Consider the following 72,089-nt stretch of genomic DNA (forward strand, 5'->3'; position numbering starts at 1 on the left):
GTGTTTAGTCTCCAAAACAACCTGCATGCCTGGGTCAACTGACCATACACAATGGCGCTGACTCTGAGGGTGAGCTTACAAGCTCTTCTAAAGGCTTCTAAGGGAGTTCTACACGTGGATACCTGACTCTAACCAGACTTGGCTGGTGCCTTTTGAGATAGGCCTGTGCTCTTGGAGGCTAAGTGACACCACTAGCCTGTCCTTTTAGCAATGTCAACTCCTCACAATAAATAATGACCATTTCTCTTTTAGTACTTTCCTGTGAGGTACATTGCTATAACAAAGTTCTATAGGAAAAGTGCTCCTGTTTTCAATCTATTGTTTTTTAAACCTACTTTACCTAGCAATGTATGCTCTGTCTTCTGACGGAAGCAACTCCATAAACGTATGGGTATATCCTTACAAGCTAATATATACAGGATTTAGTTTTTCCGATAGTTAGAGTTAAATTTTGCAAATACGCCACTAGGTGACGTCTCAGTCACTTTCATGTGTTTTCTAAAGATCAACTGCGTGCTGATCACAGTACAGGCAGCATTTTCTTCTTGAGGAAAGCCTAACCCTAACCATAACCTCAATGCCCCAATGAAAACCAATTCATCATGCTTTCCTGTAATCAGTCACAACGTCCATTATAGTGATTTTGGATGCATTGAATTCCATGTGCATAATTTTGTATTATTATAGTTGAGTATTTGAAAGCTAAGAAAAGATGGTGCTTATACAATTACCCAATTTATAAAAAGTACAGAATTTTAAGTTGATGACTGAAAAACCCTGGTTCACATATTTTTGGTTTTTCCAAGGGCCTTGCACCCCTTGACCCCTTGATATTAAATTGCATCATTTAAATATTTATATGAGAGCATTACATAAATTTTCATTTAACATATATCAATACATTTTCTAAGATATTTAATTGATGCCAATCCTTAAATCAGCATTAAGTCAGCTATAGACTTGCAGTTAATTGATATTTTCAGCTGATTAATAGTGATGCAATGAGGAGATTTATTGGGGTCAATCAGCTTTGCTTACTTTTGAAACGATGGGGGCGTGGAAAAGGGGGGAAGGGGAGGAGGGGGGAGGAGGGAACCAACAAGAAGCTATCAGGAAGAGAGGTGGTTGATGCAGTCTACTTTAGCACCACCTAGTGGACATTAAGAAGAATTCACTTTTTAATTTTCTTTTGCAAAGAAGTTGAAATGTCAAGTGAAACAACATTCACTCAAAAGTCAGCTCAACTTTTCTGAGGAGAAAGGGAAGATAGGAGGATGGTGGAGAGGTAAGGTGAGGTAAGAAGAAGGGATTTAAATTAAATTAGCTAATTAATTAACTATTTAAAATGTCAGCTCAGTATAATTTATAAGTTCTTCAGAGGAACTCCTCCTGGTGAGATTCTTGGAGCCGAAGATATGGGAGGCCCTTATTCACAGTTGGTGAGAGTGTAAACTGATGAAGCTAGTTTGGGGTTTTCTTTTGTGGGGGTTTCTAAAAGAAAAAAGAAAAGAAAAGAAAATAGAGCGGTTATAAAACACAGCTGTTGCATTCTTGGACATTTACACAAAGTACTCTGTATCCTTCCACAGAGATCCGTGAGCATCCATCCTTACTGCTGCTCTGTTCCCCACAGCAGAGAAACGGAATCAGCCTGGATGTCTGTTTAAAAACACATCCAAGCTGCTCTAGAGAACAGAAGATCTTTCATTGTGTAGGACTGTCTTGGCTATTTGGGTTTGTTTGTTTGTGTGTTTGTTTTCCCTCAAATGATGTTGGGACTTGTTCTTTCAAGGTTGGCATTTTGTTGGAATTGCATAAAATCTGTAGCTTGCTTTTGGTGAGATGGCCATTTTTACTATGCTAATCCTTCAAATCCATCAGCTTGGGAGATCTTTCCATCTTCTGAAATCATCTTCAATTTCTTTCTTCAGGGATAAGGTATTTTTTGTTTTTTGTTTTTTTGTTTGTTTTTAAAGAGGCCTTTTGCTTGCTTGGTTAGAGTTACACCAAGATGCTTTATGCTTTTGTGTTGTTGTGAACGGTGTGATTTCCCTTTTTTCTTTCTCAGCCTGTCTCTCTTTTATATAAAGGTGGACTACTGACTTTTTAATTGATTTTTTTTTTTTTTATCCAGCCACTTTGCCAAAGGTGTTAATCAGCTATAGGAGTTCCTTGCTAGAATTCGAAGGGTCACATGTATACTATTATGTCATCGGCAAAGGTGTTAATCAGCTATAGAAGTTCCTTGCTAGAATTCTAAGGGTCACCCCTTTGCTCTCCTTTTGTTGTCTTATTGCTCTGGCTACCTCTTCCAGTACTATATTGAAGAGACATGGAAAGAGTGGACAGCCTGTCATGTCAGGTGGATCATGGATTTGAATCAAAGACCCAGAAATAAACCCACACACCTATGGACTATACAATTGAAAAAAGACAGCATCTTCAACAAATCGTTCCCTTGCTCTGTCTAAAGGACACCTTAGAGTCCAGGATGGCCAAGGCTACACAAAGAAACCCTGTCTTGAAAAACCAAAAAAAAAAAGGACAGCTTAGTCTTAGTGATGACATAATTAACTGTGGTAGCCACTTGATACACCACTGACTGTGTCGTCAGTGACATCCTCCATTCTAATTAAGCAAAGCTTGAAGCCCTAAGAGTGGCTTTTCAGCTTTTAGATCTTGAGATCATGCTGCCATGCCTCAAGTCCTTGCTCATCTGCTTTAGAAAATAAGGTTGAAGAAATACTTTGTTATTTATGATTATTGTGTGTCAGTGTGCGAGACAAGACATGTGGAGGGATGTATGAATGCTGCTGCTGGTGATGGTGGTGGTGGTGGTGGTGGTGGTGATGGTGGTGGTGGAGGTGATGGAGGTGGTGATGGTGGTGGTGATGATGATGGTGATGGTGGTGATGGTGGTGGTGGTGATGGTGATGATGATGGTTGTGATGGTGATGGTAATGGTGGTGGCGGTGGTGTGTGTGTGTGTGTGTGTGTTTGTGTGTGTGTATCTGCATACACATATGACTGGTTGCTTTCCAAGAAGTTCTCACAAATGTCTTGGCTATACACTGTAATGTTCTAAACCATATGTCTTTCTCTTCTTACTATTTTTTTCGAGACAAGGTCTCTCTGTGTAGCCTTGACTGTCCTGGACTTGCTTTGTAGACCAGGCTGGCCTCAAACTCATAGTGATCCACCTGCCTCTGCCTCCTGAGTGCTGGGATTCTTCTGAAATAATTTTGTACAGTGTAATCAGCAATCCAGCTTTACCTGTCTGAAGTTCCACTAGGGAGAGTATCTTCCAAGGTTGATGATAACAGGCCTATTTCCCTACTGCAGCAACTGCTGGCCCCCTAGGGATCATGAGAAGAAAGGAAGCAGGGGTGGGGGTGGGGCAGGAACGAGGAGGCTCCAGGATCAGCTATGGGGAGGCACATCACTTTAGTCCAGGAGTGAAGAGAATATATAGAACATTGGAGCAGTGGGCGGGGCAGGGGGGCAGGGGGGGATGAGGGGAGCAAGGCTGGGGAAATCCAGGGTGACTGATGGGCTAGGGTTCTGAGATTCCTCATTTACAAAGGGAGAAACCCTGGTGCTTGACAAACAGGTTCTACAGGGAGAAAGAGAGTTGGGACTGTAATTTCCCTAAGGGCTACATGGCGTTTCTCAGGAAGAATGTCTGGGGCCCAGGATCCCCTTCAAGGCCAGAAGAGGATGTCTTGCTGACAAAGGGAGTCCTTTATTTTGTCCCAAGCTCAGGGCTTCCCAGTAATGTTGGACTTCGGACTTCAAACTTAGCAGCAGGGATTCATGACATATTACCCCCAGTGACAGGCTGACTCCTCTGTCCCACTGCTTTTGGAATAGTGCCGCAATAAACACAAATGTGCAGACATTTATACTGTAAAGGAACTATGAGATTTACCCTAGAGCAACTTAAAAAATTAAAAAAAATTTTTAATTTGTTCACTTTACATACCGATTGTAGCCCCCCTCCCCCATCGCTTCCTGATCTCACCCTCCTTCCTTCATACCCTCTCCTTTCCTCCCCTCGTCCTCAGAAAGGGGAGCCCTCCTCTCCTAACATCCCCTACCAAGTCTCATCTGGACTGCCTGTATCCTCTTCTTAGCGAGGCTGCCCTGCAAGGGGGAAATATTCAATGTGTGGAGGTCAGAGTCCATATCAGAAGCAGTCCCTACTCCCCATATTATAGGACCCACAAGGATCGGAACTATCCATCAATAGGGCCCATGGTACAATTGGGAGGACCTCATTCCAGAGCTCTAGGCCTTCTTTTTGGGAAAATTTAAGTCCTCTGTCTAAGAAAGGCTCTAAGAAGATGAGTCTGGAAGTCATTCTGTTGTGATGTTGAGTTCCAATTATAGAAAAGAGTGGAAGTGTCACTAGACACACTCAAAGTCCCAGAGACAATTGCCGTAGGGAATTGAAAATGCTCCAATGTGGCCTGGAGAGATGGCTCTGAGGTTTAGAGCACTGACTGCTGTTCCAAAGGTCCTGAGTTCAATTCCCAGCAACCATATGGTAGCTCACAACCATCTGTAATGAGATCCCAGTGCCCTCTTCTGGCCTGCGGGTATATGTGCAGGCAGAACATTGTATACATAATAAATGAATAAAACTTAAAAAAAAAAAAATGCTCCAATGCTAACAAGCCTTTCTGAAGACTTAAGAGACTATCAACTGTCCTGTCCTAGAGACTTTTAACTGGCAGGTTTTTATGAAAGGCAAAAGGTTATTGCCAAGAAAAAGAGGGTAAGAGGAACTTTGACCAATATCACAGGTAGCACTTCAACAGAAAGGCTTCAGTTGTCCGAAAACTGTATCCAGTTCTACTCAAGGGCACAAACAAAAAATAACGGAAAGATGCAGCCTATCCTCAGGCAGGATGGTCAAGTAAAAATGCCACTACACAAGCAGGAGGCACAGTTGGGATTCACACAGTCTGTGCATTTCAGGGGTTCGTATTCAGGTACCAGCTGTGATTCTCCCTTCTCTTGGATGTGGGTTGTTGGCCACCAGCCCATGAGGAAAAAGGGAGCAGAAGCAACAAATGCTCATGAGTACAATAAAAAAGACTTCCAGGAGTCAGCTTCAGAAAGGCAGCTTATTTGATTGTTTCATAGATGATGTGTATATGGGTTCTTAGGGTTATAGTCAGCAAGGACTGATTGGTCATAACACAGTACCTAATTATCACATGGGCAGAAAGGGCTGACTGGTCACAACATAGTACCTAATTATCATTGTAAGGGTCCAAAATTACTGAAGGAATACTGCAGACTCAAGTAGTATGCAATAGCAAAGAAATTAGAAAATAGCAGAAATTTCAGCATGCAGGGATCACCACCCTTTTCAAAATGGTGATTATGAGGCTCAGTTTATACAGTCAGGAGTTTTCGTGGTAACCTTTAAAATGATTGACTAGAAGTGAGTCAGTCCATGGCAGGGGTGGGGAGTGGGGGTTGGGCATCATTCAGGATTGATCACTGGTTTGCGGACTTCTCCTCTTTACTGGGGGTTTTGCTGAATCATTGAGGTTTGCCTTAAACACAAATGTTAACCATAATTGGATTAGTTAGGGCCAGTTGTGTTCTTTTCAGGGAATGACAAGGGCCATAAAGTAAAATAAACATAGTGTTCAGTGAACCTGACCTGTAGGCTCATTGGCTGCCCATGTGTAGCTTATTAAGGAATTGTCCTAAATCCTGAGAAACAGAAACTCAGGCCTTGTCAGCCAGAGTGAAGAACTGAAGCCTGTCATGGAGCCAGATTAGTCAAACAGTCTGGGGTCTTTGAGAGATCTCTACGGGTCCTTGAGGGGGTCCCCTCCATCATATAGGCAGGAAGGACTTGATTGGTTATAACATAGTATCTACTTATCATATGGGACATGGGGAAGGAGCATGACTCATCAGCAGGAGGTTCTGTGAAGGGTCATCCTCCAAGCAAGGTCAGGTATCTGTGTTTAGAGATACTCTTTAGATAAAGTCAGGTAGAGAAAAGTAATCCTGCTGAGAAAGGGATTCGTACCTTTTGCACCAGTCTCACAGAGCTACTCAGACATGGTGGACTGACTTTAGTAGCAGGGTCTTCCAACAATTTAGATCTGTAAACATTCAGTCACCTCCTACCAATTGCCTTCTTAAAGGCTAGGTGTCAAGAAGTTTTCACCCACTTCACATTATGTTTGGAAGCCCCCCCTTTCCTGCCTAAGCTAAAAGATGTCCATAACTTGGAAATTATTAGCCACTCTCTCCTCAAGTCTTTAACAGGCCGTGAAATAATCCTAGAGGACCATTCATCAGATGACCCAAGAGGCTGTGCCCTCACCAGTATCTGAGTCTACTCACAATTTCCTGGCTGACAATCGTATGTGGGTGAAGAGGTTGCAGACGTGGGACCTGGAGCCCATGTGGAAAGGCCCACACTTTATGGTCCTTATCACCCCTATGTAAGTGTAGATTGCCAGTGTTACCTTGGAGATGCACCACACTCAGCTAAAGGTGTCTACAGAGGACAAAAATGGATGGACCGTCACCAGGTCTTCTGACCCAGGAAAGACAAGTCTGATACAGGTTCTATGACTATTATCATCCTATTTGTCCTCTGTTTCTCCCTGGGAATCGCCCAGAAGCCCCAGAAGCCAAGACTCTGGGTATGGGGGTTAAGAAAGACCCAAGCTGGGAAGCTCATGATCAATCTATACTTCCCTTTATACTCAATTCACTTTTCAGGTTGTAAATCCAGAGGCAACTGAGAGAACAGGCCAAAAAGTAGTCTGTTCCTGTAGGGGGAGGGTGGTTCCACTGTTGAAAAAAGAGGCTATGATCTGCCCAGTTCTGTGCCTTCCCAGCTGATAGTGCCCCCAACTTCCCAGAGCCAATACCGTTGTGCTCAGTGAGGTTTTGAAACTGAGTCTGAAGGGCACACTGGCTCCTTCATAGCCTTAGAGAGGAAACCATCACAAACTACCTGTGGTCCTAGTCGATGCAGTTACTTGTCTTTAAAGGTTAAGGCCAGCAAGGAAACCAAAAGTCATGATTGGGAAACCAGGAGAACGTGTTGCTAGCTGAAAAGACCTGTGAACAGACTCTGGGAGGAGATATATAAATGAGCCCAAAACTAGAGGCAAGGCCTTTGGAGACTTGGGATAGTTTTGGCTGTTCATCACTCCACTTTGAGATGCTTCTAGAGAGAATCACTCGAGGGAAGGCCTCAGGGCTCCAGGCTCCTGCTGAGGTTCCGGGTTCTGGTTACTCCAGGTTCCGGGAGAAGAAATCCTGCTGATAACACCAGGAGAATTGTTCCTTGGAATTGATATCCTTACGGTTTTGTTATTGTAGTCTTTAATCTTCTTAGCCTATTGTTTCAGTTAGTTGGGTTATAAGTGACATATGCTCGGTTAATAAGTTCATAATAAAATATATTTAAGAAAATTGACCCTACACTCTTTCTCTTTACCTCTCTCTCTTTCTATTCTCACTTTCTATTTCTACTCCCCCCTCTCTCTCTGGGGTACCCCTTCCCCCTTTTCCTTCTCCCCCCATGCTCATCTAATAAACTCTGTATAACATAACATCTGTTGCCTGTACCTTGTATTCTATCATTACCTTAATTTTTTTATATATAACATCTATAGATATTACAAACATACAGGCAAGCATATATGTGTTCTAAACAAGAGTTGAATTTAGATTTTTAAATATCATACCCAATGATCAAATTTTACAAATCCTTAGCTAAGAGCATACAGCATAATCTTAAGATATTATTTTCTGAGAGAAGAGTGTAAAGAAATCAGAAAGAAGGAGCTGGATGGCTCAGAGGTAAAGAGCACTGTCTGCTCTTCCAGAGGTCCTGAGTTCCATTCCCAGCAACCACATGGTGGCTCACAGCCATCTATAATGTGATCTGATGCCTTCATCTGGCCTGTAGGTGTACATGCAGGCAGAGCATTGTATACATAATAATAAATAAATAAATGTTAAGAAAAAAAGAAATCAGAAAGAAAAGATTTTTATGAGTTGGGAAGTAGAGCCTTAGAAATCAAAGACTTGGAAGCATTGGGCAGAGTTTTAGATACCTGGGAATCATTTGTTTGTCATTGTTTTGGGCTTTTAACGAGGCCAGGTTTTTGTAATCAGTGGAGGTGGAAGAAAGACACACACATGCACACACACACACACACATGGACGCACACCCTTGGGGCTCCTGCAGGCCTGTTGTGGGAGTGGTGGAGAGTGAGTCCACATGGAGAAGCTGAAAGCCAGAACTCTCTGGAAATTTCTACTCTAAGTAGAATTTAGAATCAAATTCGCTGACTAATGGTTCACCCATTAGTTGCCTTATTCAACATTCTTCGCCAGTAGTGTGACTTATATCTTACCTTTAAAATGCAGCAGTCAATCCTATGAATTTTCTGTATTTGTTTCACTTACTGGTACTTAAAGATAATGCAGGATTTAAAAATATTTAGCTGAAGTCTTGGAAACATTTCAAAGAAAAGTTTAAATACTGCTAGCTACCAGAGTGGATCTGGAAAAGAATTAGAACACTGTTCACTACTTATTATGTATCTTTCTTGTCATCTTTTTTTTTTTTTTTTTTTTTTTTTGAGACAGGGTTTCTCTGTGTAGCCTTGGCTGTCCTGGACTCACTTTGTAGACCAGGCTGGCCTCGAACTCACAGCGATCCACCTGCCTCTGCCTCCCGAATGCTGGGATTAAAGGTGTGTGTCACCATGCCCGGCTCTTGTCATCTATTATTCTTCCTGGGTGCTAACTTTCTTGATCCTCAGTTAAGCCTAAATTTCACAATACATGTTTCCATTTCCTTGAAACCAAGTATTTTCAGAGCACAACGCTGTAATTAGTAGGAGGTAGACAGGAGTAGGAAATAAAATTGCTATGGAACATCCTGAGAGAGTCCGTCCTCTCCCCCAATCCCGCTCTCTCTGTTGCTTGCTTGCTTGTTTGTTTCCTTCTTTTTTGTATGATGGGAGTGGTAAAGCTCCCTGGGAGCAGAGTAGCGGCATCTGGGCCACTGGTGGCACTGTCAGAGGTGAAAACCAGGATAAACTTACTTTTAGCTACTTATGTTCCAAAGTTTAGATACCATGCTCCACTTGGGTTTAAAATCTAAAAATGTTTTCTGAAGGCCCATATGTCAAAAAGCATCGCTAGATTTTACATTGTATCTTGAGGCTTGTAGCCTCATGAGAGGGTTAATCCACAGCTGAACGGACTCTGAGGAGGTGCTTGGCTGGAACAGACAGGTCATTAGGGGAGCACATCTTTGAAGGGTATATATATCCAGCCTGTCCGTTCTGCGTGCCTCCTGCCCAGCAGGAAGTGAGTCACTTTGGTTTACTGAATGCTCCCCAGGAACAGCAACAATGGACCAAGTAACTATGAATAACAGCTATTAAGACACAGGAGACACAATAGATCCTTCCTCTTTGTCTTTCTACATATTAAGCCACATGAATGTAATACCAAGTAATAGATTCCCATTAGCTTTCCTATGGATGTAATAAGTTTATATTGTTCTTCAAGCCTATGAAAGGCGCTCCCATCACTGATAACCACTAAGCCTTTTTTCTTGAGTCAGTATTTAGTGGGCGACACCCAGAACATGCTCACACTATACCGCCATGTTCTGAGCACACATTCCACAAGTTTGATCATGCATACATAGGTCACGTAACACTTTTCCTTATCTGGAATCACCTTCTTTTCCCCATTCCTTTGACTGCCTGCCTGATTTACTTTAGAAATATCCCTAAATGCCACCGTGGTACCAAGTCAAGGGTGAGGGACTGCGGATTTAACTCACACACACATACACACACAATAACATAGCGCGTCCTTCATGCTAAGAAAGCAGCAGCAGCAGCAGCAGCAGTGGTTTTTTATTCAGTGTTCAAAGAGCCTTCTTATAGGCAGCAAAACAGGAATGCCACTCGCAGGTGAAATCCCTCAAGAGGTAATTGCACACAGGAGGAAAAGTCCTGAGGAGGGGTGGGGTGCATTCTCAGAGCAGTAAACATGACCAGCTGACCAAAATAAACACAGACACAGAAGCTGCTAGAAACAGGACATGAAACAGCAAGACAGGCAGGCAGCCCAGTTGGGCCTGGTTCCTACATAAATTGAGATTTGCCTACTCCATACTTGACTCCGTTCCTTTGACTGCCTGATTTACTTTAGAAGTATTCCTAAATGCTATCTTTAGGGAGATAAATTGAGATTTGCCTACTCCATACTTGACTCCGTTCCTTTGACTGCCTGATTTACTTTAGAAGTATTCCTAAATGCTATCTTTAGGGAGACAAATTGAGATTTGCCTACTCCATACTTGACTTTCTGGTGAATAAGCTTTCTCCTTCATGAAACCTGTCGTTTCATTGATTGGCCTACGGCATAGTTGAGAAAAACCTGACACTGTGGCAGTTTCAGGCTCAGACAACCTCTGCATAGCATTTGCAGAGAAGAAAGACAGACTACCATTAAATACCTGCTATTTTGAATTTGATGGCACCCGTAGTTGAACCTAAATTGAATGCACATAAAAGGTCATACAAAAGTTACTGTTAGGCAGAAAGGAACTTCACTGCCTAGGAACATCAAGTCAGACATGGTGGATGGCTTCAGTCAAGCCTGCCCTCCTTTTTCCTGCGCTCTGTGTACTACGGTACGAAGACGGTGAGGCGGACGTACCCCACGGCCCTCTAGGAGAGCGGTGAGGCGGACGTACCCCACGGCCCTCTAGGAGAGCGGTTTGTCTACCGTCTAGGTTTTACAGAAGAAGCATGTCTGCTGGTTTATCTACAGACTCTTAGCAGAACTAGAAAAGGTCTTAGCTAATCTCTAGACATTCAGAAAGCTGAGAATGGCTGGGGCAAAGTTCAGCGGGAGAGAGTGTGCCTGGCTGAAGCAAGATCCCGAGCCTTGTCCCCAGCGGCAGTAAAAACTTTGCTTTAATTTAGATGGATTTTTTTTTTTTTTTTTAAAGCAGGAAATTAGCGTTCTACTGACCAAGTTCAGACTTGATTGTTAGGAGGAAAGGCCGTAATAAGGAAACACGAAGTTTATTTGGAATGAGAAATGAGAGAGAAGAGAAAGTTGTGCCATTAGGTAGCACTATGCGGAGGCTGTGGAGAAACTCAGATTCTGTCTCATAAACTAGTCAGGGCTTCCTGTCCTTTCCTCCTCTGTGCTCTCCTTTCTGTAGTACTGGGGGCTGAGCCTTGAACCTAGGGCCTTCGTATTCTAGGCAAGTCTTCTATCACTACTTATATCCCCAGTGTTGGGACTCAGGCCAAGGACAAGTAGATGAGATTCCTACATAGCATACCAAAGTGGACCTGGCCTCCAGGTTCTCCCAGAATCCCTCAGTCCCTACTTGAACTTTCTAGCCCAGGGGTTGAGCTCCCTTTCCTCCAGAGGCTCTCCCATCCAGATATCCAGACATTTTGGCTCTCTCTCCCCCCCTCTCCTCTCCCCCCCCTCTCCCAGTCTGCATGGCAATTTCCCTGACCTCCTCTGTTAGATCAGTGACCCCACCTGAGAGCTGCCTCCAATAAACCTACTTTCTTTCTTTCTTTTTTTTTTTCAAACCTACTTTCATATTCTTTGATTTGGATTGAATTGGCTCATTTCGTCAGCAGAGTATCTATCAGAGAGATGCTATGTGTGTCTCTCTGTATGGGTGTGTGCACGTGAGTGCATCTTTCATGACGGCCAGAGGAAAGCATCCAACCTCCGAAGATGAGTTGTAGGTTTTTATGAAATACAGGTGGTAGGTGGTGGGAACTCAACTTCAGGCCCCTGTCAACCCAGGGCTTGCTTTTAACTGATGGACCATCTTTTTGGCCTGTTATTTGTATTTATTTATTTATTTTGCATTTGTGTCTGCTTGCGCACATGTGAGGAGGTCAGAGGAAACATTTTAGGAATGGTTCCCCCCTTACCATCTCTATACCTGACGGGGCATAGAACTCATAGTGTCAGTTTTTGTTGCAAGTGCCCAGAGGTCTTGTTGGCCTTGCATTTGTTTCATTTTTTGTTTGTTTGTTTTTTGGTTTTTCGAGACAGGGTCTCTCTGTGTAGCCTTGGCTGTCCTGGACTCGCTTTGTAGACCAGGCTGGCCTTGAACTCACAGCGATCCCCCTGCCTCTGCCTCCCAAGATTTGTTTCTTAAGCTTACCGTGTTGGTTTTTGTGACAGGGTCTCGCTACATAGCTTTGGCTGTCCTGGAACTAACTCACTAATGCAGACCCAGCTATCCTCTAACTCACAGAGATTGTCCTGCTTTTGCCTTCAAGTGCTGGGGTTCAAGGCCGGTGCCACTTCACTCAGCCTTCAGTTTTTATAGCAGCAGTCAATACACAAGATACTATGAATATTTAATCAACCGCAGTGCCTGGCATTGAATGAATACTAAGTTACAATTTTGATGAAAGGACTCACTCAGCAAAGAAAACAAGAATTGCTGTCCACTGCCAAGGTTGTGGGATGCCTACTCCCGCTGCTGATTACCGGTCAGCTCTTATTTATTCACGAAACCAAGGTTTAGGTTCAGCGACCTTTCCAAGGTTATAAACTAATCATTGCCAGGTAAAAATTCAAGCGGAGATTCATGGGATTCCAAAGCCGCGCTTCTCAGATAGGAGAAAAGCCAAGGCCTGCAAGCTTTCCTGTTCTTTCCCTAGTGTACTCTGAATTTCCCAGCCTAAGCGCCTCTCTCAATCAACTCCTCTTGAGCTAAGCATGTCTGTGAGAGTAGAAGATGGGCAGAACAAGGGAGAGCAAGGAGAACTTTGGGAAACAGAAGGATTCGGAGCTTGGGGTTGGAACAGAATTCTGGGGAAGGGATTTGGGCCGACCATACATAAAAACGTCCTTTGAGGCTTTACATGAAAAGTAGCATTCACTAGGTGCTTCTAAAACATTGTGGTTCTACGTCCAAAAAACTGTCTTAATTTTCTAACTTGCTGCTTTATAAGTTAGCACTGGATGGTTTTGAAAGGCTTTGGATAGTTAGGTCATTTCTTTATAAGGAGTTCACACTACACCTGTAAAGTAAGAAATCTTTTTTTTTTTTTTGGACTGGAATTCAATAAAAATGTTTTAAACATAGAAACGGACCTACTTCCTTTGTTTTTCCCAACTGGTAATAAAGTAACGTTACTAGTTTCTAGTGGGATTCTATTCGAACAGTATTCCGGGGGTGGGGTGGGAGCGCAGTCTTGCAACTGTTCCTCGGTCCAGAGGCTACTTTATTCAATAAAAACCGAACCAACGCAAGCGGCGAGGAACAAAGCAGCCACAGAGCAGTGTTCAAACGCCGCACTGGCTTGGCGGAGGTCGGAGCCCATTGGTGTCTCAGTCACGCCCTCCGTGGCGCCAGACCAACAGGGCGCGATCTCGCCGCGGAGCGTCCCGCGCATGCGTCCAGAGTACGGCAGGCCCCGCCCCACCCCTTCCCGCCCCGCCCCCGTCTTAGATGACGTAAAAGCGGGGGGCGGAGTCCAAGTCCGTGGCGGGAGTGGGGGGGGCGATGAGGAGGAGGAACTGCGAGGTGTGCGTGGACGTCAGGCTGGATAGCGGAAGGTCAGGGCGGCCCGGAGCGGAAGTGGGGCTTAGGAGCTTGTCCGCCATTGTGGGCCCGAGGAACGGAGGGAGAGCGGGGACGAGCCGTGTGTCGGCGGCGAGCTCGGGCCCCTTCCGCGACTCCCGGACGCGAGCCCGCTCTCTGGAGCCCGCGAGAGCGGCGGCGGCGGCGGCTGGAGCGGAGCTTCGCGAGGGCGGCAGCGGGCTGCTGTGAGTGCTCGCGGGAGGCCCAGGCGGCGGCGGCGGCGGCGGCTCCGGCTCCTCCTCTCGGGTTTCGGTGAAGAATGTCAGCCACCAGCGTGGATCAGGTGAGGAGGGAGCAGGGCCCCCGGCTCCGCGATGGCCGGAGCCGCGGCGCTCCACCCGTCGCGTGCGGCTGGCCCGGGGAGCGGCGTGCACGCTGGCGGCGGAGCCCGTGGCCGTGCGGAGGGCCGGATGGCTGGGCGAGCGCCGCGGGGCCCGGAGCAGGCGGGAGCTGGAGGCCAAGCAAGCGGAGGGCGGCGCGGGGCGGGCGGCGCGGCCGTGGAGGACCTAGCGGGGTTCGCTCCTAGGCGGATGGTTCTGGATAACTTGTTTGCGAGGATGTTTAACACACTTTTCTTTCCTCTCCTCCCCACCCCCCTCCCTTTACCACATCTTTCGTCTTGCTCCAGAGACCTAAAGGGCAAGGAAGTAAAGGTGAGTCGTCCCCCCACCCCACACACCCCTTAGGTCTTCCTTGATGTTATTTTTAAACTATAAGCGCTTTCTTTCTTTCTTTCTTTCTTTCTTTCTTTCTTTCTTTCTTTTCTTTTCTTTTGCCTTTCTTTTTAAATATGAAAGGTTAGAAAAACATAACCGCGACTAAGACAGCCAACGTTCAGGTAGTTCCTGGGTTTGTGGAAACCAAAGTACTCAGAAGAAACAGCTGTCTTGCCTGTATTTCAGTTAGCGTGATGGTATTTTAGTTTTCCATTTTATCTTTGTTACATAACTTAGGTCATACAATTTTCTACGTTTGTGTCTAGTTAAGTGCGTTTTTAAAGTGAACGTTCTGTTTGAAATGTCTGGATTACATTTACACTTTTAATTCACGCGGCATTCTGTGGTTCCATGTCACATTAATGAAAATCACGGGGCTAATCACTGATTCAATAGAAGTTGCTTGCAAGGAGGCAACAACAGTATAGAACTCCCAACAGCAAGAATGTAAGATTACTGTATAGCCCTGATTGCAACACTTGTCTCAATCTGGTGTCTTACAAAAGCCTGAAAAGGAAATTATTTGTGCAGTTACTGCTAGTATTATATGCTTTGCTATTTAAAAACTGCCATTAAAAGTCAGGCATTTGAAACAAATGTAGTTTGTATTTATGCCTGTGGAACAAAACAGTCAGCTGATTGAAACATTATGACATTACCGTGTGGTATTATTAGTGTAGAACAGTAACTCCTTTCTTGGGGTGGTGCCAATTAAAGAACAGTACAGTGAACTATGTATAATATTTTGTAGTGCCGGAAATGACGCTCAATACAGTTATGCTTCCTGTTTTTTTTCCTACCTCAGTAACCAAGTACTACTTAGGAAGTTAGATCTATAATTGCCCTTTAGGTGTAAGTTTCGTGTTTCTATTGATGCTTTTAAATTTTTCCTCTGGGTTTTGTTGTTGCAGTGCTAGTTAATTAGAAAATAATTAGTGCTCTGCCCAGAATAATTTTCTTCATGTTGTGCTACATTTTATTTAAGAATTTGTAAATACTAGATACATTGTAGTGCGTTAGGCAGCATACTTTATTTTAATTAATGATACTTTATATCAGCATATAAACATAGGAATTATTAATTTTAGAATTTCAGTTTATTTCGGTTAAAATTATAAACTTCAGAATTAGAGGTTAATTTAAAATTAGTTATTAAACACTTGTAACTTTAAAAGGAATTTTTTCCTTTTTTTTCTTTTTCGGCTTATCTGACCATCTGTGAAATTTGTGGTCATTATTGTCTAGTATAAACTATTTTATCCTAGAACTATGACGAGTGGCACTTGCAAGGCTATTTGAAGTGCTAAGTGTTTTGTTATCTGTTTAAAGGTAAGTGGCTTCTGTGAAGTTCTTTTTGGATACAGCAAAATAGATCATCTAAACTGGGTATTCTACGCCAGTTTTGTGTTACCAGACTATATTTTGGTATGGCCCGGTGGCCTCTTTGTTGTTATGTATCACGTATTAGAAATCTCCTTATAGGTGGAAGCTAGCCACAGACTTCACCAACTGCAGATTAAGTTTTTATGTGATAATTTTTCCATCTCTTCGGATGTATTTAGATACACATACAAATTGTGTTTTTGAATAGTTTTTTATTCTTCCAAATTTTCTTTTACTCTTTTTGTTCAGTTTATAATTTTATTTAGGATGATAGTTATAGACTGGGATTTTTTTTTTATAATCCTGGGTTTCATTACCACATATAGCTACTGATTTACCAAATTTGCCAAGCACATTATACTTTTTTCTTACAATTTTTCTTCTATAGTGACTGTAAATCCTGTTGTTCTGAGAATTATTATAATTACAATAGCTTATTGCTCTAGATGCTATTTGGTGAATTATCTTTCATTGTCTTTTGAGGAGGAGAAGAAAAGCTACTGGCCCAGGCCCCAATCGTTTAAGTTGATTTGAAATAATAGAAATCATAACAACCTTACACAGTCATGTACAGGCAAAGCCCCAGCTACTAGCAAGTGGCAGTTAAGAACTTTTGTGTGTTTGAGGAAAAACTTCTGCCTTAGCTGACTTAATTAATTTTAAGTTAATGAAATTGTCTTATAATAAGTCTGTATACTGTTATCAAGTAGAAAGTATAGGTATTTTTCTTGCCTTACCACTGTAAAGATATGGTTAGTTATTTTAAATTTAGAGCTTAAGAATTTTACGTTCCTAAGAAGTTGGTATCAGTAAGAATCTTGAAACTAGTTGACTTAATGACTTTAGAGATGCTGTATTTCTTTTCTGAATTGCCTCTGGCTGACCTTGTTAGCCTATTACCTGGCTTTAGTGTCTGCTTTTCTTTTTTTTTTTTTTTTTTTTTTTTTTTTGGTTTTTCGAGACAGGGTTTCTCTGTGTAGCCTTGGCCATCCTGGACTCACTTTGTAGACCAGGCTGGCCTCGAACTCACAGCGATCCGCCCGCCTCTGCCTCCCGAGTGCTGGGATTAAAGGCGTGCGCCACCACGCCCGGCCCTGTGTCTGCTTTTCTACAAAATGTTTTCAAGCATATTCCTGTGGCTTATTGTGCTGAAGGTATGAAAAGGAGTTATGTCAGTCTGCTTGTGAAGATAAAATGCTTCTGAAGTATAATTCCTGAGTTTGGGTTTGTTTTTTACATTTTTAATTCCTTTTTTTTTTTTTTTTTTTTTAAACTATAGCTTTTTCCTATGTGAAATGTCAGAACTGCTTGGTATACTTGGCAAACTAGCACCAGAGGATAGTTAAAACTTAAGGATAAATTATTTATTTGTTGGTCCATAATTTTCTTTATTAGAAGACTTTTTGCTTTACCTTCCTGTGTCAGATGCTCATTTGGTTGGGCCGTCCTCCTTCCTTCCGTTTACCCTTTAGGTTTACGTAAGTAAGCAACACATGGAAAGCAATTTTCTTTTTCCTTCTGTAGGAGGGATACGTACATCATTTTATACAACTGTAGTTTAGGTTGAAGTTGTTTGTTTGAATGTTTCAGAAAGGTAGTATATTTTGGCAATATTATGTTAAATCTTCTCTCTATCCCCCGATAAATTATTTCAAAGCACCATACTATTATTATTTTTGCTTCATATTATTAATCCTCACAACATTCCTGTAAGGAGATAGAGGGTATATGGTATTGTCGCTGTTTTTGTAGGTGGGAAAAGATGATGCACACTTCTGTTGACTTTCCTAACTTGATGTAGTCAGGACCAGAGCAGAGAACCACCTGGCTTCTCAGGCCCATGTTCTATCTTGATTTGACTTTGCTTCATAGGGCAGAGGAAACAGGCGAAGAAACATGTAAGTCATCTGTTCTTTTTTCCCCTGAAGAACTTTTACACAATATAGAAGTGGCTTAGATTTCCTTACTGCTCAGTGACTTTTAGACCCTGAGATTTCAGATTGTCACTAAACAGTGTTAAATAACTAAAATCTTATAAAACAGTTGTTTTAAGAAAAGCATGCTTCTGAAATTAAAGTGTTAGTTAGTATCTTATTAAAGAGCCTTTAAGTGGATACTTTTGGATTGTATTAGTAGGGACTAGATAACCAAGAAGGAATTGATGCAAGTGATAGAAATGATTGGCTGTTTTATGTAACTGGTTGATATGCATACTAGTTGAGTAGTCCAATAGTAAGAAACCTTTTTTTTCTTTAAGAAGTAAAGACTGTGCATCACCACTGTGGATAAAGGAATAGTCAAACAGGTGGCAAGAGCAGGTGTATCTGAATTGCTGAGACTGCAGTAGTTATCTCAACTCTCAGATGGCATTGGGAAGATTCTGTGACACTCTCCTTTATATTTTGTTAATAATAACTGTTATATATTTTAATTCTGGGGTCCCATTTAGCTTAAGCCTAGCTCTACTGAAGTTTTATGAAATACAATTAAATCCTGTAAGTGGAGTCAGATTCCAGTTCATCTTTGGGTCCCCTCTGAGGGGTATGGTATGGAGGTCTGCTTCGAAGGCTGCATGCTCGGAGTAGCTTTACTGTTGAACCATCCCGGCTGCTTATTGAATGGCATAGAACTGAAGATTTCAGAGATATTTGCGTATAAGCCACTGTTCACTAAGAACATTACATTTTAGCACAAAGTTAAGAGTTGCTGTTTGGATACACGTCACCCACATTAGATGGCAATACTTTGTGACATTGAAGTCTTGAGCAGTAGTTGTAGGAGACCAACGTCCCTCTGAAGTTTCCCTCTGTTTCATTTCATGTTTCCTTTTTTTTGTTTAATGTTTGAATACATTTTATACTGATACGATATCAAATATTATCCAAGTAACCTTTACTTGATTTTTTTTTAGTTCAGAATAATTTTCAGTTTTATTTGAGATATTGTAATATTTAATATTATAAAGATGATTGAGCATGGTCATTTACTATTAAGATGAGATGATGTAGGCCCTGAATAGCCTCAGGAGTCATCAGAAGATTAGTGAGCTCAAATTGCTACTGGAGACCACCGGAAACCTTCGTAGTAGACCTGAAATGTAAATTCAGGAGGTGGTTTTATATGCTGTATTCAGGCACTGAGACTGTACAGGATACTGAGACAGTGTCCAAATATTGTTTTTTTTTTTTTTTAGTTTTTTTTTTTTTTTTTAGTTTTTCTTGAATGTGAATGTGTGTGTGTGTGTGTGTGTATATACACACACAAATTTTTTACAATGTTTATGAAATAGCTTGTAAACTGGTTTAAGATTCTAATTTACTTTCTGATTTGTTTTCTCATGTGTCTCATGAGTGATCATCATCATCTTTGGTGTCTTAATTGTAGTTTTACTTTCATGTGAAAGTCTTATTTATTAGTGTTTGGATTTGAACTCAAAGTCACAGTACATGCTAAACACACATTTCACCAATGATTTGTTGTACACCCACAGCCTTTGCGAATCAGTGCGTGTGCATTCTTGTATTAGAGAGCCAGTGTTTTGCAGATTTTAACTAGCGTGCTTATGTAGCACACACAGGGCCCTGCGCTGGAAGCCTCAGTGCTGCCAAAGCAAAACAACGGAAAACAACATAGCCCTTTTCTTTTTCAATGAGAGTGTCTTGCTACATAGCCTAGTCTGCAAGGGAACTAACTGTCTGTGCAGTCATATTGATTCTGGCTTTTACCTTGCGATCCTTTTGCTACTGCCTGTGAAGCTCTGTGACAAACATGTGGCATCATGCCCAGCCCTTTCTAGACTGTTCATAATAATGAATTTTAACCACATTTAAGTAATTACTTGGAACTTTAGGTCACAAATAGTTATGCAGAGGCTGGGCATGGTGTTGTATTCATCCAGGTATTTCCATTGCTTTACAAGATGAAGTGGAAGTATTGAGAATTCAAGGTTAGCCTGGGTTACAGAACTAAAAAATTCTTACCTATATCAGATTAATAGACTTTTGCAAAGTTAGGTCGCATATTTAAATGTATGTTTACAGCATTACTTAGATATATTTTAAATTCAAACAAAATTTTAGGGAGCCCTTGCCCACATTTTTATGTTTGTTCGTTACATTGTTGACATAGCGATATTTAGGAGTGTAGAGTTACAGCTTTCGTCACCTTGGCTTTGTGGGTCATAGGGTTTCTGGGGCATATATTAAATATTTTCCTAAACGTTCTTAAGTCAACAGAGAGAGGAACTCAGGATTTTTTTTTTTCCTTGAGTTGGCTTGAAAAATGTTTTAAATGTTAGATGGTTCTATGATTTTATAAGGATAATTATAACACTTCTAATACAAATATGTTTTTTAGTTTCAGTACAAAATGGTTCGATTCATCAAAAAGATGCTGTAAATGACGATGATTTTGAGCCATACTTAAGTAGCCAGACAAATCAGGTAAGTTTTCTGCAGACTCAGATTTTAGGAAGTAAAATTTTTAGATTTTACTGATTTTTCCAAGTGGATAGCAAATTGAATAGGTGTTTTTCATGATGTAAACTAATTCATGTAGTTTGTCTGCATAGGTTGATTAACACTTGAAGGATTATGACCTAGAGACCAGAGATTGTTGGTAACTTTTAAAAATATTTAAAGATTAACGTTATTTTTTTATACGTTCTGCTTAGAATTGTTGAATGTTAAGGTAGTTTAATTTTTTACTATTGCAGCTATGTATTTTTAACTAAAGGAAATTAGACCTAATTAGCTGGGAGCTTTCATTGGACAATGATTAGTTTGTATCTTACCATTTTAGTTAAATATATTTTCTTATTTTAAGGCATTTAAATTTGAATTATATTGACAGGTACTGCAATGTTTAACTTGTCAGAATTAATAGAAGTAAGGACTTTATAAATACTTTTTTATTGTAGACATGGAGTTTTAGTATATATCATTAGTTTTCCCCCCACTCCTAATTCTGAGATTTGAGCCTATGATACTGTTTATGCTAAGTCATGTTGAGCTGCATGCCTAGACCTTAGGAGTTTTTGAGAATTTGTTAATAAGGCCAATTTAATGTTAAGCAGTAAAATAACGGTATTTGATATTTAGATAATAATTTTTGCTGTCATATTTATTGTCAGTGTTGTGTCACTTCTAGAATCAAATTTTGAAAATAAAAGTTGATCCCTCAGGGCTTCATTAGAATATTCTGGAATCAAATTCCTAGTGTTTCTTTCCCTTGTAAAAAGATAAGAAAAATGTACTCTGAAACTTTAATCTAGATTTTTGAGACCACTAGCGGAAAAGCACTAAGTTTTTCCATAGAACTGAGCGATACAGTTAGAAAATTTGAACAGAAGGTTTCTGTTTGTGGAATGTGGACTTGATTTGTGTCTTACAGCAGCGATGACTTTCTTCACTCTCATGTACCTCTTGGCCATTTCTCTTTATCAGCTTTCCTTTGTGTGCTGGCTTAGATTATTAGCATACATCGGAGAGGAGTAAAGAGATGAAGAGGAATGAAAAGAAATGGTAGAATTTATGAATGCTTGTCAGGAAGGGTATTCTACCCATCCTTGCTACTTCTGAGAAAAGATGCCAGCAGTTGTTTTTCCATAGAACCAAAAAATGATTACTTCTAACAAGACATGTACTTTAAGAGCTATAGCCATATAAGATGTTATAAATTAGTTTGGTTGTATAGAAAAATGGAAAAATGTCTGAAATTTTAAAGTAATTTCAAAATTTCTTGGGTAGACTATAAAACTGAAGTAATTCAAGAGTATTGTTAGTTTAGTGGAAATTAAGATTATTGCTGGAATATTTCAAGTGATCATGGTTGACAAACTTTAAAGTTGGGCAGTATTTGGGTATTTAATTAGTTCCTTGGCTGCTAATCTAACTAAAGTAGTTATTCAGGTAAAATTCAACTGGATAGATTGTGAGGTTCTTTTCAGGACTTATTTTTATTTATATGTATGTCTGTGAATATATGCTATGTGTGTATGTGGGCCCTGCAGAGACTATAAGAGGGCATTGGATCCCCTGGATTTGGGAGTTATGAGTTGCCCAACTTGGTACTTGGACCAGAATTGGATTTTCCAGGAAAACATAGGCTCTTTACTGCTGAGCGAACTTTCTAGCTCTGCATATTGTGCTTTTAAAATTAATCTCTTCATATAAATTTAAAAGTTATAAATGATGAAGATGAATCACTTGTTGGGAAAGGTGTTTAGTACTTTTGACTGATGATTTAAATTGTTTTATGGGTTTGGATCTAATTCAGATCAGTTAACCCTAGGACTTTGTTAAAAATATGTTGTTGGTCTTACTCCTCTGGCAGCATATTTTACAGTGTTACATTTTAAAGGCAGAAGGAAATAGATCATTAATTCCCTATAGATCTTCAGAATAACATAGTGATTGAGTCTGGGTTTATGTTTCAGTTGGCTTTTTGTTAATGATGCCATATAATTTGCAAATAGCCTTTCAAGAGAAAATTGTAGACTAGATTTGTTGTTATAGAAGTCATGGCTGTATTCACTCATCTACCTCTTGGCCATTTCTCTTTATCAACTTTCCTTTGTGTGCTGGCTTAGATTATTAGCATATATTGGAGAGCATGAAAAGAACTGGTAGATTTGTGAATGCTTATGAATACTGATGTTACAGTGGTCCATGTTGGTTAGTTTGTGTTTCTAGATTCTTGGCCATTTATTCACAGAATTGAAAGTAAAATACGTACAGATTTGCAAAAGTAGCAAGAAAATTTTTCTTAAAGCATAAACTCTGGTGCCCCATATTTGACCACTTCCCCATGCCCCATGGTGGGGAGGCCTGGTGGCACTCAGAGGATAAGCAGGCCACCAAGATGAGACCTGACAGATAGCCTATACCATACAGTGGGGGAGAAGGTCCCCCTTGGTCACAGACCTAGGGGAGGAGAATAGGGTGAAAGTGGGAGGGACGGAGGGAGGAACGGGAGAATACAAGTGATGGGATAACAGTTGAGATGTAATATGAATAAATTAATTAAATTTTTAAAAAAAGCAAAGCAGTAGAAAAGTTCAGCATATCCTGTGTGTGGCCAGCTCAAGGGACCTCCTTTGGGGCACCAGCCCTTGCATAATGACACAGAAACTGACAGCTGAGAGGCACTAGAGCCAGGCAGATTCTCCTCAGTACCTACTCCTGTGACTTGTTTTCCTCCTGGTCTGGCTGGCCATTCTTTTCTGCCTCTGATTCTTTCCTATCTCTACCGGAAGTTCTGCCTTCTCCTTCCTTTGCTGTTGGCCATTCAGCTCTTTATTAAACAAATCAGAAATTGTTAAAGGGAATGTTTACAAAGTCAGGCCTGTACCCAGCTCTCTGATGGTATTACTAATACAAAAAGATTTCCTCAAACAGCAGCCTCTTGAGTCAATATTCAAGGCATCAGGTTGCTGTTTGCCTTCTCTGTGGGGTCTAAAGAAAGGAAGGGCTGATCGCTAAAGGCATAGTTTGGATGGTTCTCTATTTTCATTAATACATTAGGCCAAAACAATCATTTTCCTATTGTTTATATTCCTCCCCATAATACATCTAATTTCAATCATATATATAGGAATAGAGTGGTAAATAAGTTACTACTTGTAAAAGGATACAGTTTTGTTTCACTGTTCATATAACCCAAAACCAGTACTGGCTGGATCTGCCTTCTGATGTTCAGACTAGATGTATTGAGAATACTTTTGAATAGAAACTTTCCAAAGTTTGATGTGATCCTGCCTTCATCTCCCTCCCAGATCTTTACAATAGAGCAAAAGTCATCTTTATAAACAAAAAGAAATTAAGTGGTCTGATGGAATCACTGACATTGAAAATGGCAGTGTAAAAATTTGAGTCCTTTCACTCTTTATAGTAAGTCTGGACTAGCTTTGAGTTATCTCATGTAGTTGTATACATTTCAAAAAGAGGTAAGTTAAATTCTGTTAATAGATAAAATATTTGAATATATAATGCCATATTTCCCTTTCAAAATTATATAAAAATTTAAATATAAAGAAAAAAATTAATAATGAGCACATATATACACTTATCTTAGATTTTGCCATTGTAATTTTATTTATCACATATTTACTTCTTAATTTTTTAAAATAAGTATTTTTATTGGTTCTCTGAGAATTTCCTAGGATGTATTCTGATCATTTTTAGCCCTCTCAACTCTTCCCTTTCCTACCTAGTGATTTTATGTTTTGCTTAAAATGTGTTTTAATTAATTTAAAAATGTTATAGGCTTTTCTAATTCTCCATAAGTGGATCAGTTCTCCCTAAGTTGGTCATCATTCACATTTATAAGTAGTCTTTAATATTTTAGATTTTTTTTCTTTTAGAAATAAAATATATATGAGACATACAAAACCTGAGTGCACTTGTGTAACCAAAGACAGTTAAAATATAGACCATCTTTCATTAAAAGTTTTCAGTTCTAGAGTTTAATTTTTATTGACTTCCAGGGACATTTTTAGGATTCTTTTTGCCTTTTTTGAATGAAATGCTTGGTGTTACAAATACATTTGTATTGTTTTGTTTTCTATAAATATTTATAAGGTTATGATTTATAGATATACGGGATAAAATAATGTAGTTAAGCTATCAACCTACGTATGGTTACATGTAAGTTTGTACTGGTTTGTTTTTGTGTGAGTGTGTGTGCATAGGAGTGTATATGTTTGTGTGTGTGATTGTGTGTGGTTGTGTATGTGAGATTGAGTGTGTGTGAATGTATGCTTGAGTGTGTTTTGGGGTTTGTGTGCATGAGTGAGGGTGTTTGAGTCTTAAATTGTTAATGGTTTTAACATCTTTTTATGCCATGAACACTTGAAACTTTTACTACTACCCATTTTGGAATGAACTAGATATTAACTATATTTATCACTTTGGTACCTTTATATGTTGGCAACACTATATTTTCTTTTCACTGTTCTCCTGTTTTTCCCCCAGGCAGTTTCTTTCTGTTTTCTATTTCCCACTTGTATTAACTAATCTTTTTGTTCTCATTGTTTTTCATTTTGAGACAAGGTTAGTTAGTCTGTCTCCCCCTATGCACTATATGTGTGTGATTTAGAGAGAGAAGGGGGGGGGGTGGCGGGGGAGGAGAGAGAGCAACATAGTGGTTGCAGATATCTGAGTTTTCAATAGTAAGTTCTTTTATGAAACTGGAAATTACTTTCATATAGTATGCATGTTAGTGTCACACATTTACATTGGCATCTCTGTTTCGTGGGGCTGGCACTTAGATACCAGGGCTTCTTGTGGTCTACTAAGTACTGTGACATGCAACAATCTTGGTGGTGGTGATGGTGGCACTCCACAGAATAGTCTCAGGAATATAATGTGAAACAAATGTGCTAAGAAGTTAGTTTATTGCAAGGAACTTAATATGTCTATGTAAGTGAAAAATCAGCCTTAATGGTACTGGTTCCTGTGGTTCTCCATGTGTTTCCAGTTTCTGAATATTATGAATAAAGCTGCAATGAATGTGATTAAACAGTTATTTTTGTGGTAGGATGGACATCCTTTGGGTATATGCCTAAGAGTGGTTGGTGTAGGTGGCTCTTGAGGTAGATTGATTCCCAACTTTCTGAGGAACTACCATATTGATTTTAGTGGCTGTACAAGTTTGTACTCCCATCAGCAATGGAGGAGTGTTTCTCTTAAATCCTTACCAGCATGTCACTTGTGTTATTGATCTTAGACATTCTGATAGGTGTAAAATTGAATCTCAAATTAGTTTTGATTTGCATTTCTCTGATGGTTATGGATGTGGAACATTTTAGTGTTTCTCAACCATTTGAGATTCTCTATTTAGATCTGTTTTCCATTTTAAAAATTTGGATTATTTAGTTTTTTGATATCTAGTTTGTTGAGTATTTGTGATATTAGTCCTTTATCAAATATGGAGGTAGTAAAAATCTTCCTACTCTGTAGGTTCCCACTTTGTTTGAATGACATTACCCTTTGCTGTACAGGAATTTCTCAGTGTCATGAGGTCCCTTTATTAATTGTTGATCTTACTGTCTGTGCTAACAGGATTCTGTTGAGAAAATCTTTTCCTGTACCAGTGAGTTCAAAGCTATTCCCACTTTCTTCTTTTTTCGTGTTGAGTGTATCTGGTTTTATTTTGAGGTCTTTGATCCATTTAGACTGGAATTTTGTGCAGTGATCTAAACCAGACCCAGAAAGATGAATATGGTAATACTGACCTTTATGTAAATACTAACCATTAAATACGTGATAGTCAACTTTGAATCTGTTTGTATCCGCATGTGGCTATCCAGGTTGACCAGCATCCTTTGTTGAAGATGCTGTGTTTTTGCAGTGTTGATTTCTGGCCTGTTTATCAAAATCAGGGGTCCACAGGTGTGTGGATTTCTGTCTTGGGCTTCAATTCGATTTTGTTGATCAGCCTGTCTGTTTTTATGTCAGTACTATGCTGTTTTCATTACTAAAGCTTTGCAGGCAGGCCGATGAGACTGCCAACAGTCCTTTGAGTGTTCAGGATTGTTTTAGCTAGACTGAGTTTGTTGTTTTTCCATATGAAGCTGAAAATTGTCCTTTCAAGATCTGTGATTCTTATGTTGGAATTTGATGGGATTGTACTGAATCTGTAGATTGCTTTTGGAAAGATGACCATTTTTATTACATTAATCCTACTGATCCATGCGCATAGGACATCTTTCTACCCTCTCATATTTTCTTCAATTTCTTTAAAGGCTTGAAGTTCTTATCATATAGTTCTTTCACTTGCTTGGCTAGAGTTTACCCCAAGTTATTTTATATTATTCAAGGCTATTGTGAAAGTTGTTGTTTCCCTGGTTTCTTTTTAATTTGTGTATAGGAAGGCTGCTGACTTTTTGAGTTACTAACCCTGTATCCATCCACTTTCCTGAAAGTGTTTATCAGCTGTAGAAGTTCCCTGGTGGGATTCTTTGCATCATGTATGTACACTACCATATTATCTGCAAATAAAGATGCTTTGACTTCCTTGCCAATTCCTGTTTCTTTGATTGCCTTCAGTTTTTGTTCTATCAAAGACTTCCAAATACTATATTGAATAGATTGGGAGAAGGTGAGTGGGCAACCTTCTGTTATTTCTGATATTAGTGGAATTGCTTTGAGTTTCTCTCCATACAAGTTGATGTTGGTTATGGGCTTGCCATAAATTGGCCTTTATCTTGGTGAGTTATATCCTTCGTGTCCCTAATCTCTCCAAGACTTTTATCATGAAGGGTGTTAGATATTGTCAAAGGCCTTTTCTTTGTCTAATGAGAATGAGATGATCATGTGGTTTTTAATCTTTCAGTTTGTTTACATGGCAGATTACATGAATTGATTTTTGTATACTGAATTATCTCTGCATCTGCGGGATGAAGGCTGCTTGATCATGATAGACGATGTGTTCTTGATCATGATAGATGATGTGTTCTTGATCATGATAGACGATGTGTTCTTGATCATGATAGATGATGTGTTCTTGCATTTAGTTTGCAAGTACTTTATTGACTATTTTTACATTTATGTTTAAAAGGGAAATCAGGCTGTAATATTCCCCCCCCCCACTCTCTCTTTTTGCTGTTTATGTGGTGTATGTGTCAGGTAACCTCACAAAATAAATTTGGCAAAATTTCTATTTTGTGGAATAATTTGAGAACTAATGACATAACTTTTTTTTTTTTTTTTTTTTTTTTGCATTAACTCTTGAAATGTCTTGGAGAATTTTTCACTAAATCCATCTGGCCCTTTTGTGGTTGAGAGTCTTTTAAAGTGACTGCTTTTGTTTTCCTGATCTTGATTTAACTTTGCTAAGTGGTACCTATTGGGAAGATTATTTCTCTTTGATTTTTTTTCAGTTTGATGGCATACAAATTTTATCCTATGATTCTCTGGGTTCCTTGGTGTCTGTTGTTATATTGCCTTTTTTGTTTCTGATTTTGCCAATTTGAGTAATCAGTCTCAAAGAACCAACTTTTTTTATTGATTCTTTGTATTGTTCTATAAGCTTTGATCTTTTAAAAACCTACTTTATTTGGTGTTCTTAATGTCTAAGCCTCCCTTCCAATCCGCCTACCCTAGATAGAAGCAAAAAGAGGTCAATGGAAGTAGACCTTTTTAGATTTCGATCCTTGGGCTGACTCTACTTTGTTGTCTGGATTCCATCAGACCCGTTAAATAGCAAACTTTACAGTTCAGCAAAAGTGATGCAACCCCAGTAGCTGGAACCTAGAGCTGCTCTCTAGAGCTTTTCTCTGTAGGAGTGTCTCAAAGTGGAGTGATGGACAACCAAGCGATGGGAAGTGGTGTAGTAGGGATTGATCTTTTTTATTTGGACAATTTATACTCTCCCATTGTCCATTCAGGATGCTTTGCAAAGACCATGCCCCCAATGAGGCAGTTCCCTTTCTAGTGGACAAACATCACATGCCCTCTCACAAATCTGTTTCATTGATCTTTTGTGTCTGTTTTATTGATTCTAGTCTTGAGCTTTAGTGTATCTTGTATTCTCCTTTTGGGGATGATTTCTTGTTTATGTCCTAAAGCTTTTAACACTTGGACTGGTTAGGAATTTTCTTGCATTAATTGTCACCTGCTGCAAACAAGCAGTTCTGACCAATGCTGAAAGCATTTATTTATGAATATAAACAATTTGGCACCGTATTCGTTTAGAAAAGGACCAGTAGTAGGTTATTTTTTAGGGCCTCTGACCTCTCTTCCCTAGCCACAGTCTTTTGACCAGGTTTTACAGTACTGCATATGATTCTTGGACCTAAAATCTATTCAAGTAGGATAGCTAATGGTTACCACACAGACCAGACAAGTCAGTATTGTACTATCGAGTACATCTTTCCTGGCAGGTTGAGATTTCAGTTTGCAAAGTCCACAGCTGGGTCCATAGTTGATCCCTTTTATTCCATAAGACCCAGTGTCTTCTGGCACTATGGAAGCTAGCCAGCAGAGAGGAGGGTTCTAATTTATTTCCCTCTTGATTTTTCTGTGTGTTAAAACCAAAAGTGTATGGTATCATCAGTAATGGGTCTTACAATCTGGTTCTGGTGGGTAATCAAAGAACTACAGAAATAGCTTGTATTGTTTTGAGGGCTTCTGGGGTCTCTCTGATCTGCAGGGGGCTTTTCTTTTAAAATATGACTTCTGGGAGCAGCCATAAGATAAAGAGTATACTTTATTGTGTTTCCTTTTGAAAATATAAGATTGTAAAACAGTTAATGGTGTTTGATGGTGTAGGCATAAACCTGATTTTTAGTTTCTTCTCAGGATATAGCATTTTTACATTTTTCTTTTTTTTTTTTTTTTTTTTGTCCTTAAAATTTTTATTTATTTATTTATTAATATATATTTTATTTATTCATATTACATCTCAATTGTTATCCATCCCTTGTATCCAGTTTTTTCTTAATTAAAATGCAAAATTTAAATAGCTGAACTTAATTCCATTATAAAGACTGCAATTTAATTTCTCTAATTTTACATACATTACAGATTTGTTTAAATCTTGTAAGTACGTTATGATTTTGTGCCTGTACAGTTTATTAGTGTTTTATAGAAATTTTGGTATTTTAAAATTGGAACAGAAACACAATCTTTATTGTACTCCATTACTTTCCGCCTAAAAATGCTGTGATTTTGTAGTATTCTAAAGTTACTCAGACATAGCCTGACATGGTGGCACATGGTTATGGCCCTAGCGTTTAGGTGGAAGCAGGAGGATTGTGAGGTTGAGTCAGCTGGGCAGAAAGACGCTTTAGCGTGGTGGCACTCATCGGTAAGATTGATGTGAAAATTTAATTTTATACAGAACAGGCACATCTCTTTTCTTTTAACACTGCTTTCAATCTTTTCAGATAACCTTTTTGTCTTCTCCTTTTAAGAGATCATTTCTCTGCTGATTGTGCTCTTCTGTTTTCCAGAATAACAGCTATCCACCAATGTCAGATCCATATATGCCTAGTTACTATGCTCCATCCATTGGATTTCCATATTCTCTTGGGGAAGCAGCGTGGTCCACGGCTGGAGACCAGCCTATGCCGTATCTGACAACTTATGGACAGATGAGCAATGGAGAGCATCATTATATACCAGATGGTGTTTTTAGTCAACCAGGGGCACTAGGAAATACCCCTCCATTTCTTGGTCAACATGGATTTAACTTTTTTCCTGGTAATGCTGATTTCTCAACATGGGGAACAAGTGGATCTCAGGGACAATCAACACAAAATTCTGCTTATAGCAGCAGTTATGGCTATCCACCTAGTTCTCTTGGGAGAGCTATTACTGATGGACAGGCTGGATTTGGCAGTGATACTTTGAGTAAGGTGCCTGGCATTAATAGTATTGAGCAAGGCATGACTGGACTGAAAATTGGTGGTGACCTGACAGCTGCAGTGACAAAAACTGTAGGGACAGCCTTGAGCAGCAGTGGAATGACTAGCATTGCAACCAATAATGTTCCCCCTGTTAGCAGTACAGCACCTAAACCAACTTCTTGGGCTGCTATTGCCAGAAAGCCTGCTAAACCTCAACCGAAACTTAAACCCAAGGGCAGTGTGGGAATTGGTGGGTCAGCTGTGCCGCCACCTCCTATAAAACACAACATGAATATTGGAACTTGGGATGAAAAGGGGTCAGTGGTAAAGGCTCCACCAACCCAACCAGTTCTGCCTCCTCAGACTATAATCCAGCAACCTCAGCCATTAATTCCACCACCACCATTGGTGCAAAGCCAACTGCCTCAACAGCAGCCTCAGCCACCACAACCACAGCAGCAACAAGGACCTCAGCCACAGGCCCAGCCTCACCAAGTGCAGACTCAACAGCCACAGCTGCAGAATCGCTGGGTTGCTCCTCGGAATAGGGGAACCGGCTTCAACCAGAATAATGGACCCGGCAGTGAAAATTTTGGTTTAGGTGTTGTACCTGTTAGTGCTTCGCCTTCTAATGTCGAGGTGCATCCAGTACTGGAAAAACTAAAGGCCATAAACAATTACAATCCCAAAGACTTTGATTGGAACCTGAAGAACGGGCGTGTGTTTATAATTAAGAGCTATTCTGAGGATGATATACATCGTTCCATCAAGTACTCCATCTGGTGTAGTACTGAGCATGGTAATAAGCGTTTGGATGCAGCTTACCGTTCCCTGAATGGGAAAGGCCCACTCTATTTACTCTTCAGTGTGAATGGCAGTGGACATTTTTGTGGAGTGGCTGAAATGAAGTCTGTTGTGGACTATAATGCATATGCTGGTGTCTGGTCTCAGGATAAGTGGAAGGGCAAATTTGAAGTTAAATGGATCTTTGTCAAAGATGTTCCCAATAACCAATTACGACATATTCGCTTAGAAAATAATGACAACAAACCAGTAACCAATTCAAGGGATACGCAAGAAGTACCCCTGGAAAAAGCAAAGCAAGTGCTTAAAATAATCGCTACTTTCAAGCACACCACCTCAATCTTTGATGACTTTGCACATTACGAAAAACGTCAAGAGGAGGAGGAAGCCATGCGGCGGGTAAGAATCCCATTAATTTTTGTGTGAGGAGTCTTCCTCATGAGTGGAGCGTGTAGGATGGCATCCTTTTATACCTCTTATATTTATAGTCTGTGAACCTTATTCTCAGAGAAATCAACAGCTTAAGAAACAGAACTCTAATCCCCTATCCCCAGCCCTTCCAGCCACTGATCTTCAGTGTTAGTTTCATGAGAAAATACACTTGATACTTGAAACACTATTTTTTAAATGTTTGCTATTGCTTTGTTCTATGAGAAAGTTGTGTGTGTATGTGTGTGTGTTTGTTTTATGTAAAACTGTAGTATACAATTTATAGGACCCTAACACTTGTAACAAAATAGAGCAAGAATTTGACATTAGGAAGGAGATTAGATTTGATAGAGCATGGCTTTTAGAATTAGAGCTGTAGCATTTGTTTTCTTCAGGTTAGTGGTTTTCTGTGAGACCTGGGGACACTTCCTGAATGTACGTAATTACCTAAGATTGAAGTTTGGTCCCAAGTTAAGACAAGCTTGAGTTGCTTCTTCTTCAGAACTGTAGCATGAATTTGGGGGCCTTATTTTAGTTGTAAACACAATGAGGAGGGTAGGAAATGAATGTCTTTTTCATACGTATTTCTTTTAAAAACAGTCACGAGTAAATAGCATTATCTACTATGTGGGACAATTAATGTTAAAGCACATACTTCTGTCTTCATGAAAAAGTTAAAAGTGATTCATTTCTTTTTATGAACTCAAATATTATATTACTTCTTGTATAAGTGCAGCCCAGGAAAGTGCGTCAGCTGACATTGAGCACTCGTGGTGAATGCTGTTGATAAGGTTCTCTACTAGTTTCTAAACCTTAGGGCCCAGAAGTATTTATTGGAGTATAACACCCCTTCATGTATCTGATAAGGATTTTGGTTACACATCTAACAGACAACCTCGGTGAATCTGTTGTCAGTCTCTGCTGTACTGGAGTTTCAGAAACGGCTTTGGAGTAACGAGGACTGCTGTCTGCACCTCAGTGGAGCTGTAGAGTTCTCTCCTAGTGAGGAAAATGAGAGGATCGAAAGTTTTCAATGAAAGCTGGGTGGTGGTGGCGCACTTGGGAGGCAGAAGCAGGTGGATCGCTGTGAGTTCGAGGCCAGCCTGGTCTACAAAGCGAGTCCAGGACAGCCAAGGCTACACAGAGAGACCCTGTCTTGGGGGAAAAAACAAACAAAAACCAACAAAACAAAACAGCAACAACAAAAAACACCAAAAGTTTCCAGTGAATCTTTTTATCTTAGCTGTTAAATAAATAGATTGTAATTGTTATTGTAAGACAGTGGGCCAGGAGAATGATTTGGAACATAGATATGTGACTCTGGTAAAGATGTCTTTTTGGGCTTTGCTTTAAGATGCATAGGAGCTGGGCAGTGGTGGCACATGTCTTTCAACCCAGCACTTGACAGGCTAAGTCAGGGGGAAGGCTTGGTCTACAGAGTCATGGGAGTCAGACTTGGGGCTTGCTTTTTTTTTTTTTTTTTTTTCAAGACAGGGTTTTTCTGTGTAGCCTTAGCTGTTCTGGACTTGCTTTGTAGACCGGGCTAGCCTTGAACTCACAGAGACCTGTCTGCCTCTGTCTCCCTGAATGCTGGGATTATTTTCTTTCATAGCTGAGTTTGTTGAGGTGCAGTAAGATTGTCCAGGAGAAAAGATATGGCAAGGAAATATTTAGATACTTTTTCTTTATCTACCACCAAATATATCTTTTTACATCTCTTTTTTACCTAGTCTGAAAATTTATTTCTGATTTTATTAATTTTAGTGTCTTAATATATTGCTGATGTCTGGATTTGGGGCCAGTCTGGTCTACTAGTGGGTTCCAGGACAGCCAGGGGGCTATGCAAAGAGACCCTTCCAGAGCATACAGCTATACACACATATATGTGCATACGTACAGAACAGATGGATGAGCAAGCAGGTTAATGGGAATATGCTCCTGCGTTAGGTCTTCCTGAATCTCTAGTTAAAATTTAAGTTAACAAATGCAGAGTAATATGCATGCAGATACAAAAGGAAAGAGTTGTAGTGCAAAGAGAAGTAGTCTTGAGTTTTCTAAGCAACAGGGGAGGAAAAAAAATCAGTGGGAAGGATAGTTATAAGAACGATTGCAGAATCACCATCACATGTTTTCAGATGGAATGGGTTTACCAAATGATTAGCAGGTAAGTTTAAAATAAAAAAAAGACATGAAAGGAGAAAAACTTGAAGACTTATTATACAATTGACAGTACAAAGGACGGATAAGCAGGGTAATCAGAAATGCCTCCTCTCTGACTCTAGGTATGAAAAGTGAAATTTTATTTCAGAGTGCAATAGAAGGGAGCATAGAATTGTATCCTTCAGGTAGGTGAAACAATCAAGTGGAGGCTTCTAAAACTTAGACTGCATTAGGTAGGCTGAAAGGCATTTCAGCTATTGAAAACGTTCAAGAAATAGAGTGGGCAGAACATGCACATTTTATATTCTGAAGGTAACAGTTTATTTCTCAGATTTAATTTAAGGAATAGTGTCTTAGGCATAGTTAAAGTCCTGAAATTTAACACTGATTTTGATAAACTTAAGAAATGCAGTAGGACACTATATTGTTAAGTTGATGAATCAAGAATTTTAGTATTGATAGGACATTATATAATGGCAACACACAACAGAGGAACTTAAAATGGAAATTTTGAGAGGAGATTTTTTTTTTAAATGATTTATTATTTATTGTATATGAGCACTTCATCTGTAGAAGAGGGCATCAGATCACATTATAGATGGTTGTGAGCCACCATGTGGTTGCTGGGAATTGAACTCAGGACCTCTAGAAGGGCAGGCGGTGCTCTAAACCACTCAGCCATCTCTCCAGCCCGAGAGGAGATTTTTTTCCCTGTCTTGAATTCTAGGCAAGTATGCTTACTCAAGCTCAGGATCGTTTTTATCTTAAGTTGCTTCCATAAGAGTTATTTGTATGTACTGTTCTTTTGGTGAAGCTAATATAATCCTTAAATATGAGAAGAAAATAAAGAAAACCTAAATGGTCCAGTATAAATTTTAGTTGTTGTTATAGTAGTAAACTATTTAGGTAATTCTTAGAAATGTTTTTCTGTTACAGTGTTGAGTGAATTGTTTATTTATATCCTGTATTATTTCACTCTTATAAAGCATATTTATCAGCAAACAACTTGGTATGTGGATTTAAGTTTTTTTTTTTAATCTTTTATTTTTTTTATGGATATCAGTGTTTTGCCAAAGTGTATGCCTGCACCACATGAGTGCAGTTCCTGAGGAGGCCAGAAGCGGGAACAAATTTCCTGGGACTGGAATTCCAGATGGTTTGCAAACGACCTCGTTGGATGCTTGGAATTGAACCCAGATCCTTTAGAAGAGCAGCCCCTGCTCTTCACCACTGAGCATCTCTCCAGCCCCGGGTTTTCGTTTTAATAGCTGGTCTATTTTTTGTTGCTTTAATAGAATATCTTTAGATTAACATTTTATGGCATCAATTTATTGTTTTTTTTCCCTCCTCAGGTTGTAGTGGCTGTGTTACATTTCATTGTTCCTTAAAAAGAGCTTTCAGGAAATGAGTTGCCTCTAGTTCATCAGACTAGTCATAGATACTGGGGAGGATATTTCTTCCATACATTAATTGTGAATCCACATTAATAAACTGAAGAGAATTTCAGTTAAGTGTATTGCTTTCCTCAGGCAGTTGAGGATCACTGTGGCATTTTAAAAGTCACTCAATAGTTGCTTGCTGCTGTAGAATTTGTAATTCTTCTGCCTCCCAACTGTGAGGTTTTAGGAATGTGCCTTATCTTAACCCTTTTCAGTTTTACAAACCTAAATTATGATTTTTTTCTTCTTTTTTAGTTTTTCTTTTGTTTATTTGAGACAGAATTTCTTTGTGTAGCTGTCCTGAAACATGCTATGCAGACCAAGCTGGCCTTGAACTCACAGAGATTCAATGGCATGCACACCACCACCTACCACCTGGTTAATATTTTTATGGGATTCCTGAGTCTCTGACTCTATTCTTGTTCTTAGGACTCTTTCTCCTGTTGGGTTTCTGTATCCAAATTTGATATGAAAGCTTTTACTTAATCTTACAATATTTCATTGTGTTATGTTTGGTTGTTATCTCTTAGAATTCTGTTCTTCTCTAATGGGAGACAGCAAGGGAGTGGATCCGGAAGGGAGGAGAGGTGGGGAGGAAATGGGAGGAGAGGACATATTGAATGAAAAAAGGAAAAGGAAAAAAGATTTTTTGAAAATTTTATAATAAGAGTTTGTATCATACGCAAGGGTGGTGCCTCTGATTTTTTTTTTTTTCCCTCGACACAGGGCCTCTCTGTGTACCCTTGGCTGTCCTCGACTTGCTTTGTAGACCAGGTTGGCCTCGAACTCCCAGCGACCCACCTGCCTCTGCCTTTCGAGGGCTGGGATTAAAGGCATGTGCCACCACTCCCGGCAGTGCCTCTGATTTTTAAATTGTATTTTTATTAAAAATATTTTCTTGCTGGGTGTGGTGGAACACGCCTTTAATCCCAGCCCTCGGGAGGCAGAGGCAGGAGGATCTCTTTGAGTTTGAAGCCAGCCTGGTCTACAAAGCAAGTCCAGGACAGCCAAAAGAGACACAGAGAGACCCTGTCTCGAAAAACCAAAACCAAAACCAAAAAACAAAAACAAATTTTTTTTTTTTTTAAGACAGAGTTTTTCTGTGTAACAGCCCTGATTATTGTGGACTCACTTTGTAGACTAGGCTGGCCTCAAATTCACAGAGATCTGTCTGCTTCGCCTCCCCAACTGCTGGGATTACAGGGTTCTTTCTGCAGCTGTTCCTGGCAATACGAACTTTGTTAGTTTACTAAAGAAAAAATTTTTCTTTTGTTTTCTTTTTCTCTTTCTTTTGGCTTTTTGAGGGATTTTCTGTGAGCCTTCATTGTCCTGGAACTCAATCCGTAGACCAAACTGGCCTGAAACTCGAGAGCTCTCCCTACCTCTGCCTCCCAATGCTGGGATTAAAGGCGTGCGCCACCATTGCCTGGCCCAGGAGCTAATTCATGAAAAGGAACTTACATATGATTCATTCCTCAGGGTAAACTGACTTAGTACTAAACCAAACTTCTTGGTTTTATAGTAGTATATCTTTTTCTTTTTTCCCTTTCCATCTGTAGGAGTATTTTCTGTCTATTTAGCTCATGAAATACATACTGATGAAGTTCAGGAAAGTCTTACAGCGTCTTTTCCCTTGCAGTGCTGAGGTGTGCTAGTTCATGCACAGGGTTTTGTTGCTGTTGGATCACAACACTTAATGCATTAGTTATATTTGGTTCCTAATAGCATAAAACTCAGTGCCTTAACTTTTTTTTGCAGGTTTTTTTTTCCCCCTTAGAAATCAGGGCACAGTTGGCTGGATTCTCGGCTTTAGAATCTATTCTTAAAACGTGGCAGTCTAATTTTGCCCGAGAGTCTTGTGTGAAGACTTGATTAGTGTGAGAGATTAACTTTCAGAGTCATGTCATTTTTGGCATAATTTAGTTTAAGGCTTGCTAGACTGAGGTCCTTATATTCTGGCCTTTGAACATAAGCTACTTCTGCCAGGCTGAAGAAGCAGTTTTACTGTTAGAGTGCCTGTCTTTGACATTCAGGAAACATTTCCTAAAACAAGGCTTGTTAGGTAGTGATAGGCCTGTAATCCCAGCATTCACGAGGCATTCAATATAGCAGAGGTAGAAGGGTCAGGAGTTTAAGGCTTTCTTTGGCTACCTAGTGTTTTGAGGCCATAAGACCTGGTTGGTGTAGATAAGACTGCTTGGTGTACATAAGACCTGGTTTCAGAAAAGAAACAAACAAAAAGGTAGCATTTGGGTAGGCAATAGCAACATAAGGAAGCAGTGTCTGGCTAGTTAGGATCAACAACCTAGTTGCAGAAGTGACATCTTGTTTCTGCTGCCTGTTGTGTTGACTAGAAGGAAGACATCATTGGTTCTGGCCCACACCTACGGGAGAAACTAGTTACACATACTTTTATTTATTTTTATTTTTAAATATTTACTATGCATACAGTGTTGAAAAGGGCATCGGATCACATTATAGATGGTTGTGAGCCACCATGTGGGTGCTGGGAATTGAACTCATGACCTCTGGAAGAGCAATCAGTGCTCTTAACCGCTGAACCATCTCTCCAGCCCTACACATACTTTTAAATACAGAACACTGAAAGCCTTTTCAAAACTACCTGTCACAACTGCTTTTAATCCTTTTGACAAATGGTATGTGATTAGATTTATGATTTTTCTGTATAGTATTTTTTATGATTATTACATACTCGTTTTGATTTGGAAACTGAAAAAATATTAAAGTCTTAATATGAAAAATACATATTTGGGGCTAAAGATGGCTCCTTGGATAAGAACACTGGCTGCTCTTCCAGAGGACTCAGATTTGATTCCTGGCACCCACATGGTGGCTGCTAACCATCCGTAAGTCCAGTGCTAGGATGTCCAGTGCCCCTCTTCTGGCTTCTGTGGGTAATAGGCACCCATGTGGTACATGGGCAAACATGCAAACAACCACCATTTTCATAAAATAAATAGGTGAATAAAAATTTCATTTGAAAGTATAAAGTCAAGATGAACCTCTTACATCTGGGGTGATGTGGCAGGAGAAGTGTTTGGAGCAGAGAGCAGAGAGCAGATGGTGCTGAAGTAGCTAAACACTGAGACTTGGGATGGGGAGTGGTGTGGACGAATTGAATGACGTGTGAAGAGTGTGTCCATACGTTGGTGGACACTTCTTTTAGCAGACATCCTTGAAAGCTGTGATTTATTGGATACTAAGAGAGAACAGATTAAGAGAATTACTGTCTTCAGGTATATTAGAGTGTATTTTATAAATATTTCTAACCATTTAGTGTGTGTGTATGTATGTTGTGAGACTTGGCAGTGAAGTTTATACCAGCTTCAGGCCTGTTTTCTAGGTCAGACTGGTCTTGTGTCCTTAATTCTCTAACAGAAGAAAGAGGTCGGTGTGGTGTGGCACTTACTTGTAATCCCAGCACTGGAGAGACTACATGCAATGGCTAGACTATTTCTAAAATGATACTCTAATATCATTTTAATATTTTTACATTATACTAGTATAAGTAAAATTTCATGTATTATGTTGTATTATTTACTATGGGTTGAGTTAACTTCTCATTGTAAATAAAAAAACTGACAAAATTTTATGACCTTGTTGTGGTATTCTATAATTTCTGATTGAAATTGACTTTACTGGGTCCTGGCAGAAAAGTTTGAATTATTGGACAGAAATTTCCACTCAACTATCTTACACATTTGAACATATGATTAACTATATTGTACTTTTAGTTGAGTTTGAAATAACCTAAGGAATGGAGGCAGGGGCAAAGAAAAAAAAAAAACCCCAACAACACACCTTATAAAATCTATAGTTAAAAATTAGGCTATAAGAGAGCTTCTAATAAGTAGTACACCTTTTTCAAAACAGTCTTGAATATAATTGTTTTCATTTTATGGTAAAGAGTTTGAAATCTGACATTCAAAACAGAATTGCTTGTGGATGTAAAAGTAATTTACTGTGTGTGTGTGTGTGTGTGTGTGTGTGTGTGTGTGTGTGTCCGTCCGTCCGTCCGTCCTTGTCCTTGTGTCTCGGAGCATTGTGTGTGTCATGGTGCATATGTGGAAATCAGAGGTAACTTTTTGAAATTAAGTCTCTCTTACATGGGTTCGGGGATCTAACTCACATCACTAGGCATTCTGGGCAAGTGCCTTTACCCACTGAGCCATCTCACTGTTCTGCAAGTAGATTCTTTGACTTAGTTTTAAGAGCCTAAGTTTTTGTTCGTTGATTATTTTTGAGAATTCTACTAACGGACATAGTGTATTCAAGTCAACACACCTCACCTTGCATTTTAATGTTTGATGTTCTTAAATATGTGTTTCCCACATTTATTCAGCAGGTAAATATTCAATGAAAGGTTACCAGTAACTGCCAAGCAAATAACTTTGTAGAGCACAACATCTGTATTCTATTAGGAGAATGTTCTAGTTTTCTTTGTCTTGTTAAATTCATTTGTAAGTATTTTGTGTATTTTTGCAAATGGGATTTAAACGGTCAGGTTTTTTAGTTGTTTAGTGAAAGCTTATGACTTAATTCAGTGATACTGCCGAATTCATGAATGCATTATTTCCATGTGCCTGTGCATGTGCTTATGCATGTGGAAGCCAGAAGTTAATGTCAAATGTCTTCCTCTGTTCTCCATCCTACTTTTGAGAGTAAGTCTCTTCCTATTATATCCAAGATTATCTTTCCAAGTATCTATTTGGTGTCTTGTCACTTGTAAACATCGTAAATCTATAATACTCCCTATCTTTTTTAGTGCCCCTCACTTTTTCCGATGGCGGGATTCTAATGTTTATCTTTTTAAAAAATCATTCAGGTATTGTTGTGTGCTTGTGCATAACATCTGGGGGGAGGGAAACATGCATTTCACTACATGTCTGTAGAGGTTAGGAGGACAACTTTGACATTAGTTCTTTCCTTCCCTTCAGTGGGCTCTGTGGATCAAATTCAGGTCTTCTCAGCAAGTGCATTTACTCACTGAGCCACCTTGACAGCCCAATGCTTCTCTTCCCTACCTTTGATGTGATTTATCAGTAATTCTTGTGACCACACTTTAAATATTTGTCTTGAGTTTCACACTGGCTCTGCCTCTTTAAATAAAAATTGTTCAATTTTGTCTTAACCTTCTTGGCTTACTGGCATATTGGCATTTCATTAGTGCATTTATTTCATTTTAAAGATTACTCATTTAAAAATCTCCTAGAACTTAAGATCCTTCCCATAGCCTTGTCTTCTTAGGTGCTGAGATTGCAGGTGGTATACTACTAGACTGGATTCATTTCAGTTTTCAAATCAATCATTCCCTAATTTTTCTACAAAAAATTAGTTTTTAAGTTTTGTTGTGTTGAGTTAGGTAATGAGCATATTGTGTCTTACTGTTGAATTTTTAAAAATCTACTTATGTAAATTTTTAGTTCTTTGGTGGTCTATAATTAACATTTTATTCATAAAAATGTTCTAACATCAAAGTTTTAGAGGTGTGAGAATTTTCAGGTGTGCGTGTGTGCGTGTTCCCATGTATGCTCTGTTTTGCTTCTGCAATGGAATATGTGTAGAACTAGTTCTTTGGGCCCGCAAGGTGGCTCAGTGGGAATGGTGCTTACTGCCAAGTGTGAGGAGCTGGGTTTATCTTCGGAACCTACAAAGTGGAAGGAGGAAAGAAATTCCCATAAATGGACCTACAAACTCTGTCTCTCTCTCTCTTTCTCTGTCTCTCTCTCTCTCTTACAGACACACACACACACACACACACACACACACACACACGTTTTAAACAAGTACAGCCAAATTCTGGGATTATCAGAGCTTGCATTCTAGGCTACCATGTGGTCATAGCTTTGTGTCAGGGTAGAATACACATCTTATCTTCAGTTTCCTGTATTTTTTATATTTAACTTTTGATGTATTTGTCTATTTTAAGAAACACATTTTACATTCTTCTATTATGAATTTGTTAGCTATTTCTTATAACTCTATTTAGTATAAAATTGTGTTTAATATTGTTACAGCTTTTAAAAACTTGACTGTAGCATTTATACCCTTTAAGTGGCTATATCTGTGGCAGTAGCTTTGGCCTCTGACTATTGACAGTTTTATTTGACATCATTTGGTTTGTGTTGGATTTCTACTATTTTAACTTTTCTTTGTCTTTGTGTCTAAAAAATTCTTGTAGTTTTTATTTTTGTGGATCATTCTACATTTATGGTGACTCATGCTATAAAAATGTAAATATTTATTTTTGTAGTCTTAATTTTTAAGATCTTTTAGTCATTTCATTCTTAGATTAAATGATGTTTTTGTTTATAGTTTGCTTTACTATCTCCTTTTTCAATTTCTTGAATTGAAAGTTAAGCTTTATAAAGAGATTTGCATTAAGTATGTAATATATATTTTAGCCTGTAAAAGTTGATTACAGTCCAAACTGAAACATTCTGTTTCTTTTTAAGTAATCAATTATCCTCATTGTTGTAACCGACTGCCTGACTTGCCCTGTCGCGCTTCCCATCATCCCTGTGCCATTTCACACGTCTTTTCCTAGAGTAGGCCACAACCCCCATGGGGAGGCCGTCTTAGGCCTTCTTTACTTTTCGTGTAAAACATTTTAATATACTGAGACATTTTTAAATCAAAGACATTCCAAATTAATACTGAATTTCTAGCTTAATTAATGTACCTTTAATTTAATGCATCTTTTGTCTCTATCTCAAGCCAATAAATGCCACACCTCCTAAACTTCACTGGAAGGACTCAAAGAATAATGTTCTCATCTTAGATCTTGTAGAAAATGGGGATGTGAAGTGGATATAAATTGTCATGAAATAGGCCTCTGTCTTTGGAGTTTCCTTTATTTAAAGAGCTTGAGGTAATACTAGGATATATAGAGATAATTAGTATTTGAAGAGCTGCATCTAGTAATGATTTGCATTATATGTGCCTATAGTTAATATCATTATGTAGCGATTGTATTTTGTTATAATACTTATATTTTTCTTTCAGGAGAGAAATAGAAACAAGCAATAACCACCATGTGGAGATATCCTATTAAAATGACAACACTAATGATGTAGACTCTGGAAATGCCTAATAAGTCAAAGAAGACATTATTAAAGCTTTTTTTTTCTGCTTAAAGTGGCATCTTTGAACACTTTAACATGAAATTGACTCTTGTAATGTTTTTCATCAGTGCATCTGCCCAAACACACTTGAGAACTGTAACTTCATCAAGCACTTTCTGTCCTGAAGCTTTTACCAGTACCTGCTGTCTTTTGTAATTATGCATCCTAGCTAAGGCACAGAAGACTGAATGAATGCAAGGATCATTAATTCTTCGAATTTGTTAAGTACTAACAGTTAATCATTAGAAGTGGTTCAATGATGTAAGAGTCTCACTGCTTCCACCTTTTCTTTGTTATAGTTTTTAAATTGTCAATTTTTAGATATTCGAGAGATTAAAAGCAAAATAATCATGCCATATTTAGTCCTGGAGTTCAAGTCTAAATGTTTATGTGAAAAATTACTATAGAAAACTTTTAATATGGCAAAGCAACTTTATGCTCTACTTAGCCAAACAATGCATAATCTAAAATTATATTATAACATTTCCCTGTCTTCAGAATATTGATATGCAGCTTGGTGGGCTTCACCAGTTAATGCACATACACCCCTTCCCAATTTCATGTACACTGAGAATATGCATTGGTTTGAGGGATTAGTTACTTTGTTTTTACCACTTAATGAATCTCAACATTTTGAGTAAATGTACCTCAGTCTAAACAGACTTTTTATGACCTTTATAACTACATTTAAAACCCTTAAATTCTATTTCTGGGTGTTTGCGAGCCTGATTGCTATCATGAAGTAAAAATTTATTACGCTAGGTATTCACTGAATAAACATAGATCTTGTTTGGTAAGCATAAACTGTTTCTCAGCTCTTCTCTAGCTTTTGCAGTGTCCTGGCATCCGTTGAAATACCTTGAAAATATGGCCTTGATCCATGAATTAAATCAGTATCTAAGTGGATGTGTTGTTGTTTTATTGATCAGCTCTATATAAGTGGGAATACAGCATATATCTGGGTATTCTTACAGTTATCTTTTTAACGTTCTATTTTTTTCATTAATTACATATCAACATTAATTTTGTATGTTGAAACATTGATTTTGTATAATTGAATGTGTTGTGTCTATATTGAGTGATTTGATGGCATAAGGTTATGAAAATAATGTCCCACCCCTTATATTACTGTTTTGAGAGGAGAAAGCTACGTAGAGTGATATGTTAAAGGTGAAAATAGCAATACAGTAGATTTGAATATTTTGATGATTTGCATTGCTCCATTTATGTTTACATCATGTTTAGGATATTTCCATTTGCCCTTGTCTTCACTTCAATTTGAAAGCCTTGTGACAGATATGTCTTTGAAACTTTGATTTGAATAATTTTTATACAATGTTTTAGAATGTACAGATACTGTATTTTTTACTAAAATGCAGTATTTGTGGATAATCATAGCTACTTCACAGTTACTTGGTAGTCCCGGTGTAGTTATGCCAGTGTTTACTGAAGGGAACATGAAAATATTAATGGTCTATTACAGAATGAAAACTTTCATAAAGGAAAATTGCACCTATTTTACCTTTTTGAGACTAAGCCATGAAATCTTGTAATATGTCTCTTAACTATTTATAATGACAATTGGCATTCGGGTCTAGCAGCACAGCAATGTTCTGTATCCCTAGGATTGTATAGGCGGGACAGTTCAGAGATGACTCCTGTCATCCTGGAGCTCCTGCTAGAGACAACTGTAAAAGGATGACCTTGTGGGAAGGAGCTGAGTCCTCCTGCTGAGGTTCTCTGTTTTCTTGGTGCTTTATTAGCAACTCTGGATATTTTTTATAAAACTAGTTACATTATAAACTAAATCAGTCTTGTTTAATTTACATTAGTTTCTATGTAAGAGATGTCATACCCAACAAGCAGGCTGATTGCAATAGACTCAGACAGTTCCAGTGTATCTCAGCTGAGAGTCTGTTGTGGTGAGGAGAACATCCCAGTGCCTTTAATCTGAATCTCTAACCTTACGTGAAATGGGTGCAGCATTCCTTTGGAAAAAAAGCTTCCACTTGGTAATTTTGTGTTTTTCTCACTTGAGTATTCCCCAAAGCACCAACCTTCTCTTCCTTTTTGGTCAGTCAGTATATTGTAAAGATTGTTTCCATTAAATGAAATCATTACAGGTACTCTCTAGAGTACAACCAACAGAATGTTTCTTAACTGCTGGGACCAAAAGGGAGAGAGACCTATAAGCTCTACAAGAGTAGATACATAATAAAATGTTTTAATAATCTTAAATTTTCTTGCTTAATGTTTTTCCAACTTGTCATTTGAATGATATTAAAGTTATCTTATGTGAGTATTTTATTTTTAAAGGTGTTATAGTTTGTATATTTAACAGTAAAGGGGAAAATGTAACCAAAATTAGTGTTCTCTCACTATACATAATGGTACTTGAAAATTCCTTAAAAAGCAAAACAACAAACTCAACCTTTTAGTGCTTAATTCCTCATTTTAACATGTGATGTTTCTAATTGAAAAGCTGTGTTATTTTTGAGTACCATGCATGAGGGGTTAAGCTGTTGCTCAAACAGTTTGCAATAAAAAAACAAAAAAACAAACAAAAAAAAACAAAAAATAAAAACCTAATCAGCTTAAGTCATTCAGTCATTTCAAGTGCATTCTGCATCCTTTTAAGTTTATGGGATTTTAAGAGAATTGTGTTTTCATTAAAACTTGTGTGTCTTTTGTTATGCCATGTAAATCCCCTTCACATGACTAAAGGAAAGGCATGATGAAATGATTAGCTCATTTACATTCACTTGTAGCAGTTACCTGAGAATTTGAACATTGTTGTGTTTGGGTTTGTTCATTCCTGTGAATGGTGATATAGTAGGTGAGATTTCTTTTTTCTTTTTCTTTTTTTGCTTATGGTACCGAACTCACCATTGGTCCTCTTTAATCTTTGAGGGTTTCAATAAAAATTGTTCACTCATATCTGTGTTCTTTCCTTTTTATCTATCTTTATATATAAATGCTGTCTGCTAGAAAATAACTTTAGCCTATTACTGTTTTCCTGCTTGACAAATGCATGGAAGCTACTCATTTTGGTTGACCATTTGAATTAAGTAACTAAAAACAGGAAGGATCCCTTTATTTAATTAGCTTGTTAACTTACATGTTCTTAGTAGAAAAGAGGAGGAGGAGCCCACCTCCGTGCCCTTTCTAAAATGAAGGAGGAATTAGTGGTGCCCGCTGTTTTAAGAACCTATCTCGGGCTGGGTGTGGTAGTGCATACCTTTAATCCCAGCACTCGGGAGGCAGAGGCAGGCGGATCTCTGTGAGTTCGAGGCCAGCCTGGTCTACAAAGAGAGTCCAGGACAGCCAAGGCTACACAGAGAAACCCTGTCTCAAAAAATCGGGGGGTGAGGGGGAACCCATCTCCTTTGGTCCCAAGGAATGTATTTCTAAAAGATTTACGCTTTCTTTTAGAATTACTGGAGTTTATATGGATGGAGCCGTAAATCCGGATGATATATTGATCATCAACTTAGCTCTGTTTTATGAAGCATTTGTTTGAAAGAGAAAGCTAAAATTGTAGTTTTGCGTTCTCAAAACTGGTTTGTGTATACAAAAGTCACTGGCTTTGTGTCAGCTGTCCATGGTAGCCACAGTAGCCTCAGGAGCCTTTTTTTTGTCATTTTCCCAAGAGAAAGTTTATATATTTCATCAGTGTACATAGAATTGAGGACAGTCATTAGTTGGAACCTGACTATTGTACACTGATTTTGCTTCTCTGTGTTGGGTTTGGTGATTCTGTTTTAGGAACTAAGATACTCTTTACAGTTAGCAGTTATCTGGTTAAGCTGTTATCTTTACTTTCTACTTACATAGTACTTACTAGTACATAAGCTCAAAATAAAGTAGGCTTTTTTTTTTCTGCTAAAATAATATGCAGAATTCCTGTGTAGTACCTACATTGTGTGGCAGGTTAAATATAGCTTATTCGTAAGTAGTGCACCCAGAATTTCTTTAGTTTTAGTTACCTGTTAGCTACTTTGGAGCTAAATGTTAAGTGAAAAACTATTTTTATGAAAACATAAAATGAAGACAGGAATTCAGAGTAACTGCAAAGGTGAGATCACTACCTCCTCTCGTCATCCTACTTGGTCCTCCAAAGAACATGTATTTGAAGATTTCATATGGTAAACTTCGTTTTTAACATACTGTGCCTTTTGAGACACAGGAATTGCATCTAGGGGTCATAGATGACACTTGAATTACATCTAACAGATGGGGTGACACTGAACAAGTCTCTTGTTGTTAGCCTGCCAATAGAAAGCTACGGTTGTGCAGTTTTGAGATTTTAACATGGTTTATTTAGATAGTTAGCTCTGGTGGATTCTAACACTGTCAGATGTTTCCCTCTGAAAGTAGTTTGGCCACTGATGATTTTGTATGTTGTATTCACAGTGTTACACTTGTCCCAAAGATACTCAGGTTTGTTTGTTTATTTTTTCCCTATCATTTCACAGTATCTTTATTCTTTATAAATCAGATGAGAGCAGTTTTACAGAAAATATGCAAAGACAGTAGCCAGACTTCTTACCTAATTTGTACCCAGGTCCCCCAGTTCCTAATAGCTTAGAAATTAATGAGTGTAGATCATTCCTTGCTAAAATATACACAGATTTTTTTCTTGGATTTTAAACTAATGTTCCTTTTGTTAGGAGTCCATCAAGAATACCATGGCACTTGTAGTTTTCATGTCTCCTTGGTTGTAGTGGTTTCTTGGGTTTCTGTTTCATGGTGATAGATGCCGTGTAGAATATTGCTCTCTTGGCATCTGGCTGGTAATTACCATTTATTTGGGTTATAAGCTTTAGAGAGGAGGACTACACATGTGATACATACAGTAGCATGACTTGATGTTACACATAGCATATAGTGTTAACTCCACCAGACACAGAACCTCTGTCTTTTCACCAAGAGGGTGTTTCCTCTTAATCTTGTTAAAAAAGTCAGATGCACTTTTCACTGAGCATATTCATTACAATAGATTTGCAGAGTCAGCTCTTACAGTCAGATTTTCCTTTAGTTTCTGTCCATCTCACCATCCGTCATTTTTCACATTTACTATAATTTTAACAAGCAAAATTACTTTGGATTTGCTTGTTGTGAAATGATTTTTTGTGTTATCTAGACTGTCCTTGACCTCTTGGGCTCAAATGATCTTTCTGGGTTATCTCTTGTAATAACTGGGACTTAGGAGTGCACACCTACTGTCCTGACTTGCATGTTGATAGGAATTTTTGTGAAGGTAATACAGATGTTATTTTAGTCTTGCTTTCGTTTGATACAAAAAATTAAAATGGCTATACAGTGGTCAAAAGAATAAAAATCATTTGTCGAGCTTAGGGTGTTGAACATAAAGGTTTCCAGTCAGGAGTCATGTCAGGAGCTAGATCTGTAGTCTCATACTTGGGGTCAGGAATACTAGATTGGCAAGATCTGCACAGTCAGCTAAATTTAAATACATGACCGCCTTTCAGCCATGTACAGGATTAGTCTCAGTCCTTATTATCTCCCAGCTGGTAACCACAACAGAACTATAAGCTTAAACTTTCTAGTTCCCATTTCAAAGTCTGTTATAGGCAAGACTGATATTCAGTTGTTGACAGACGTGTACTGTAAAAGAGAACAACTTTAAAATTGGTACGTGATTTAAATGGGAATTCATCTTGAAGATATGAGATAGTTCTGGCTATTCTGAGAACTTGTTTTTTTCCCTTAATTTGGCTACTACTTGTTTTTTTCTGTATCCAAATGTAGACGTCACAAATCCTTAGAGCAAGTGACTTCTCAGTGTTCTTATGACCAAATTTGTTTACACAAGTAAAAATTTGAAGTTAAGCATAATCTAACCTATGCTTAGGTTCTCTTCAGGAACCTAGCCACTCCTCATCTGTACTCCAGCATACAGGAAAAAAGGCTGATTGAATGATCCAGGAGCAGGCCTTAAGTTTCAGATAAAGTGACAGGTACTACACTGTTTTCGTAAATTGTCTTAATCCTGGCATTCAGTTTTAAAAAGATTTATAAAAAGTTACAAAAATGGACAGCAGAGGGAGCTATTGAGACCTGATTGCATTTTCCATTCGGGTTTTTTTTGGTTTGTTTTTGCTTCAAATTATGCATTTTGAATTTTTTATTTTGTATTTGGGTGTGTACATGTGCATGTGTAGGTTTGTATGCATCTGTGGAAGCCAAAGTGTGGAAGTCTTGGGCATCATGTAGGATGCTCAAGGAATGAATGCTGTCTACCTAATCTTTTGAGACATGTTCTGTACCTGGCCTGGCACTCACCCATTTTTCTAGGCTGGCTGGCCAGGGAGCCTGCAGGGATCCTGCTGTCTCTGCAGTGGTGGGATTACAGCCACGTACTACAGTGTGTTTTGGTTTTGTTTTTGTTGTTGTTTTTTCTTCCCATATGTTTTGGGGATCTGAACTCTGGTCTCTGTGCTTGCAAGGCAGGCACTTTATTGAGCTGTCTCCCACTCCCAAATACAGTGTTTTGACTTAAGCTTTCTCATCTCAATTATCAATATCCAGGAAAAACTTTTATCTTATTGGAGACTATCAAATTGAGGGAAAAATCCAGGTGTTCCCCATCTTCATCACTCCTATAATCATAATTGGTGTGAGAAAAGTAAGGATCATTTTACCCAAGTTTTAGAGATAATTCCATTGCATAAATCTAGATTTTCAAGGTCTGCTGCTCTATATGGCATTTTCCTAGTTGTGGAGGTTTTGTTTGTTTTGTTTAAGATAGGGTTTCTCTTGTCTTGCCTAGGCTAGCATCCAGTGCCTCAATTTAAGCTGTTCTTACTGAGCATTGTGAATAGCTGGTACTATTGTGATGTACTTGTGTAGGGGCAATAATCACAGTGACAGGCACACAATAGGAGAGAGTTGCTTACCTCAGAGCCTGGAAACAAGAGAAAGCCACTTTGAAGAGTCTATCCTGATGAGCCAAGGGCCTTCTATTAGGTTCAGTTTACATATCCCATCACCTCTTAACACAGCCTATAGCACAGCCCTTAGGGGCATACCAATAAAGCCCACAGCTGCTGGCCATAGTGACTGCTTTCTCCTTAAGCTCTTGACAGAGAAAATGTGTTTTTTGATAGCATTTTTTTTTAAAGGCTTCGTGTCATTTACTCTGAGCCATGCTCTCAGTCAATTACTTGGATGAGCGATCCTGGCTGTGACTGAATACAGTAGCCCGCTCATGTGTCTCCCAGCGCGCTCTTGTGGTTTTGCTAAAAGGTGAATCTAAATGTTGGCTTCAGGCTCCCTGTTAAGAAAACAGAAAACTCAACGGCCATTCAGGTTGTTTATGTTTACACTATATATTTTTTTTATATCCAACTGGCAAGAAACCAGATCTTTTTTTTTTTTTTTTTTTTTTAGAAACCAGATCTTTAAACTTAAAAAGGACTTGTGTGTGTGTGTGTGTGTGTGTGTGTGTGTGTGTAGTTGTATAAGAACGTGACGCATTTGTGGAAGTCAGGACAAGTTGTCAGAGTTGGTTATCTCCCACTATGTAAGTCTTGTGAAACAAACTCCGGCTTGGTGGAAGGAAATCTTTACCTGCTGAGATGTTCACCAATTCAGAACAGACTCTTATTGTTTATTTATTTTTTGTATGTGGACACTTGTGGGCTTGAGGATTTATCTTACAGAAGGAAATTAGGTCGGTGTGGTGCTGCTGCGTAGGGAAAGGATGTGGTCTTGCACTTTCGGAGCCACTCTCTTGAGAGGGTGCCTTTTCTCATGCGGAGACTTTGAAATTTACTCAGCATCAGAATCATCTCAACACATATTTTGAATGGACAATGAATGAATCAGTCCATGGCTTTTGTCCAAGTCTGATAATAACTTGCAAGTATCTAATTGTCATTTATGTAAAGTTATCTCGTCAGGCTGTTTGTCCTGCTGCGCGAGAAGCAGGTGGATGTAGAGCTGCGCAGACCCCGGGTGGATGTAGAGCTGGGCAGACCCCGGGTGGATGTAGAGCTGGGCAGACCCCGGGTGGATGTAGAGCTGCGCAGACCCCGGGTGGATGTAGAGCTGGGCAGACCCCGACCGATTTCGCGTCTCTGGGACTAGCTTCCTGCACCTGATCTTGCAGCAGTGTGAAAAGCTGCCACCCTAAGGCGAGTGAAATGCATGGCAGAAATAGATGCTATAAAAATTCAGTGCCAGGTATGACAGTTCCTCCCAGCAAGAAGCTGGAAATGTGCTTCCTGAGCACCCCCCTAAACATACGTCCTACCCTTTGCTTTTTATCAGCATCAGGCAAAGTGATAGTTGGTATCTCATCTTTTGTTTTAAACTTTGCCTACTTGTCTCTCTAAGAACAAATTAAAATTAAAGGTCCACTTTTTATCTAATAAAGTTATCATGGGAAATGGAGTCACAGAAAGTATGTCTGAATAAAACTGAAATAACGGTTTGTGCAGGAGCCCAGTATATACTTCTTACTCAACATTGCCAAAGCCTTTCCCCCAAAAGTCAGTATGCTAATATAGTAGCAAGTGTTTTCTGTAGTGTTTTTGTTAAATCTCTTTGGAATGGACAAAAACGGCCATAATTCCTTTGTCATGCATGCCTGGAAATAGAGCTTGTCGTCCTCTTGAGTAAGGCCTTGGACCTTCCTCAGAAGAGCATAGTGGATGGCATAATCTTACCTAGTGATCCCAAGATTTAAACTGTACTTTAGGGATACCCATTTGGACATGGAAATTGGTCTATCCTTTTGGAGTGCTCACATTATACTACATACAAAAAGCCAGACCCATCTCAGCACCCAAGAAAACCTTTAAATGTCTTTAGTCATTCCCTCTTACAGTAGAATATCCCTGTTAAGTTTATTCAACCTGCAAAAAAGTGGGAACATAGCATGATTGTTTCCTTAGGTTCCCTACATTTTGTTTAGAGACTACAAGAAGTGGGTTGTTCTGTGAAAAAACGAAATAAATTTGTGGGTTTGGCTTCGGGATGAGCAGAAACAGCACAGAATTTTAATAAGTTGTTACAGGAAGACACAACTCAGGGAGGGAATTGACGTTAGGTGTAAGAAAAGGTGACCTGTGGTACTGAAGTCAGGAAGTTGATAAAAATAGAATGTAGTGATTGTATCATGTATACACTGCATTCCCCTCAACAACCTCACAAGAGTGGTATCAATATTCCTGTTAACAAGATAATTTACTCAAGAAAGGTGAGTTTCTTTCCCAGTAGAAAGAACCTGGTAGATTATAAACTCAAAGATTTTATCACAGTTTGGCTAAAGGGATTTTATTAAACAAAAACTATCAATGGGATATGTCATTGCGCCCAAAATACCTGCTAGAAGTCACTGAATAGAGGTGTAATTTACTTTAGCCCATGATCTTTTGGGCTCATGTAGATGGGCAGGACAACATGGCAAAAGAGTTCTTTCTGATAGAGACCATCAGAGGGCAGCAGTGCTTAGGGCTGCTTACAGGAGAATGGGCGAGAGGATGCTTACATGCGTGAGCAGCATCCTGATGGCTACACCACTGAGTAATATGTCTCCTCCCCAGCAACCGGTTAGCTGCTGGCCACTTCTCAGAGAGGTGTGGGGCCCAATAACTGCCTATAAATTGCCAAGGAAGAGAGATTTCACAAATTGCCCCTGAGTTCCTGAGGGAATGATGATGCATCCAGTCTTGTGCAGGTCTGTGCAGGTAGGTAATCATAGGTCCTATGGGGACATGGGTGTTACCCAAATGACTGCATCCTTCAATACTCCTCCTTTCCCTCTGGCTCCTAAATTGTTTTTATCCTCTCTTCCATGGTGTTCTCTGCACTGTGACGTGTATGACCTAGATGGCCTGTTTAAGGCTGGGCAGTCTCTTACTCTCAGCGTTTTGACCAGGTGTAGGATTCTGCAGTAACTGCTGTCCAGTGCAAAAGAATCTTTGACAAAGCTGAGAGCAACACTGACCTATGGGCATGAGTTAATAATTTAGAAGGCAATCTGAAGGGCACATCACGTCCTTTTAGCTGAAGAACAGCATTGAGCTGCTTTGTTCCTTTTATTCCTTTAATCTGTTATGTCCACTTCTGATCCTTGCTTTCTTTTGACATCAGAACCCAGCCTCTTTGGTCTTACAGTGTGAACTGAAGACCAGTTTAAGGAATCCTCTAGGTCTTCAATATCTAATTTGTATTTCTAAGACACGCAGCCTTGTGGTAGACTGGGCAGCTACCAGATTCTTAGCAACTGTTGAACTATCCAGTCCATATTATAAAAGCCAATGTAAAAAATCCTGTCTAATGTAACAACTATAATAAATCACAATAGTTTCCCAACTTATGCCCATAACCTCTGCAGTCAAAGGCTTTTTACGAGGTTTACAAAATCAGATGTGGCTTTCCTCCTGCTGAGTGAGCTTCAAGTCCAATCACAATGCCCTTGGGTACCCCCATAACAGACTTGCTACCACTACAGCAGACTAGATAGTAGTGTTGCAAGCAAGGCTTGCAGCTGAGTATGACAGTTGGTAAGTTGTTCCCCAGAAGCCTGTGTAACAACTTTGGACACTATGGGGGCTAGCAATCAGGAAGAAAACTTTTAAGTTTCAGATTGACTTCTCTGTCTTATTACCACGGTATGTGGCATCTTCATAATCAGTGAGGGTAGGAATTACGTGTGTTGTTTGAAGCTTTCAGAAGTCTTCTAGAGTTTGATGGTCTTTAAAAAAATCATGTCTGTCTGTGTCTGTCTGTCTGTCTGTCTGTCTGTCTGTCTATCTATCTATCTATCTATCTATCTATCTATCTATCCATCCATCCATCCATCCAGTAACATCAGAATTGGTTGCTAGAGATTTACAAATTTTTGGACGAGTCATCCTACTTGTCTTTCCTGTTTCTGATGTTTTACTTCTGTGTGGATGGATGTTGTGATGGTTGTCTGGGTTGTCAGTTGTACCTGGGATCATCTGAAAGGTGAGTTACTGGGCATGCTTGTGATTGATTTCCTTTGTTTTATTTGATTTTTATATGTATTTTATTTATGTGTCTGGGCATTTTGTTTGAATGCATGTATGTGTAACACGTGCTTACCTGGTACCTGTGAAGGCCAAAGAAGGCAACAGATCCTTTGCAAATCAATTGTTGGGTGGCTGTGAGACCCCTGTGAGTGGGAACCACCTTTCCAGCCCTGTTAATGATTTTCTTGATGAGATTATTTGAAATGGGAAGACGACCCATTCTGAATGTTTGGGGGCACCTTCTACTTGCAGCTCAGATAAAAGATGAAAGAAGACAGCTTTCCTGCATGCATGCTTTTGCTCTGGTAGGCTTGTCATCTGTCTAGACTCTTGCTAAAGGTGCTGCATTGCTTTACTGACTTTAGGACCCAAGTTCAGGCCATCAGTGTTGACTAAGGCCAGCAGCTCCCCAGGAATTATTTGGGGCTTCAGCACCAGATTGGGGCTGCTGAGACATCCAGCCTCCTGAACTGAGCAACTGAACCATGGTTGTGAGTACGCAGACAATATGTAAGCCAATCTAATAATAAAATCCCTTTTTAATATATATTCATTCTACCCATTTTGTTCATCTAGAGAACCCTGACTCATTCATATATTGCTTATACTTCTTCTATGTGACTTCCAGTCCTCTGTTATTTCTTTTGTAATGATTAGTATAGCTTGATTCAGTATGTTCCATCCCGTATTTAAGAGCGGGTGAGTGATGCAGGTATTGGAGGCCTGGCCTGGGAAGTTGGATTTCCTCAGAGACTTTATCAGGCTTGTTCAGGTGGTATTTTGAGCTGAGAACCATTAAAGAGAAACATTTGCTTTGATAGGACAATTAATACTGGTGAGTTGGGGCTGAAGAATCAGCTGTGACTGAGAAGAGGTCAGCCTCACTGAGGGAGAGTCTTGTGGTAAATATTTCCTCAGGGTCAGCACACGGAAGCTGTGGACTAGAGAAGGTCAAGGCTGCAACTCGTGCTGGCAGTCAAATGTGGCATTAGGCAGGACTGGAGTCCCTGAAGAGAAGCTCTTAATAGTGTTTAGTTTGTGTGTGTGTGTGTGTGTGTGTGTGTGTGTGTGTGTGTGTGTTTTCTTCCAGCATTGAACCCAAGGCATCATGAATGCTAGGCAGGTGCTTTGACACCAAATGAAGTCCCTAGGCCTTGATTTTTCCTCTTTGATTCAGATTTACATATTGAGAATCAAGCATGTTGAGACATTCCATTTTTGGTTTTGCCAGATTTCAAAGTATATGAATACAGTATTGTTTTCTTATTTTTTGGTAAGTTTCTAAAAAATGTGTATGGGTGTTTTGTCTGCTAATTTGTATATTACATGCATACCTGCTGCCTCTGGAGGCTAGAAGAGGACATCAGACTCCTTGGAACTAGAGGTACAGATGGTTGTGAGCCACCATGTGGGTACTGGGAATTGAACCAAGGCCCTCTAGAACAGGAGCCAGTGCTCTTAACCATTGAGCCATCTCTTCAGCCCCTACATTGTTGTTTTAATTATTCAGTTAAAAATGTTTTGAATGTCTAGTACAATGTACATATGGGAAATAATGACAAGAAACATATCTACATATGTTTAGTTCAGATTAACTTTCCATCCCCCACTTCTTCCCTCTTATATATATTCCTTGTTATTCCTACTGCACCTCTAGTAATCCCCCACTCCCTTCACATTTCCTGTTTGTCCTTAGTCATTTATTCCTTAATGGCTAGGAAGATGGCTCACGTTATCTTGCTGTTATACCTCAGACTACTCTAAACATTCTTAGGCATGTTGCCACATGCACGTGTGTTCGATTTCTCTAGAATGCATATGTAGGGATAGAAGTTACGGATCTTAGGCATGAGCATTTTTAAGTTCACTGAATTATTTGATTGTTTTTATCATTTATATGCCCACCACCAGTCTTTCATTGTTCCTCATTATTTGGAAACATTTTCTCTACTTTAAGAGAGTTAGCAGCAGAAAAAAGGATATTAAAAACAAAGGAAAAGAAAAAAAAAACCGCAACAACACCCATAGTTTAATTTGTACAAATGTAGCAGAGACCATCTTTAACGATTGAAAAATAAAATGCCAAATAACAGATATTATATGGAAAAGTTTATTAAATGAGTATGAAAGGCATGTCCCATGAAAAGTCTTCACTTACCAGGAGATTAGGATAGATGTGAGGGACATCCTACTGGGACTGTAGGTAAGAAAAATATAGGAGGTGGGAAATAGAAGGATGCAGAGGGTCATAGAAACCTACAAGAAGAACATGGTGATCGCGGCCCAGGGGGGGGGGTCTGCTCAAACTATTGCACTAACCAAGGACAATACAAGTAGTAAACATTGAAGCCCTACCCTGATCTACCCAATGGACAGGACCTTCTTCACAGTTGTGAGGAGAGCAGGAACTGACTCTGACATGAACTCTGGTGCTCCATATCTGACCACCTCCCCTTGGTGGGGAGGTCTGGTGTCACTCAAAGAATAAGCAGGCTACCAAGATGAGACTTGATAGCCTATGACCATATAGTGGGGAAGGAGGTCCCCCTAGGTCATAGACTGTCATAAACCTAGGGGAGTGTAATAGGGTGAAAGCGGGAGGGAGGGAAGAATGGGAGGATACAAGTGATGGGATAACAATTGAGATTTAATCTGAATAAATTAATAAAAATTTAAAAAAGTGAACTGTATCTAGACCTGACAATAGCTGTAGGAATGAGGCTTAAAGTTTCGTCTCCTGCGTATTAAGAGGACTGGGGAGGTATCTGAAGCCTGTTTGTCTTTTACCCGAGGTCTGTGTTTTATGTTTGTAAATTAAAGCAATGATAAATACAAGGTACCAGGCTTCAGATATTATGTTGTAGAGGAGTTTATTAAATGAACATGAGAAGAAAAAGAAAAGGGGGAAGGGGTACCCCAGAGAGAGAAGAGGGAGAAAGTAAGTGGGTAGGGCAGGTAGAGGAGGAGAGAGGGAGGGGGGAGGAGAGGGAGAGGGAGAGAGACCACGTCGAAGTTTGTCCTTTTATATGTCCCTGGGCAGGGTCACACCCCTGTGGCAGGTAAGCCATATCATGGATAGTCAGGTTGAAGCATAATCCTAACATTCCTACCTTTTCTTATAATTAAAAAATGAGGAGCGCTGGATTGTTTTTATATAAGAAGGCAAGTTAAAGTACATAAATGTAGGCTCATTGGAAGCAGCTTTTGGCTGCTATGTAAGGGAAAAAGAGAGAGAGAAAACAATAGCAACAAATGTCCAAATTACATGGTGAAGAGGAAGGGAAAGTTCTGCCCTGAAAGTTTAAGGTAGAGGCCAGGCTATGTCAGCCATGTCCTGCAGACAGGGACCGAGGAGTGCTGGGAGAACCTGGAGCTGTTTGTCCCAGGCCTGGAGCACACCATTTTAGCCTTTTGCAAATGGATAAGGGACAAAGTAATCGTCTTAACTGCTTCTTGCTGAGAGTAGGGTGGTAATAGGGGTTTTAAAAGGCTAAAATGTTGGCCAGGTTCTGGAAGAACAGGCTGTTGCATTTGCTGTCCGGGGTCTGAGAACATCTGCAGCTGGGAAGGGTAATGCAGGTCCAGCAAGGAGGAACAATGCAGGTCCAGCTGGCACGGTTTCTGAGGTTGGCTGGAGCACTTGTGGGTGACTGCTTTGATGATGTCCCCAGATGTAGGCAGTCTGACAGGACACTGGAACATATATGTGGGCAGAAGACAAAGTTAGCAGGTTAGGGAGAAAATTCAAAAGTTTGTACATTTGAAACTCTTGGGAGAGCAACGAGAAAAGGCTTGAGACAATGCTGACAATGTATGAAAATTTTAGGAGAGCAAAGAAAAGGTCTAGACATTGGAACTTCCATTTACCCAATTGCTGGCAATAATTAAAACAGTTTAGTTTTGGATCTGTTCAAGTTTGGTTACAGAGGCATGTAAGCTTAGCATCCCTTAATATGGGCATAGGGATTTGAGATTCTCAGAAGGCATTCCAAAGGCGTGTTAGAAGGAACGGGCGACTGGACGTTTTCCATGGGGAAATGAGGTCAGTAAGTCATTAGGGGGTCCCCAAAAATGGATAGTGACCCAAGGGACAGGTGCAGACAGGTTAGTAGCTTGTTAGCACTAATCAGCGACCAATAGCGTAGCTCAACACATGAGGTAGCCTCAAGTATGCAGCTTCCTGGTGCACCAGGATTTCAGATCAGACGGTGGCTACTGCAGAGCAGTGTAAAAAGCTACATCAGAAAACTCACCAGTGGGAAAGAGCCTAGTTGGAGGTCAGCAGAGAGGTTGGGTGCTTCTGCATTCAGCCAACCAGAGAGGTGCCAGCAGTCTCTTGGACAAAGGGAAATGGTTATATGACTAGGAAGGGGCAATTTAGCTGATGTTGGGTGCAGAAAGGTGGCAATCAAGTAGTTAAGGAAAGAGGAGCCCAAAACCAGTGAAAAGAGAGAGGGAATCCCACCCTTAGAGATATGCAACAGGCGAGACACTTAGGCTGTTGATTGACAGTACTTATCTGGACTCCATTTGACCCTGAGAGATGGATTTCCTGTAGCTTACAAGAATCCTTTTAGGGTTAGAAAGGGAGATAAATTTAGCATCATCGCTGTTTGTAATCTGCAGTGAAATAGACATTGTTAGACATGTACACATCGTAGGAAAAGAGTAGTAGACATATAGCAATAGTACAGGCTTGGGGAAAGAACTTTGTGTTAAGAGCACAAATACTCTGAGATGGGTTTGGGAAGGCAGAAGCCCATTTGGCCTCTGTGGAACAGTAACAAAAGGAAATTTAAAATCTTGGGCTTGGAACAATGATAGGATCGTGTAGTGGAATGTTTTTTATAGTTAGACTAATAAACTAGAGCTCCATTGATCAGTCTCAATGTTCTGAACAGTTAATATAGCAATAGCATAGCAATGGGATAGCAACAGGAAGAAGGAAAGCATCCCTTCATAACTTGCATTTGTCAACTTAAAACATGGTCTTAAAGCACCTTCTTGGAAGCTTTAAGCAATAGATGCCATTGGCAGTTAAAGTTTGGTTTCCTGCATATGAAGAGGGCTTGGGGGGGGGGTACCTGGAGTCTCCCATGATAGACGCTGGCCATGTGACTGTGTAACCCGAGTGTGAGGTTAACACAGGTCTGTAGCATTGCCGTGTTTGGCGAGGCAAATCTGTATGTCCTTTTAAATAAGATCTAGACTAGCTAATGAATTGACCAGTGACCTATCAAGGCAGATTCCTCTGGGCTAGGGAGCTGATTGTCTGTTTACAAGCTACAAAGCTTCGTCATCTTAGCCACTAGAGTGATCTGAGACCTGAGAATGATAAAGTGTAACCTAAATGAACCTAGAGGTTGATAAAGATGACCGAGATGACTAGTCAGTCACATCCCAGTAAATAGACAGTTTCCCGGATGTCTCCTGTGGCAGCATGGCACCATGGGCGGAGTCAGTCTGGTTTCAGGCACAGAGGACAAGAGGCTGTTGCTGTGGAAGGAGAACATGGAAGAGACTGACTTTACTCATTTTCAGCACCATGAGACAATAACTCTTCTGGTGTACAATTTGTCCACGGTTCACTCTGGGCCCTAATAGAGGGCGAGACATTGAGAGGAATTTAGCCCAGAATACCACAATCTAGGGCTGAAGTCACCTGCCATTGTGTCCAAATCTTCTGAGACTTTGGGGAACTACTGTTATGATCTGGGAATATCTGCTTTTTACAATAAATTTACACATGTTAAATGCCATGTTCAGCAGATATCTGACAAGCTTGAGGGTTAGCATATTTGAGTTAAGTGATTTTTTTTGTATGTATCAAGTTATCTTCTCTACACTTCACAAACGTAAAATAGAATGTTATGATCTCATTCTATGTTTGACCTTGAAAATATAATCAACATTGGTTCTTGTCATGACTAAAAATATATTTTTGAATATGTTAAAGGACTTGATCATTTATTTATTAGACCTTAATAATTAAAGACTAGGAGTTTAGGTTTTATCCCTGTTAAGTTAGAGTCTTAAAAACATAAATAGTCCATGAGAAAAGAATAGAATAGTTTCCTGTATGGTTAATAACATCATATTTAGAAAATAGAGTTAAACATGAATGAAGGCAGTGATTTTTAGGCTTTCAGAATAAGGATAGGGAGTAAGTTTTAGCATTGTAAATAAGTGAATATTTTATATATATATTTACATATTAAGTTTATATATGTATATAAATTTATCTTTAAGGCTCTGCTGTACCAGTGAAAGCTCCTGAGCAGCTGTCCTTTGTTCCTTTGTCTGGGTTCATGTAACTTCTTTTCTAGGATATGTCATGTTATATTGGAAGGGGCTGCCCCTATCTGTCTGAAAGACAAGTAGTTTCCAGGTGGCAGAAACTATAACAGATCATCTTCTGATTTGAGAAAGTCATCAGTGATTAGTATGCAATAGAGAACTTAGTAAACGTCATTCAGTAGATGTGTACTATCATTCAGTAATAAAGCTCTGTTGGGTGGATCACTCAGACAGTGCCATTGATGCCAAGATTCCCTTCATTCCAGCATTTCTCTCTCTCTCTCTCTCTTTTTTTTTTTTTTCGAGACAGGGTTTCTCTGTGTAGCCTTGGCCATCCTGGACTCACTTTGTAGACCAGGCTGGCCTCGAACTCACAGCGATCCTCCTGCCTCTGCCTCCCGAGTGCTGGGATTAAAGGCGTGCGCCACCACACCCGGCGCCAGCATTTCTCAAATCACTTATTTTCCTCTTTAGCCTGTATTAGCCTTTTCAACTTGCTTAGTTTCTCCTATTGCCCTTAACTGTTTGTACCAGCTGGGCATGGTAGCCTACACCTTTAATCCCAGCACTCGGAGGCAGAGGCAGAGGCCGACCTGGTCTACAAAGTGAGTCTAGGACAGCCAAGGCTACACAGACAAACCCTGTCTCAACACAGAAAGAAGGAAAGGAAGAAAGAAAGAAAGAAAGAAAAGGAAAAAGAAAAACTCCCCACACCAAGGTCCTCAACATCTTCTGAGCTGCCACATGAGAAGGACATGTTTCAGTGCTTTGGACAGCATCATCTGATGCCGTTACCTTTTCTTCAAAAGAGGTTCTTACCCAGAACACCCTGACACTGTACTTGCTTGGTTTTCCTTCCTACTTAGTCTTTACTACCAGCTCCCCTTCCTCTTGTTTATACCCATGTGCTCTCTATATGTTTCAATACTGTTGGCTCGTTCCTAGACACCCATTTCTTTTTCATTATAATTTCCCCATATGGATTTCTTTCAGCTCTCTTAGTTCAAAATGCTCCTCTTTTGCTGATTAAACTATAACTGGTATTTTCAACATACTTTGTCCCCTGAGCTTCAACCTTATAAATCCTAGTTAACTGTTTAAAAAAATGTGTCATATTACATATGAAGTTCTCATGCATATGGCGCACTGTTTCATTTCTGCCTAGACTCAATAAATGCCTGCTCTCAAAAAAAAAAAAAAGTTTTTCTTTTTTTCTGTTCAAATCTAACCCTTCAGAAGTGATTGTTGAAAGCACCCATTATCTCTTTCTAACAGCCCTGCTAGAAGTCTGCTTCGAGTCACCACCGCCCAGTTTCTGTCTACCCTACCCAGATTCTTCACTGGTCTTGCCATTCCTGCTGAGCTTAGAGAGTTGTTCATCCATGGCAAAGCAGGCAGAGACTTCCCGAGAGTGAAAAGTTGTGCCGTTTTTAAACTTGAATTCCAAATCCATTTTTGGCTGTGCATCCCACATGCTCGGATCTCTGCTCCCTCCGCCCAGGCCGACTGTCACTTCCGTTGGTCTCCTATTATCATGTCCCGAGCACACCTCCTCTTCCATTTCTCAGTCACCCAAACTCTGCTGCGAAGCGGTTTTGTACGTACTTTTCCTCTGTTTGTAGTATCTTCCCCTGCCTTCTTGAAAACATAGTTTATTCCCACTCACAGAATTTCAGGGCAAATACACCCTTTATACAAAAACAGTTTTCTTCAACCCTGAGCACAGGAAAACCACTGTTCATCCCTTGAAGCACTTATAACAGTCAGTAATTCTATTGTTGAACTGTTTATGTATTTGTCTGTCTATCCCAGTACAGAGTCTTTTTCTCTTAAGATGTCTCATTTGTTACTTTATTCCTTATCCCGAGTGTCGAGTGTAGTTTTTGGCACATAGCATGCGTTTAACAAAAATTTTGTTGAACTAGCAGTGGTGTACTATACGAAAAATTGAAATCTCTTGCCCCTGAAAGGTTCTGTGAGCAGATAAGACTGTGTAGCAGAGGGGCTGGTGAGATTGCTCAGTGGTTAGACATACTTGATGCTCAAACAGACTTTCATTTCCAACACCTACTTGGTAGCAACCATCTATAATACAAATTCTAGAGAATCTCATGGCTTCTGCCTTCCACAAGCACTGACTGTATGCATGTGGGCAATACATATATACATATATGTACATATGTATATATGTATATGCAGGCACACCATCCATTCACACAAAAATGAGATAAATCTTTTTTTTTTTTAAGAAGAAAGCATAATAGAGTCCCGCTATATTGCTGTAGATGTGTAGTTACATCTGATTAAGTCCTTCAGAGGAAAATATTAGAAAGGCTCCAGATAGTTGTATACAGAGTAGACATAACTGGACACTCTAGTGGATAGAAACATGTTTTTGGTTTGAACACAAGTATGGGATGTAAAACAGACTGGTGTGAGGGTGTGCCCTGTTTGTCCTCTGGAACTAGACTTGTGAGAGGGTGCGTAATGCTTGTTTGCTAGAAGTGAACAGCCTCATGTGGGGGCGTGGTCTTTACCAGCTGGCATATATCCTGGTACAGACTCTGAGAGGAGAATAGCTATGAGCCCCGGACCTGAGGCTTGGCTTCTGGTTTTTACATCACTTCCCACTGCTTGGCTGTTCATCACTTTGAGACACTCCTAGAGAGAAGTGCTCCAGAGAACACTTTGAGGTGCTGGGTTCCAGCTGCTGCTCCAGGTTCCAGCTGCTGCTGTTGCAGTCCCTTTTGATGAATTTCTGGTTTAAGGGGTCTTTTGGAATCCTGTCAATGAAGAGTAGAATCTGCCCAAGGAACTGAGTCTAAAAAGGTCTACTTCTCCTGTCCCGTTAGCTTCTTTTCTCTCCTGTCTAGTGTAGGTGGTATGGAAGGGTGGTATAGGCCTTAAAGAACACCAAATAAAGTAAGTTTTTAAAAGATCAAAGATTGTAGAATACTTACCTGGATGTGGTGGCATACGCCTTTAATCTCAGCATAGGGAGAGTCAGGCGGATCGCTATGAGTTTGAGGCCGGCCTTGTCTAAGTGAGTCCAGGACAGCCAAAGCTAACACACAGAGACCCTGTCTTAAAAAACCCAAAAACCAAAAAAGAAAAAAAAAAAAGATACAGAATACTTAATGTATATTCTTTCATCATGGCCATGTAGTGCAGCAGTGCTTTCTATTCAGTTGTATTGGGTACCCAGGAATACACGATTCAGTGTTAAAATTTTGAGAAATAATTTATAAGTACATGATTAGGGAATAAGAATATGTTAAGAAGATTGCCTTTGACTCATGATGTAAGTCAACATCGTATTTAATACTCCCAGGCTACTGAATTCTCATAGCTCAGACTGCTGTGAACATGCTCAAAACTATACTACACTTGTAGAAACTCAGAAGTGACCATTACAAGAGAGCATTTTGCTGTGGATTTTTAGCCTGAGAAAAGATCAAAGCTCAAAATTTGAGCAGTGTCTTCTAGTGGATGCATATTGCCTTCATACTGCCTTAAAGCAATACAAATGTGTTTATGAATTGCTTGGTACATATATGTGTATGTATATACTCAAAGCACTATATGTTGGGCACTGGTTGTATGTTATGTGTGTGTATGTAACATGTATAGGTAACAGGTAGATGCTAACATACAATATCCTATCTGTCTATAAAATCAATATATAGACATTCCAGGAAACATTTCACAGCCAACTTATGAACGTACCTGTGTGCTGGACTTCACCATGATTCTAAAGAGTGGGATACTGTAAAATTGATAGAGGCTGACTAAAAGTGTATGACATTTCTGTTGTACTTCCTTTGACTCATCGTATGTGTATTTACAGAGAGCAAGGAACTGAATGAAGGTAACCCCCAGCCACCTGAAGCTCTGTTTTGTACCTCAGATGTTAGGCAAGCATTTGAGTTATTCATGTAGCCTTAGCCCAACAGTTCATTTTTGAAAACAAGGTTTTAATAGCATATATTTATGTATATTATAATAGCATATATTATTATGTAGTTCCTTGCCCAGGGAGGTTTCTTTCTACATTCACATGTTTTTGGGGTGAATGAGTTTAATTAGGGTTCCTTACAGGGACATTACTAAGCAGTTATTTATAGGAACTTGGGCAACTTATTAGCAGTTACACAACTAAAGGAAATGTCTCTCTCCAGTCCAACAGGTCTTAAGGTACCTGATCCTGCCAACAGCCACTTCAGCGACCTTGGGAACAAATTCTTTCCCACCTGAGATATCAGATGAGACAGTAGCCCTAGACAACACCTTGATGGAGGCCTCATGAGACACGGAAGTATTGTGAGGATTCGTGGTGCATAGTTCAGATCTTGCCAATGGACAGCTTATGGGGAGAGCGGCGATTGTCTCAGACATGAACTCTGGTGGCCCCCGTCCTCCCCCATTTGATCACGTCTCCCTGGTGGGGAGGCCTGGCGGGGCCACACAGAGGAAGTGGAGCAGGCTATCCAGATGAGATGTGATAGGCTGTGGTCATACGCGTATGGTCATATGATCACCCTCTAGGTCTAGGGGAGAGGAATAGGAGAAGAGGGAGGGAGGGTGGAAACGGGAAGATACAAGTGAAGAGATAACATTCAGGATGTAATCCGAGTAAATTATAGTAAAATAAAAAAGAAACTATGTATGTAAATGTAATAAATGTAAGCTATTAAGTTGTGAAATAAATACATAGTAACAAATAATGAATATAGTAGGCTTTAATATGACATTAAAGAACTTAAGTAGAATATCACTGAAAGCCCATGGTGTATTTTACATTTACTTGCATTACCTCAGTGATTTTTAAATCAGCCATGTGTTTTCTGTTTTGAGATAAAGTCTCATGTAACACAGGATTGTCTTTATGTAGGCAAGTATAATTTTGAACTCTTGTCTTTCTGCTTCTACGTCCCAAGTATTGGGGTCAAAAGTGTGCCCCACTTGTGCATCCATGTCCAGATCTGTCTTCTCCTTGAGATTCTTTTTTTAATTTGTGCATGTTGGTGTGAGAGTAAGTCATATGATTGCAGATCTCCTGGATCTGGAGTTATAAGCAGAGAGCTTTCCAGTCAGATCCTGTAAAAGAGCAGGACCTACGTATGTTTGTTTCCTGCTCGCCTTGCCTTTGGACCAGCAAACTTCTCTGCTATCCAGAAGGGCCTATCTACACTTTCTTCAAAGAGACCTTAGTCTAGCTTTGGTGTCCCCTGTTGGATCTTTCTTGGAGACAAGTTTAATTCTAGGATACTGTATAGGATTTTTTTATGCATTAAAGTTACCCTTGAGCTGGTGAGATGGCTCGGTAGACCATGGTGCATGTAAACACATACACACTTACACATAATAAAAGAAATTAAAGTTATCCTCAAATCAGCACTGCTTCCTGCTTTGAGCTTTGGGTACTTTCAGGCTCTTTCAGGTACTTTCAGATCCAGACTGAGCTAAGCTTCTTGAGATGCTGAGGAGACTGCTCTGCTCACCACTGCTCTCAGGTTCCTCTTTCCAAGGCCTCAGAGAAGATGGACCATAGAAGGAAAAGTACCTGAGACAGGGAGTCAGGGCCTCACAGGCCTTTGATCCACTGACCAATTGACTATGGAAGTTCAGGCAGCCCACTTATTTCCTTGTGTATCTGGGTAGAGAATCTACTTGCCAGTTTTGTCCTTACAATTACACTAATGGAGAACAGTGCTATGGATAGAATACCATGCCATTGCCTTCAAGGGACTAAGAATCTGGTGAAAAGACAGTGTTAAACAAGAACGGATATTTCTATAACCGATGTGTAAAAATAGCTGAGGCTGGGAAGGACCCAAAGGAACGGAAGCTTTGCAAACTGTGTGAAGTTCCCGTCTTACTGCAGATGGAACGAACCATGAAGACAGGAGAAGGAGAACTTGGTGCAGCTGAACTTGTCAGACTGGATCAAAGCTTCTAGAGAATCTGATACCCCTGTTTATTCTTCTCACACATTTAAACATACTCAAACTTTGAGGGAAAAAGTCTCCACATGACAAGTCTCAAAATAAAGCTTTAGGCATAGCTTCATAGAAGCTGCTTAGCAACGTAACAAGTCACTTGTGACCTTTACAATAAGGAAGAGAGAGACAAACAGTGCTCAGGGCAGAAACCCAAGGAGGGGTGTGCGTATTAGGCATAAAGGTAGATGTCGGTGGAGGATGCAGATTCATTAGGATGAATTCTATTCACTGGGAGACAAAATACAGGATTAGTGCCTAAACAATGTGACGAGATTTGGGGAATGAGACAGGCTGACTCCACAGGATAACAAAAAGACCACCAGGTCGTCAGTCTTCTGGTGGCTTAAGTGTCACTGATCTTCTTCTGTTGAAGAGAATAGGCCCATTTTTTTTTTTTTTTTTTTTTTTTTTGACAAGTCTGGTTCCTTTAATGCTTTCTTTAAGCTGACCCTCCCACACCAAAGAAGAGAATTGTTACGAAGGTGAATGTGCCGGGTTTCTTAGGTAGAACTCTATTGCTATGAAGAGACACCATGACAACCGAGGCTGATGAATGACTAGATGAAGGGCAAATATAAAATTTAAATGGGTCAGGATTATGACATTAAACTTTAGTTCAAATTTAATGTTACTTTTATGCTATCAACTTACTGTCTATATCAAAACCTATTACCATAGTATTATCTACCACACAGTGTTCTCTAAGCCTGTCACAGGGCCGTTATTCATGCTTCTGTGATACAGTATGTAGTGCGGTCTTAAAATATGTCTATTGTAATTACCTTTTAAAGATATTTGGTGAGGGGGCTGGAGAGATGGCTCAGTGGTTAAGAGCACTGACTACTCTTCCAGAGGTCTTGAGTTCAATTCCCAGCAACCACATGGTGGCTCCCAACCATCTATAATGAGATCTGGTGCATACTTATACATAATAAATAAATCTTAAAAAAAATATTTGGTGACATTTTTGATTTTAAATAAATTGTTGAAATGGCTGTAGAAATCAAGTTTTTTTTTTTACCTTGGTTTTTTAAAAAATACATTGATATCCTTTGGTTTTTGGCTTGTCTTCAGTGTTGTGACAGATTCTGAGACTTAGCAAGGTATTTCAGAAATGTCCTTTTTGTGTTGGTAACATAGCATCCAGCTTCTCCTAATGTAGAGCATGGGAGGTTCTGTGATTTTGCAAAAGCTGCTTTTCTTAGAGTGAACAGGATTCTTCTAGGAGAAACCTCTGACCTAGTAGATTACTTTAGATTTTGTACATGCTCTAAAATGCTTTAAAAGAATTAGTGTTGAAATCGGGGGAAAGTGCGGCTTTTGTATGCATGAGGACCAGAATTTGGATTCCCCAGAACCCACATCAGAGCTGGCCAGAATGGTATGTGTAGAAAGAATTATAATTTCTATATTAATCGCTATAGTAAATTATTATGGCAATAGTTTTCTTTAATCAGCTAGTTCCCCAATGACAGACACAGAGAAACCATGATTTATTTTTTAAGCTGTAAGCACTATGCTGGGCAGGTTCTGAACTGCTCTAATCCTAGTACTTTTGAAACCCTCACGAGAACCAATCCCTAGCCGATCTGATGACTCCCACGGTGGCTTCTCTGCCATCAGTCTGTTCCTACAGCCACGTGCTCATTGCCATCTTGCCTTTGCCAACTCCTCCCTCTCGGGGGGTCCTCCTCCTCCCACTCCTCCTCTCTGGAACTCAAGCTAGGGAACTTAAAACTTCACCTCCCTCTCTTCTACCCAGTCATAGACTTCAGCATCTTTATTTGGCCAATCAGGGATAATTGGGAAACATCCCTTATCATCACATGATTACAAGAGATAGTTCAACATTCATAACAATGCCCATGGCAGGGCAGTAACCAGATTTCAAAGCATTTAAAATTAGCATTTGAAAACCCTGTTGGACCTTCCTCCAACAGGTATATAAATCTGCAACCCTAATGGTGGGGACTCATTGCCTAGATAGCTTCACTGAAACAGTTAGCTCTAGGTTCAGTGGGAGATCCTGTTTCAAAAAAAAAAAAAAGTTAGAATGATACATACAATATGACTCCCAACATTGATTTCTTGCCCCCACATGCACATGCATGGGCAAGTGCAACCTAAACACATGTACACACATAAGCACACCCTACACATTTTTTAAAACTCAGAACTAGACATATAAGGTTAGGATTTTTTAATTTAATTTATTCAGATTGCATCTAAATTGTTATCCCATCACTTGTATCCTCTCATTCCTCCTTCCCTCCTGCTTTCACCCTATTACACTCTCCTAGGTCTATGACTGAGGGGACCTCCTCCCCCACTACATGGTCATAGGCTATCAAGTCTCATCTTGGTAGCCTGCTTATTCTTTGAGTGAAACCAGGCCTCCCCACCAAGGGGAGGTGGTCAGATATGGAGCACCAGAGTTCATGTCAGAGTCAGTTCCTGCTCTCCTCACAACTGTGAAGAAGGTCCTGTCCATTGGGTAGATCAGGGTAGGGCTTAAATGTTTACTACTTGTATTGTCCTTGGTTAGTGCAATAGTTTGAGCAGACCCCCCCTGGGCCGCGATCACCATGTTCTTCTTGTAGGTTTCTATGACCCTCTGCATCCTTCTATTTCCCACCTCCTATATTTTTCTTACCTACAGTCCCAGTAGGATGTCCCTCACATCTATCCTAATCTCCTGGTAAGTGAAGACTTTTCATGGGACATGCCTTTTGGGCTAGTGTCCAATTATAAGTGAGTATATACTATGTGAGTCTTTCTGCTTCTGGGTTTACTCAGTCAGTATGATCATTCCTATTTCCATCCATTTGTCCACAAATTTCAGGATTTCCTTGTTTTTAATATCTGAGTAGTATTCCATAGTGTAAATGTACCACAGTTTCTTTATCCATTCTTCGACTGAGGGACATTTAGGCTGTTTCCAGGTTCTGGCTATTATGAATAAGGCTGTTATGAACATGGTTTAGCATATGTCCTTGTTGTGTGGTGGAGCATTTTCTCGGTATATTCCAAGGAGTGGAATAGCTGGGTCTTGAGGAAGCCCTATTCCCAGTTTTCTGAGAAAGCACCAAATAGATTTCCAAAGTGGTTATACAAGTTTGAATTCCCACCAGCAATGAAGGAGTGTTCCTCTCTCTCCACATCCTCGCCAGCATGTGGTGTCACTTGAATTTTTGATTTTAGCCATTCTGATGGGTGTAAGATGGAATCTCAGAGTCGTTTAGATTTGCATTTCCCTGATGACTAAGGAGGTTGAGCATTTCTTTAAGTGTTTCTCAGCCGTTTGATATTCCTCTGTTGAGAATTCTCTGTTTAGTTCTGAGCACCATTTCTCAATTGGGATATTTGTTTTGGTGGTGTTTAATTTTTTGAGTTCTTTATATATTTTGGATATTAGACCTTTGTCAGATGTAGGGTTGGTGAAGATCTTTTCCCAGTCTGCAGGCTGTCGCTTTGTTCTGTTGACAGTGTCTCCTGCCTTACAGAAGCTTTTTAGTTTCATGAGGTCCCATTTATTAATTGTTGACCTTAAGTCCTGGGCTGTTGGTGTTCTGTTCATGAAGTTGTATCCTCTGCCAGTGTGTTCCAGGCTCTTCCCCCACTTTTTCTTCTAACTGATTTAGTGTCTCTGGTTTTATGTTGAGGTCTTTGATCCACTTGGACTTGAGTTTTGTGCATGGTGACAAATAAGGGTCTAATTGCATTTTTCTACATGTAGACATCCAGTTAGACCAGCACAATTTGTTGAAGATGCTATCTTTTTCCATTGAATAGATTTGGCTTTTTTGTCAAAAATCAAGTGACCATATGTGTGTGGGTTCATTTCTGGGTCTTCGATTCGATTCCATTGATCAACCGGTCTATTGCTGTGCCGGTACCATGCTGTTTCAATTACTGTTGCTCTGTAGTACAGCTTGAGATCAGGAATGGAGATTCCTCTGTAGGATTTTTTATTGTATAAGATTATTTTAGCTAATCTGTGTTTTTTGTTTTTTCATCTGAAGTTGAGATTTGACCTTTCAATGTCTTTAATAAATTGTGTAGGTAATTTGACAGGGATTGCATTGAATCTATAAATTGCTTTTGGTAAGATGGTCATTTTTACTATGTTAATTCTCCCGATCCGTGAACAAGGGAGATCCTTCCATCTTCTGATGTCATCTTCAATCTCTTTCCTCAGAGATTTGAAGTTTTTTTCAAACAAGTCCTTCACTTGCTTGGTTAAAGTTACTCCTAGATAATTTATATTGCTTGTGGCTATCATGAAGGGTGTAGTTTTCCTAATTTCTTCCTCTGCATGACTGTATATAGGAAGGCTACTGACTTTTTTGCATTAATTTTGTATCCAGCCACTTTGCTGAAGGTGTTTATCAGCTGTAGGAGTTCTCTGGTGAATTTTGGGGGTCACTTATATACACTATCATATCATCTGCAAATATGGATAATTTGACTTCCTTCTTTCCCATTTGGACCCCCTTGATCTCCTTTTGTTGTCTTATTGCTCTGGTTAGAATTTTAAGAACTATATTGAAGAGATATGGAGAAAGTGGGCAGCCTTGCCTGGTCCCCGATTTTAGAGGAATTTCATTGAGTATCTCTCCCTTTAATTTGATATTGGCTGTTGGCTTGCTGTATATAGTCTTTATTATGTTTAGGTATGTGCCTAATCTCTCCAGAACTTTAAACATGAATGGGGGTGTTGGATTTTGTCAAATGCTTTTTCTGCATCTCAGGAGATGATCATGTGTTTTTTTTTCTTTCAGTTTGTTTATATAGTAGATTACAACTGATGGATTTCTGTACATTAAACCATCCCTGCATGCTTGGTTTGAATCCTACCTAGTCATGGTGCATGATATCTTTGATGTGTTCTTTCTATTCATTTTGCAAGTATTTTATTGAGTATTTTTGCATCGATGTTCATAAAAGAAATTGGTCTGAAATTCTTCCCTGGAACCAGCAGGTGACCTGGTTTCTGCTCCAGGAGACTTTGCTCTACACCGTAAGCTCCTGACTGGGTCAGCAGAGGTAGGCTTCTGCCTGATTCCGTTCACACTACTGAGGGGATTCAGACCAGCTGAGTTGGGGGCCGCAGTTAGTTTTCTGCCCTGGCCACTCAGGGCAGTCCAGCCTCTCCTAAGCATGTGAAAGACCCTGCCGGGCCATGGGGACTAGCCAGGCCAGGTTTTAACTGCCCAACGGTGCAGGCACGGACTGCTGTGGTGGGTAAGTAGGTTCCTGCCCGGAGCTGTTCAGACAGCCAGACTATAGTGGTTCTGTCCCACTGAGTTGCGGCCGCAGTTCAGACCCTGTCCAGACCCTTCAGTGTTGTCCAGCTTCTCTCAAGAGCGTGGGAGTCCCTGCCGTTCTGTGGGGACTTTCTGGGTCAGGCTTTATCTGCCTGCAGTCAGGTTCCTGCCTAGATTGTGCACCTTTGGCAATTCAGTCCTGTGGAGTTGTGGCCACAATTCAGACCCCCTTCCAGACCCCTCGGGGCAGTCCAGCTTCGCTCATGACCATGGGCCTCCCTGTCAGGCTGTGGGGACTGTTCGGGTGGGGCTTAGGTTACCTCCCAATTGTCCAGGCCCGGACCGCTGTGACCCGCAGTCAGGTTCCTGCCCGGACCAGTCTAGGTTGCGCACGTTTGGTGGGTCAGTCCCACTGAGCTGTGGCTGCAATTCAGACCGCCCTCCAGACCCTCAGGGCAGTCCAGCTTCTCCCACGAGCGTGGGAGTCCCTGCCGCCCGTGGGGACTGATCTGGCCGGCTTCTATCAGCACAAATTTGCAGGCTCGGTCGGCTGAGGCCGGCTGCCTGGCCCTGGTGTGGACCCGTTCAAACCGCACACGCTGTGGCTGGGACCCGTGTTCACCGTGGCCTGGGCTTCCCCGCGTCCTCCTCCGGGCTCTCCATGGAGTGGCGTGGGGAGGGCGGGGGTGTCGGAGGACAGGTTCACCTGTTTCCCCGAGACTTCCCGAGGCCGGGAGCGCCAGTGATGCACCGTCCCACACACTGCGCCTGGGCTATAGAGGCAGGCTGCAGTCCACAGGTGGGTTCCGTTCTAAAGTCTGGGGAGTGGGTTCAGGTCCTCCGTGGGCTGTTGGGTGGCCTGTGGTCTGCACTGTGCGTGACCCCACTCACCTGGTGTTCTCTAGTTCTCGCAGTCTGTGGCTCTCAGTCCGGTCCCCGGTCTCCACGCGGTAGATCACATACAGTGCGTGGTAGGTGCCGTCATCTTTGAACTCCAAGGTTAGAATATTTTCACATAGCTTCTTAACTGGTCAGAGGATGATCCTTTTTCTAAAATCGGTAAGGGGATATGGAGGTTATATGGTCTTACTCTTTAATCTTTAAAAATTTTATTATTGTATGTGTGTGCCTGCGAGCATGCATGCGTGCAGGTGAGCACGCGCACGCGTGTGTATTGTGATTATAGGCATATGTGCTATGCCGTGGCGGTGGTATTCTAGTGCCCAATATCAGCTCCCAAAAGCACTGTTTATCTATGGATTTTGTTTGTAATACGTCTATGCTAGTTAAGGACTGGCAGATATTTTCCTCTGTTCCTGCATTTTGTCTCCTTGGATTTCTTGTTTATTTCGTTAAGCTTTTTGTTTTTCTGAGTCAGTGAGCTTTTTCTCTGTATCTAGATTTTAA

General features: G+C 40.0%; 1 protein-coding gene across 2 annotated transcripts; it reads left to right on the forward strand.

Moving 5' to 3' along the window:
* Positions 1–13,873: 13,873 nt before the first annotated feature.
* Ythdf3 (YTH N6-methyladenosine RNA binding protein F3) lies at positions 13,874–42,084 on the forward strand. Of its 2 annotated transcripts, XM_051139907.1 has the most exons (6): positions 13,901–13,946; positions 14,292–14,316; positions 17,515–17,660; positions 20,119–20,204; positions 29,717–31,315; positions 41,971–42,084. In XM_051139907.1, the coding sequence occupies exons 3-6, from the start codon at positions 17,603–17,605 to the stop codon at positions 41,992–41,994; spliced, it is 1,767 nt and encodes a 588-aa protein (XP_050995864.1). In that variant the 5' UTR covers positions 13,901–13,946; positions 14,292–14,316; positions 17,515–17,602; the 3' UTR covers positions 41,995–42,084. The 2 variants fall into 2 exon arrangements, with proteins under 2 accessions (XP_050995865.1, XP_050995864.1); XM_051139908.1 differs by lacking the exon at positions 17,515–17,660 and having other exon boundaries at positions 13,874–13,946.
* The last annotated feature ends 30,005 nt before the right edge of the window (positions 42,085–72,089 follow it).

The sequence above is a fragment of the Acomys russatus genome, chromosome 31, assembly GCF_903995435.1.
Source record: "Acomys russatus chromosome 31, mAcoRus1.1, whole genome shotgun sequence".
NCBI classification, from domain to species: Eukaryota; Metazoa; Chordata; class Mammalia; order Rodentia; family Muridae; genus Acomys; species Acomys russatus.

Coding starts and splice junctions, on each gene's coding strand:
- Ythdf3 (XM_051139907.1), top strand. CDS start 17,603: ATGTTCTATCTTGATTTGACTTTGCTTCATAGGGCAGAGGAAACAGGC. Junction 17,661..20,118: donor GGAAACAGGCGAAGAAACAT/GTAAGTCATCTG, acceptor TATGTTTTTTAG/TTTCAGTACAAAATGGTTCG. Junction 31,316..41,970: donor AGGAGGAAGCCATGCGGCGG/GTAAGAATCCCA, acceptor TTTTTCTTTCAG/GAGAGAAATAGAAACAAGCA.